Source organism: Anomaloglossus baeobatrachus, chromosome 9, assembly GCF_048569485.1.
Source record: "Anomaloglossus baeobatrachus isolate aAnoBae1 chromosome 9, aAnoBae1.hap1, whole genome shotgun sequence".
Classification (NCBI taxonomy): Eukaryota; Metazoa; Chordata; class Amphibia; order Anura; family Aromobatidae; genus Anomaloglossus; species Anomaloglossus baeobatrachus.
In genome coordinates, this window is record NC_134361.1 from 171267903 (window position 1) to 171339991 (window position 72089).

At 46.8% G+C, this 72089-nt stretch overlaps 2 protein-coding genes across 2 annotated transcripts; both read right to left on the bottom strand.

The window, feature by feature from the left end:
• Nucleotides 1–5920: 5920 nt before the first annotated feature.
• Nucleotides 5921–30135, bottom strand: LOC142250611 (uncharacterized). The gene is made up of 2 exons (XM_075322796.1): nt 30080–30135; nt 5921–8596 (listed from the first exon to the last, which is right to left on the bottom strand). Exon 2 carries the CDS (start codon nt 8549–8551, stop codon nt 7463–7465), a length of 1089 nt encoding a protein of 362 aa, XP_075178911.1. The 5' UTR covers nt 8552–8596; nt 30080–30135; the 3' UTR covers nt 5921–7462.
• Nucleotides 30136–37284: 7149 nt separating this feature from the next.
• On the bottom strand, nt 37285–55565 carry LOC142250612 (uncharacterized). Its single transcript, XM_075322797.1, has 4 exons — nt 55362–55565; nt 46406–47550; nt 40328–40525; nt 37285–38031 (listed from the first exon to the last, which is right to left on the bottom strand). The coding sequence occupies exons 2-4, from the start codon at nt 47535–47537 to the stop codon at nt 37859–37861; spliced, it is 1503 nt and encodes a 500-aa protein (XP_075178912.1). The 5' UTR covers nt 47538–47550; nt 55362–55565; the 3' UTR covers nt 37285–37858.
• Nucleotides 55566–72089: the final 16524 nt, after the last annotated feature.

Consider the following 72089-nt stretch of genomic DNA (forward strand, 5'->3'; position numbering starts at 1 on the left):
CATGACGCCACTTGCGGTTTGCGGCTATGTGGATGGAGCCGCCGCTGCACATTTCTTGCTACTGGGCTGGTGTTAATGACAGCCTACATGTTAGGCCCTCCGCAACCAGGGCCAGGCCCCAGAGGATAGGTGAGGTGGATGGGTATTTAAAGAAGGTAGGCCACACAAGGGGTTGCAGTGTAACTGGTTCCTTTACTCACAATAAGCTGGAAACTAGTCACCCGAGGCCAGCTGGTCTCAACCGCAGGTCCCCTTAGTACCAGAGCCAGTTTAGTGACCTGGTGGCTTCTTTCCCCTTCACCTGTCTCTGTTTGGTGGGTCCCCTTGGCTTGGAGCAGCTGGGGGTCCTCTCCTGGTAGTCTCTTAACGGTAGTCCGTATGACGGTAGCGTGAACCCTATGGGGTCGGAGTCTCTGGTCCTGGTCCCCGGTTCTCCCATTGTACTGTGTCCCGAAATTCAAGGTCAGTGAGGTCCTTGATGGTCCCCTCACTGTGCAGATTTTATCAGGTTTGCCTGGAGCTTTTGCCTGACCTAGGATTCTGTACCCCATTGGTGAGTGATTCTGGGAGTACTCCACCGTACTCTATCGGCAACCAACCGCCTGGGACCTCAGTTCACTGTTCACTCTTGGCAGTCCTTCCTCTCTCTCTGTCACCGACTCACTGACTGTCCGTCCACTGACTGCCCCTCCCACCTGGTCGTCTAGTGGACTAGATTGACTCCACTTCTAGGTGGCCATCCATTGGTCCAAACCTAGCCATAGTTTCATAGTTTCATAGTTTTTAAGGTTGAAGGGAGACTCCAAGTCCATCTAGTTCAACCCGTAGCCTAACATGTTGATCCAGAGGAAGGCAAAAAAAACCCAATGTGTCAAATAAGCTCCAATGGGGAAAAAAATTCCTTCCTGACTCCACATACGGCAATCAGACTAGTTCCCTGGATCAACACCCTGTCATAAAATCTAATATACATAACTGGTAATATTATATTTTTCAAGAAAGGCATCCAGGCATTGCTTAATTGTTAGTAGTTACCCACTCACCCCCAGGTACCAATCTATGGGGGAATTGGGGAAAACAGGGATTATCTGGAGTGTTTGTGTTGTTACCGGCACTGGTCTTCTAGGTCCCTAGGGGGTAGGCCCTGCATCCCGGTGGGGATGCAGTACCTTGTAGTTCCCTGATGGCTTCAGGGGCACTACACAAGAAGGAGATCAATTTCTGCTTTTGCTACTACAGCAAAGCTTTCGACTCTGTTGATCTAGAAACTTTAGACTACCATGAAGGATATTGATGTGCCGAACCATCTGATCAGCCTTATTAGGAAAGTTTACACCTACCAAAAAGCTACAGTCTGAACAGAACATGGTGACACGGCATGGTTCAAAGTAGAGTGAGACATCAGACAGAGCTGCATCCTGTAACCATGTTTTTTTCAATTTATATGTAGAAGCTATTTTTAAGACAGCTGGACTTGCCGAAAAAGAAGTAGGAATCAAAATTTGTAGACGATACAATATTGATCGCAACAAGGGTATATGGAGTGAAGGACATATTACGGACTGTCAAGATGGAAAGTTTGAACATAGGACTCCTACACAATACAAATAAGACAAAGATATTGAGCTCTGCCATGTACAACCGGGACTTCAATCAACTTAGATCAATGATCACTTAAGATGCAGCGACGACACCGGAAGTCAATGGGAGAACTAGACGAGGACTTCAATTAAAGGAACATTTCACTGGCAATGAAGTCACAGCTTGTATATACTGTAGTTTGGTCTTTTCGATGAAGAACAATCAACACCTTCGAAGTGTGGTACTGGAAAAGGGTTATAGCAATACTATGGATGCCAAGAAGAAGAACAAACAAATCAATTTTGGAGCAAATCAAGACATGTCACTTGAAGTAAAGTGAACCAAGCTATGACTTGCCTACTTTGGCACATCATACGAAAAGGGCAATCACTGGAGAAAGACATCATGGTCGGAAGAATAGAAGGAACAAGGTGAAGAGGATGACCAGAAACCTGAAGGCTTGATACAATCAAAATAATGGAAGAGAAGACTCTTGTGGACCTATCTAGGCTTGCACAAAATTGATCTTCCCACTGTTCAAAATAGCGCCTGTGGTTTACAAATTTTGGAAAAAATAAAAAATATTCTCTTTCTTTAGCCTTTGACCTGTTTTGCAACTTTTTAACACATTTCACAAAATTTGCACAGCAAAACATCACAATCACATACATAAAATAACTACGGAGGGATATTTGCACAAACATTTTGCAACTTCAAACAGTCACAATTGATGAATTAGCTGTCAGATAAATGGATCTGCTTTTTAGAAGTTGAAATTTATGTAACAGATGTTTCATTTGCAAATGTACCTGTTTAGAGTATGTCCAGTTGGAACTGATATGCTCTGGTTTTCTTTGAATTTCAGACTTGCTGCATAATCTGCCCCTCATTTTACCATTTAATTTTGCCAAAGGTGAAGTTTGATGTGAAAATCTAGAGTTTTTTTCTCAGAAACTATATTGCTCTTTTATTGACACTAAATCATACTCATCTTATTGTCTTTTGCCAGGTTGCGAACCAGCATATACACATGTGACACTTTTTGTGTTCTTTTCACTCTCGCTTTCTTGTTTTTTCATCCACTCTCCCCACCCACTTTTTTCCCTGCTCTTGTTTGGCCATCTAGTGGAGTCTTTGGAATATAGCAACTTGCTAATTTGCACTTATGCATTTTGTTAAATTATTATTTTTTTAACTATGTATATGCAATATTTTGTGTGGACAATCCTTTCAGATTGGGTCTTTTCATCGGGTCATTTTATAATTAATTTTAAATTTTCTCAATAAAGATTTGTTTTTATAAAAGATTCAACTCTATTTGGCTTCATTCTCTTGACTTAAGTTTTTGATTTTTGTTTCAGTAGCTAACCATGCTTGCTTGATTTCTATTTTCATTTCCTATTGAGATCTTTATACTCCTAAAATGCTATTTCCCATTCTTAGCCTTCAACATTTTGAACACCCTTTGTTTTTGTCTTATTAAATTTTGTACTGTCTTTTTTATCCAGAGTAGTTTATTTTTATTCCTGGACATTTTATTACAAGAGAGTATAAACTTGTTATAGGATTCTAGTAATATATCCTTAAACTTACCCCATTTATGTTTGGTCCAGCCACTTTTCCATAATGCCCCCCACATCGAATGCATGGTAACCATCTTCAATTCATTCATTTTCTTTGCAATACTTCTTGCATTTTACAGCAGACATTTAATACTATTAGCACATTTATTACTCCTACTCACCTCCCTACTTTCTTTGCATGTCCAAGCCCCCCCTTCCTTATTGACCCATACTGTCTCACTTAGTCAACTCTATCTATCCCTTTTTTGCACAACTAGCTTCTCTCCTAGTTCCCTTTAATAATTTTTAAGGACCTTCCACCTCTGTCTAACTTAGTCATTGGTACCAATGTGCACCATGACTTCTGGGGTTTACTCAGCCCCACCCAGCAAGCTGTATACCCGATTCGCAATATGCCGAACCCAAGCACCTGTCAGACAACACACTGTCCAGCATTCAGTCTCGGTGGCAGATGACCCTGTTTGTCTAATTATAGAGCCTCCTACCACCAACATCTGTCTGGTCTTTACTGCACTCCCATCTTCCTCCTTCCTACAGCAGTCGTTCTCGTGGTTGAAAGGTGCAACGTCCCGCTGTAGTGATCCTAGTCCTGGGCCTGCATCCCCAATATCAGCCAAGCATGCATATTTACTAAGTTGTGCCAGATCAGGACTAGGCTCACTGATAATTTTCCCTGTACCACTTCTTCTAACTGTTACCAAACTACCTACTTTTAGGTCCTGATCTTCCCCACCTGCTTCTGTACTCAATATCACTGGCTCCAGCCAGAGCCACTCAGTGAGCTCTAAATTCCTGTCCAGGTTTGCAATGCTCCCAAGTGTTGCAAGCTGCACATTTTCAGTAGATCCACTATTTGGACCAATGTTATTCAGTAGGGCCATTCAGATGACCATTTGTTTTGGCATGTACCGAATGGCTCATGAATTTAATTGGAGCATGCACTAATCTCTTCCGTATTTTGGATGAGACTCGCCAGTAATAGTTCCTGCTCTGCAGCGTGTGCAACTCGTTCTTGTGAGTTAGCCCTGATCTATCCCGCTACCCAGATTTCCTCACCCTGACCTCCCTTGTACTGTTTGTCCGCCCTGTCTACCTGACCCCAGTCACGTTCTGTGTCTCGGTCTCCTCCCCCTCCTTCTACTTACTTGCTCTCCTAGCCTCTGACCTCGGCAACGTTTCCTGACCTCGGCTCTGCTTCCCCTGTTTGGCTTTTAATGTGACTTCTCGGCTCCTGACCCTTTTGCTTGCACCTGTTTAAGGCTTGCTCGCTCCCCCCTGCATTGACGTAACATCCAGACTTAGAAGTAGGCTTGCTGACTACTCTTTCTGGTGCTTGCACTCTCTGGTGGGCTTTTGTCTAACTGCACTTTGGAGTTCCATCTTCATTCAGCTTCTGCGCTCCCTGGTGGAAGCCTGCCACATTATAAACTTAGCCTAATTGTTTTAAAGAGGACTGCCTGTCAAAATGTATTGTATGGCTCTTCATTTTCCTGTGTTGTCTGTCTCATTGCTGAGTGTAGTAAGGCTCCACTAACTAATATCATTGTTTTCAACATTTCAAGTCAAGTGCTCTTTACTAAAGATGAGCAACCTGAGGTTCGGTGTTCGTACCAAACACTTTACAAAAAAAACAGAGTTCAGGGTTGGAGTTTGTTTGCTTTACGTATGCAAACCACTCGCACGAACATTTCTGTGCTCGGGTTCCATGCTTCTTCGACAACCCAAGTTTCCAGAGCCAGGTGGCATATAGGACTCCCGGGGCCTAGATCACGGTCAGACTCAAGGGGATCCCCGCTACTGGCATAGGGAACAGTACTCTACCTAGTACGGAAGGGACTCTAAGTGCTTCAAGCCACAGGGACCTGCACTACAAAGCGCAGGAAGGAAGGGCCCACAGACTACCGGACCGGTTCTGACTTCCCGTGGATTTGGGATCAACTTGAAGCCATCATGGCAGTAACCAGTGTGACCAGGCTGGCCCGGGGTCCACTCCACCTGTGGGGAGCGATACCATCCTGGCTGCCTTAATACCAGCCTCAATGAGGAACCCAGCAGTGGCGGCTATTCCCTGGCTCCATACCACATGTGGGGTCACGACAAACTATGCCAATTACCTCACTTCCCCACCATTTACGCCTCGGGGCAACGGAACCAGGCAAGGCCACCCGTGACATCGCCTGACCCGACCCGCGACTGCGTGGCGATGAGTAGGCTGACCGCCTGCCCCGTGGGGCGCTACACATGCAGCACTAATTTTGACATTAATTGTAATGAAATGTACAGTAGAGCCCATGAAGTCCATACATCGGAGCGAAACGTACCTCCTCCTGCATGGCTGTCAAGCTACCATGATACGGTAGTCTGTTGCTATTGCTCTCTATTTCTGTCTTCCATTGCTTCTGTGAGTTTGGCAGTTTGGCACAGAGGGTGCACAACGGCACTATCCACACAAACATACGTATTGCACACAATATTGTGAATCCATAGATCCTTCATAATTTGGGGATCTATAATACAACACCCATGCATTTCCTAGTTGTTTTTTTAATGTACCTCTGTATAGCCTCAGTTTTCATATATTAGCACATTAATTTTTTTTTTTGGATTAAATATGGGCAGCCGCATGCGACATGAAGCCGCAGGGACCCTGTGCGCCTCCATACAGCCTCCGGCATATAACTCCTCATAAAATGTACTCAAAACTATCACTAATTCAATAATCGTCTAGAAAATGTAAAATAATAACAATCACCACAGACAATTAAACACTTTTTAGTGGTTTTATACAGAAAATGTAGTCTAACAGTGATTTCAGATTTATGTCATTTTTCAAAATAATAATAATACATTTAAAGGAGTACAGCATTTGAAAGCAGCATAATGTAGGGGCAGAGAACTTGATTGCAATAATGTGTTACTTACTGGGCTGCTTCCTGCGGGTCTGATAAAATCACAGGTTTTTTTGCTGCAGATTTTCCAGTTCTCGGAGATCTGTATAACCCACACCAATGTGTGTCAGCTTTCTGTGTGAACTGTGCATAGGCAGAAAGCTCTCAATCAGTGGTGGGGCTGGGTTATGAATAGAGGACTACATGACAGCAGGTTTACTAGTTCTTTAGTGATAATCTTTGATAACATTTTTTTATCAAAACCACTGTAAGTAGTCGAGCACTGTAATTTTTGTTTTATAAAACGCACCGGATTATAAGACGCACCCCAAATTTAGGTAAAAAAAAGGGGGGTCTGTCTTATAATCCGGTGGTGATACCACTGGGGAATGGGGGGCGGCATGCGGTGGTGGAGCGGAGCCACAGGAGGCAGGGGTGGTGGTGGAGTAGGGCGATGCTGTGGGCGTCCCAGATGAACATCCAGAAACTGTCGGTGATGCGGGCTTCCAGGATATGACGCCTGGAGTCAGCGCATGCGCAGATTGTGCTATAAGCTCAATGACAAAGCTAGATCTCATCTGCAGACACACTGCCTCAGGCGCTATTTTACTTAAGTTCACTGCTGGGCCAGAGGCGGTGCGTGCGCAGATGAGATCTTGAGCCAAGAGCTCCATCTGCACACACGCCGACTCCAGGCGCCATTATTTGAAGCCTGTACCACTGACATTTTCAGGATGGTCCCTGCCTCACTGCCCGCAGTGAGCACCAGCAGGGCACCCGCAGTGAGTACCAGCACGGTGCCCGTAGCATTGCCCCTGCCTCCTAGGAACATTCTACATTCGGCTTATAAGACGCACCCAGTGTCGGAATGGCTACTGGAGGAACCTCCAGTAATACCAGTCCTGGCTGCGGTTACCTGGATTGAACTCCGGAGCTCTTACCTGAGCTCCGGAGTGCAGCCTGCATTGAACTCGGGGTTTTCAGGACTGAATTGCAAGCGCCGACAAATTCCCCGGCGATTGCGGTTCAGTTTATGGTAGCTGCAGACAGGCTGAACTTTGAAGCAGTCACCTGAGTCACTCCGGAGTTCAACCCAGATAACCGCAGCCAAGCCTGGTATTACTAGAGGTTCCTCCAGTAGGCAGTTAGATTCTGGATGCACCCCTCATTTTCCTACAACATTTTTGGGAGGAAAAGTACGTCTTATAATCCAATATATATAGCAAGTGATATACTGTATTGCTGGAATCAGGACTCTGTCTCTACATTATGCTGCTCTCAGATTAGGTGGCAAAGACATGGAGAGAGATTCCCAATAATAAAACTTTCAGATAAGTTATATTGGATATTTCAATATAAAGTGCATGTATTTCTGAATAAATTAGATAAACTGCATTTAACATTGATTTTTTAGCAGGTGTCAGTAGTAAGTTTGGACTTAGGGTTGTCCTCACTGTGCAACTTCTGGTGAGTTTTGAGATGATCTCGCTCAGAGAACGTCTCTCCGCAGTCACTACACACGTATATGATCTCCCTTGTGTGAATTTTCTGGTGTATAATAAGGTAGGATTTGCGTGTGTACCGCTTACCGCACTTATCACATGCAAATGGCCTCTCTCCTGTGTGTATTCTTTTGTGTAACACCAGCTGAAGCTTGCGAGTGAAACCTTTCCCGCATTCAATACACACAAAAGGCTTATCTGCTAAGTGAGTTTTTTGATGACTGGCAAACGTTAGCCGATTACTAAGGCTTTTCCCACATTGGTTACAGATATAGATTGTGTTTTCGGTGTGAAGTTTATGGTGGGCTACAAGGTTTGAGTTACTACTGAAGCTTTTTCCACACTGGGTACATGTGTATGGCTTTTCTCCAGTGTGAATCCTTTGATGTATAACGAAGTGTGACCTATCACTGAAGCATTTTCCACATTCTGGGCAAGAGTACGGCTTGTGCCCTGTGTGGATCCTTTTGTGCAACACAAGATGTGAGCTCTGGATAAAGTTCTTTCCACACTCTATACATACGTATGGCCTCTCTCCTGTATGGATCCTTTGGTGGGTAGCTAAAGTTGAACTTCGAGTGAAGCTTTTCCCACAGTCAGAACATGCATAGGGTTTCTCTCCTGTGTGAGTCCTCTGGTGTGTTGCAAGAGTTGAACTATGAGTGAAGCACTTTCCACAGTCCAGGCACATATACTGTCGATGTCCTGACCAAGTTCTGCACTTCATTCTCCGACCTGGCTTCTTAGCGTTGCATTTGTACTTTGCAGAAAGAACATCATCAACTAAATATTTATTAATGTCTATACTTGAACTGCTGGTATGAGACATCCCATACCTTTCCCCTGGGGGGGAGATTGTACTATTACCCATCTCACATTGGCCATGGCTTTCCAAGGCATCTAAAATAGTGTTTCCCCATTCATATTCATGACTTTGAAAATTCGTGTCAATCAAATTCTTCTTGTCAGATTCAGACTTGGAGGTTTGCTCTTCCATACTTGAAAAATATTTTTAGAATATCAGGTCATAAGAGTGCTGGACCTAACAGAAACAGAAAGGGTACAAAATTAGGCTAAACAACGGGGGGGGGGGAAGGGGAGGGGGAATCTCATTATCATAAATTGGCAACATTTCAAAGTGCTTTTAAAGCCGCGCACCTTACACTTGTTATTAAGAATCCGTTTCTTCTCAGGAACGGAGGGGTTTTTATTTTGATTATTGCCCATTGCCTAGTGTATGGGCCACCACTGCAGTCTTACCAATAGGGCTCATGATTGCTACCCTGAAGCCTACCGGAGAACTGGAGAGCCAATGCCACTACACTTTTCCAAGGCTGCAGAGGCCTCTGCTTGCAGAATTGGAAAACACACAGTTTTGGCCAGTGGAATTATAATGCCGCTGATCCAAACTGTCAATACTGTGTGTGTCCTGTTGGGACCCGGTCGCTCTCAGCCCTTAGCCACATTGAGGCCTATTTTAGACCCATGGTAAGGTTTTAATATTAGAGAGTGTAGGTACTATCCCAACTGGGTACACCTTGGCGTTGGTGGGATAGCTTTATGCTTTTTTTGATCAAAAACAGTGTTTACTAAGTACCCTATGTTTATATGCACTATGCTTTTATTTAGTTACAGCAGGGTATGTTTTCACAATTTTTCCCTTGGTTTCTCTTTGTCTAATGGCCAGTGTGAACATGAGCTCACAAGCTCCATGTATACCATCTCATACTCCGGCTCATTTTTTTGTTTTTATGTAGTTTTTTTGTATTCAGTACAAATGGGGTGTGGCCCTCCCTCTTGGTGAGCTGGACATTTCATTCTGTGAATCCCCCTGACTGTGTGTGTCCTGTTGGGACCCGGTCGCTCTCAGCCCTTAGCCACATTGAGGCCTATTTTAGACCCATGGTAAGGTTTTAATATTAGAGAGTGTAGGTACTATCCCAACTGGGTACACCTTGGCATTGGTGGGATAGCTTTATGCTTTTTTTGATCAAAAACAGTGTTTACTAAGTACCCTATGTTTATATGCACTATGCTTTTATTTAGTTACAGCAGGGTATGTTTTCACAATTTTTCCCTTGGTTTCTCTTTGCCTAATGGCCAGTGTGAACATGAGCTCTCAAGCTCCATGTATACCATCTCATACTCCGGCTCATTTTTTTGTTTTTATGTCAATAAGAAGCGCATCGCCTTCCTATATAGTAGAAAGTTATGAGGCTGGGGAACATTATACTCCTGAACCACAAAGGTGGGCAACAATTCTATTAAAGATATTTCAGTTTTAAGTGTAACTGTCTGTCACGGTGTATGTAAGGACAGGACAGGGGTCCCTAGGCTGGCCCTCAGACTTGAGACCCTGTGCTGTCTCTTATCTGAGGTAGGCTTAATGGTAGCCAGGTCCGAGCCCCTAGAGTGATCCTAACTCTTGTCCAAGACCTGATCTTACTACCCTTCTCCCACACCCTTGGGATGGCTGAAAAATGCAATGACAAAACCCCACAAAAATATACAGACAAGGGAGAATGGAAACTCGTACACACAGCACTCAAAACACACAATATGTGTACTGAGGAGCAACAAAAAAGGGAAGGAAGTAACGCACAACAGGGGAACGCTCACACCACTCAAAATTGCAACACGAATCACCATAAACGGGATAACCACAAGACTGGGAATGCTGGAGCTTATGCAGAAGCTATCATCAGCGCCTACAAGAAGGAGGCAGTGCCTTAAATAGGGAGGAGACATCTGCTCGTGACAATTAGCAACCTAAGCTCTTAGGTCCTGCTCACAAGTCTGTAGGAATTAACTCCTGCAGAGCTGAAGACCAGAGAACGTGAACCAGCCGATGCCTGACTCTGGCTTAACAATCCAGAAGCCTCACGTTGCTTGTCAGACTCTGTGGTGTGAACAGCGTCTGATGACGCCGTGCCAGCAAGTGTGTGCAGAGCCGAACATCACATGACACTGTCATTTCAGGTAGTTTAGAGAAATAAACTCGTGTATTTTTGGAGAGGCTCTATCTTTAATTTTCAGTTGTCCCAAAGGTAGTGGGTACAGACTAGATGTTAAGATGTCTTCCACACAATGAACATAGACATGAGGGATTCCTGTGCTTATTTCTATGCATAACACAAGGATAGAAGTAGTAGCAGAATGAATGACATAATACAACAGAACTGAGCAGTGTAGCTGTGAATTCAGCACTTAATGAAGAGAAATCACTTAAAGGAGTTGTCCGACATAAACTCAAAAATTTTTGTTAAGCTAATCTGTGCTGTATTTTCATATAAATCAGCCCTACATTGTTATTTTTTGTTTTCTAACTTTTGTTCCTCTTGAATTCACCCTTTATTCTCTGCAGCTCTTTGTTTACATTCAGCTCCAGCAAACATAACCACTTCCTGTGCAAAACCTCAGTCAGAGCTGACACCGCCCGGCTTCAGTGTCCAGCCCCTCCCCAGTGTCCAGCCTCGTCCCCTGCCCGCCCCCTGCACACACATTCCATGTCATTATTCTTCCCCAGCACCTGACCTGTTATCACTACAGCATCCAAATAACAGCCCCACATCGGGCTCTGCACCGCACACCACATCGAGCTCTGCACCGCACACCATATCGGGCTCTGCACACCACACCACATCGGGCTCTGCACCCCACACCACATCGGGCTCTGCACCCCACACCACATCGGGCTCTGCACCGCACACCACATCGGGCTCTGCACCGCACACGCACATATGGCTCTGCACACCACACGCACACATATGGCTCTGCACCACACACACGCACATATGGTTCTGCACCTCACACATGCACATCGGACTCTGCACCGCACACCGGACTCTGCACCGCACACTGGACTCTGCACCGCACACCGGACTCTGCACCGCACATTGGGCTCTGTACCGCACACGCACATCGAGCTCTGCACCGCACACGCACATCAGGCTCTGCACCGCACACGCACATCGGGCTCTGCACCGCACACGCACATCGGGCTCTGTACCCCACACCACATCGGGCTTTGCACCGCACACGCACATATGGCTCTGCACACCACACGCACACATATGGCTTTGCACCACACACACGCACATATGGCTCTGCACCATACACACGCACATATAGTTTTGCACCACACACACGCACATCGGACTCTGCACCGCACACGCACATCGGGCTCTGCACCGCACACGCACATCGGGCTCTGCACCGCACACGCACATCAGGCTCTGCACCGCACACGCACATTGGGCTCTGCACCGCACACACACACACACAGGGCTCTGCACCGCACACACACAGGGCTCTGCACCGCACACACACACATATGGCTCTGCACCGCACACACACACACACATATGGCTCTGCACCGCACGCACACACGGCGCTCTGTACCGACCCCCTACCCCCATAGGGAACACATGTAGGGAGTACATACTCACCCGTCCTCGGTCCCCACCGCTCCTGCACATTCGCACGTTGTCTGTGCTCTGGACATATCAGCACAGTAGTGACGTCACCGCTGTGCTGAAGAGAGCACAGACAGCGGGACAGTGATGAGAAACAGCACTGCGCTGCTTCTCATCAGCGCTTTCAAATATATCGGCATCTGTGATCTGTGATGCCGGTACATTTGAATGTGCGATCCTGAGCAGGGGCCCGGTGCTGGCGCTGACACCATGGCAGCCGCCGCCAGGCTCCTCCCCCAGGTCACGGACCCCACAGCCGTGCAGGGGGAGGTTGCGGGGAGAGTAAGTGGTGCGGGGGAATGTGTGGGAGGGTGCAGGGAAGGGGGCGGGGCTCATCGCACTGTAGCCGCCCAGCAGGGAGGCGACATGCTGATCCAGATTTGCATGTCAAAATGGTCCTGCCCATGTTGACAGGAAATGACCGGAAGCAGCAAAATCGCGTCAGGAGCAGTCACATGACCACTCTGAGCCGGGGGAGAGGGGCTGACAGCAGGGCAGGTAAGTGGTCACTATCTACTTACCTGCCCCAATGTAGCCCAATAGGGTAATAAAAAAAAAAAGTCAAAAGAAGCTGGATAACCCCTTTAATATAAACCTGCTTGCCCCATCTTGTGCTCCTTTCTGCTCCTCCTCCCCTCTCCTTATACAGAAATATAGGGGTGCCCGACATTTTTTGGTCCAAGAACCAAACTGTCATACTGAACAAAGCCGAAAAGAATTTACTGTAGCACTTATATTGATTCATCAGCAGAACGACCGTCAGTACATTAATATATCACAGAACCAAGTTTTGAGTATTTGGAAAGTTTTTGCTAAAGAAAAAAAAAAATCAGTGTGTACACACTCAATGTACACTGAGTTTTAAGAGCAGAAACTCAACTAAATCATCTTCATAATCTCAAAACTAAGTTTTGAGGATTTTTCACTTATAACATGAAGAACGTCATGGATTGCTACATGATCAGAATCACCGTCAGGTCAGGAATACATCACCAAGCCTAGTACAGTGATCAATTGCAGTTGCAGGTCAATCTCATATACAATTGTGTCACATAAACCTGCAACCCCCAGCATGTCCTAAACAATAATAACGAGATAGTGAGAGTTGTTATCAGCAGTCTTCAGACTGCCGATCATACAGGAACCACAATACTGATGAGAAGTAGTCAGTGTCACAAATTGTAACGCAGCATCCCTGCACTGTCTGGCCCCTCTTTCCTGGCAGGGACAACCTCCTGGACGTTCAACAGTGGTTGCTTCATCCCTCCTTCCTGCTGCCAGCTTTTGGGGCCAGTGCATGCCACACAGATCTTCTTGGAGCACAGTTAGGGTGCACGCACACCTATTCTTAAAGGGCCAGTATGCCCTAACCAGGTATTTAAGGCACCATCTGTTTATGGGAGGTGCCTGGGCAACGTGGTCTATTACTAGAGACCCATTGCTAATTGTGCAGGTCCTTTACTTATGTGCTGCTGCTGTGTTACTTACACTTGTCTGTTTCATAGTACCAGCCGCTGCTGCATCATACCCAATCAGCTAAGTCTGCTTTACTTGTCGCTGCTGCATCGTACCTTATTGGCTAAGTCTGCTATACTGGGTGCTGCTGCATCGTGTCATATCGGCCAAGCCTGCCTCATCAGAGACTGTTAGTGTTCTTACTTCTGGGGCCAGCTGTCGCAACACTGAGTCTCCCTGAGTGGTACCTGGTTTCTACCTGCAGTGCAACACCCCCACCTCCAGGGGCTCTGGTGAAAACCTGGTGTAAGCCATAGTCACACCTCTCAGGTATTCTATGTGATGTGGCTCAGTGGGTCCACTCCCCGCTTGCACCCATGAGCATTACACAAATAAACATTTACATCCAGATGTATAGCTGATATCTTCTCTAACTGGAGTCATTCCCATCTCTTTTGTCTACAAACCCCTTTGTCTTAGTACCAATGTCATGATGACTTTTCACATCTACATCTCGTTTCTGCAGACTTCCCTCTTCTTTGGTCTTCTGCAGCACTTCCCAACATGGTACCCTTAAAACTATAATTATATTCCCCAATAAATAAGAATATCTCACATGCTGTGCCCGTACATAAATATTGACGCTCAATGTGCATCATGGACAAAATATCCCCTTTGCACCACTCAATAATGTTCCACCATACCCGACACCACTCCATAATGTCCCCTGCACCACTCCATAATATCCCCCACACCCTACAATACTCCATAAAGTTCCCCTACAGGCTTCACCGCTCCATGATGTCCCCTGCAGGCTCCATAATATTCCCGATACCCTGTGCCACTCCATAATGTCCCCTACACTGATATATGTTTTCCACCACACCATAATGTACCCCGCCTTGCTCTATAATGTTTCCCACACCCTGTACCGCTCCATAATGTTCCTTCCCACCCTGCACCACTCTTACCACCATAATATTTCCCACACGCTGCCCTGCTCCACAATGTTCCTGCACAGCTCCATAATGTCCCCAGCACTGCTCCATAATTTCACCTGAACTGCTCCATAATATGTCCCACATTACCCCTCTGCATACTGTTCCCTCCCTGCCCCATTAGTTGTCTTTATAGAAACATCACCCTTCTCCTTCCTTTAATATTAGTACATAGAATATGTGGCTCCTCTGGAGTGCTTATTTAAGTCCACATCCTCTGCGCTGTGGCGCCGGCTATAGCAGCAGGCTGATGAGGTTAGTGTGATGACATCATCACACTGCTGTATGCCAGGGAAGGGGATATTGAGTGTTCCTCTCTCTCAGTTGCGGCGCTCAAGTATTGAACTGTATTTGCGTCTGAAAGATGCGAATACAGCTAAATATAGGAAGATGAGAATCGGAGCCTCTTGGTTCTCAGCTGGCCGCATGCAGCCCACGGACAGTATATTGTGCCAGCCTGCTCTAATAGGAGCTGTATCTGATAATTCAGTGTGCTAGTATTTACTCTTGTTTTTCCCAAGATGGATTTTAAGAGTAAAAAATAAGTTCAGGAGTATTCAGTAGGAGCGAGGGAAATAGTTGGTTGGGACAAAGTGGAAAAATAGATTTAAACTTACCGGTAATTCGGTTTCTAAGACCCTCCACGACACCACACTGGAATTTGCCTACCCATCCTAAAAAGCCCCGTCACACGCATCGATATCGCTAGCAATATCGCTAGCGAGCATACCCGCTCCCGTCGTTTGTGCGTCACGGGCAAGTCGCTGCCTGTGGTGCATAATATCATTCGGAGCTGTCACACGGACTTACCTGCCTAGCGACGTCGCTGTGGCCGGGAAAACGCCTCCTTTCTAAGGGGGGAGGTTCGTGCGGCGTCACTAAGCGGCCGCCCAATAGAAGTGGAGGGGCAGAGATGAGCAGCTGTAACAACCCGCCCACCTCCTTCCTTCCGCATTGCTGGTGGCCGCAGGTAAGCTGTAGTTCGTCGTTCCCGAGGTGTCACACATAGCGATGTGTGATGCCTCGGTAACAACTAACAACCTGCGACCTCAACAATCAACGATTTTTGGAAAATGAACGACGTGTCAACGATGGACGATTTGGTATTTTCCATTGTTAACGGTCACTCGTTGGTGTCACACGCAACGACGACGCTAACGATGCTGGATGTGCGTCACGGAATCCGTAACCCCAGCAATATATCGTTAGATACGTCGTTGCGTGTGACGGGGCCTTAAAGAATCAAATAGCATACAACTGGATAAAAAGGATCTGATCCTTTCCCTAAATCTTTGTTCATTCCAGATAGTAGAGACTAGTTCTCTGCACATCTAATGAATGAAATTCCTCTTCTTTACTGTCTATTTTTTGGCAAAAAGAAGGCAGGACTATTTCTTGAGATATATGAAATGCCGATGTTATCTTGGGAAAAAAAGCTGGGTCTAGATGGAATATCACTCTGTCATCCAGGATTCTCAGATAAGGTTCTGCTATAGATAAAGAGTGGATTTCACCAAGTCTTCTTGCTGTTATGGCTACCAAAAAATCTCCTGATTTCCAAGATAATCTGTCCACTTAAATTTGGGATATTGGTTCAAAGGTTAGAACAGTCAGACTCTTGAGTACCACATTCAGGTCCCTAAATAGCACTACATTAGATCTTCTTGGGTGAATTCTAGAGGTTGCTGTCATGGATCTTTTAATACATTAGTAATCTGCCAAGTTTGGTCAAAATAGGAACTCAAGGCTGACACCTGAACCGTAAAGGTGCTAGATTTTAACCTTTTTGATAGACTGTCTTGTAAAAGTCCAATAGTCTGACTATGTCTGGATGAAATGGGTATAGTAGAGTAGACCCACACCTTAAAGTGAAGGTTTTCCATATCTTAATATAGATAGCATTTGTGACTTGCTGCCTGCTTTTTTGTAGAGTATGAATAACGCTATTTGAGAGGCTCTAGCTTTTAGGATTGAGGCGTCAGAAGCCATTCTATTGGACTTAGAAGTAGAAGGACGTGAAATGCAGGAAGCATAAATAGCTCTTCCAACCTCAAGATCTTCAAAACTCCAAACCAGCTCATTTTTGGCCACGGAGGTGCTATCAGAATGGTATTGACGTTTTCCATCCTGGTTTTCTGTAATGTTCTTGATAGCAAGGGAATTGGAGGAAACACATAGGCCACCCTGAACTTCCAAGGGTAGGTGTACCGCCCCGCGCTCGGCTGCAGCCGAGCCGCTCGGATCTGGGCTCGTTGGTGGGTGGCTCGAGCGCCTCCAGACCCGGGGTCACTTCGCTCTAAAAGGGGGATGCTGGCGCTTTTGGTGGGGGTTAGGTAGGTGCACGGCCGGAGCCGCGCTTGAGTTCGTGACGCCACCCACGGGATGTGGTGAAGGTAGACACCACGGCTGCAGTTACGGGGCACCCGGGAGAGATGGTAGTGCAGCAAGATGTTAACCCCTCCGTGGGCAGGGATGGTGGCCCCGGGGCCCGTTGGGGATAGCTGTGCAGTGCAGGGCCAGATGGCACTGTTGTACTCACTGTTATTGACACACACAAGTCTCTGGTAAACCAAGTTGATGGTGGTCGGTGTACGCAGCCGGCTGCGTCTGGTCCCCCACCCGGTTCGGTGGTCTTGGCCTTTCTCCTGCACCGTGTTGTGTATTTGGGCTGCCTGCGCTTCAGCGACGGGAGTCCGCTCCCCGACTTTGTGGATGTCGGGAGAGCCCTTTTGCCCGTAGATGCTGGCTTGTGGGATCTCTCTGCCTGTGTGGTGGCTTTCTATCCCCCTCGGTGGGCTGTTGTCTTCAGTCGGGACTTGGGTGGGAAAGGACCTATAGTCCAGACTGCAATCAGTTAATTAACTCAGTCCAGTGGATTCTGTCCCTTGTTTCAGGGTCTGAGTACCCCCCTGTGTGCTCCGGTTTCCGAGTCGGTTCTTCGGGTCGGTACCGGCGGGCCACTACCCTGTCCCAGTCCACCACAGTTCCACCGAGCCGTCTTCCCGGCTCCTGCAGGCTAAGGTCACTGTTTGCCTCCTAGCCAAAGGTGCCCAGGCTCCAACCCTGGCACCTGTCAGACTGTCAAAGGCCTGTCCTACAGGCCTGACCTCCTCTCTACTTCACCTCCAAAACTAATCTCTCAACTAACTGTGTTTTCCTGCCTCAGGCCCTCTGAACTCCTCGGTGGGCGTGGCCAAACGCCTGGCTCCGCCACCTGGTGTGTCCATCAAGCACTGAGGGAGGTGACTAGGGCTTAATGGTTGGCTGATGACACCTTTTTGAGGGACAGGTGTAGTGTGGGGGTCTATCTGTGACTATCTGGCTAGTCCAGGGCGTCACATAGGCAAAAGCATCTACTCTCTCTGAAGAATCATTTGGATTCAGAGAGAAATATTGATCTACCTTTGCTAAGTTTGCTATGTAAAGATTCGCAAAAAGATCCATTTGTGGATAACCTCATTTCTTGGTCAAGATCTGGAAGACTCCAAAATTCAGGCTCCACTCTCACGGATGGAAATCTGTCTTGCTTAAGAAATCAGCTTGAATTTTCATGGAAACTTTTAGATGGAAGACCAACAAGGACAGGAGGTGAAGTACGGTACTTTCCAAAGCAAGATTCTTGCTGAGACTTTCCACAAGCTCGCAAATCATGTTCTCCCTTGATGCTGAAGGTGAGCCACTATAGTCATATTTTCGGACAGAATCTTGACATAGGTATCCTTCAGAAAAAAAGTTTGCTCACCTGAGGACTTCTTGTACAGCTCTTAACGCTCTGAAGTTTGAAGATTTCTTGTACATGTCTTTTGGCCAGACACCTTGGAAGGCGAAATGATATATATCTGCTCCCCAACCTCTCTTGCATCTGTTGTTAGGCTACTTTCACACATCAGTTTTTTTCCATCAGGTACAATCCGGAAAAAAACGGGTAAAACGGATCCGGTACCACATCCGTTTTATCCCCATAGATTTGCATTGTTACCGGATTGTATCTGATGGCTTTGCGTTGCATCCGTTTTTTTCCGGATGCGGCAAAATTAGTTAAAGCGGCGGCCGGAGGCAATGTAGCTTGCAACGTTTTTCTGTCCGGCAAAAAAAACGCATCGCGCCGCATCCGGCTGCTGCGGCGCATTTTTCAATGCATGCCTATGGACGCCGGATGCGGCGCGATGCGGAAAAAAATGCATCCGGCCGCCGCATGCGTTTTTTTCCACTGCGCATGCTCAGTAGCGTGCCGCAACCGGAAAAAAACGGACGGGCCGCATGTAAAAACTTATGCAAAGGATGCGGTGTTTTCGCCGCATCCGTTGCATAGGTTTCACAGCCGGATTGAGCCGCACTGCTCAAACCGGATGTGTGAAAGTAGCCTGAAGATAGGGGAATCTGGTTCCAAGATGTTCCTTTCGCCAGATTTTCTGGGGTGAGCCACCAGCCGAGAGACGCTTTCACCTGATAAGGTAAGTGTATTATTTTCTTGACTGAGCCTGAAGACTTGTCCCAGCAGGAAAGGATGAAGTTGTGGAGAACTCTTGAGTGAGCCTGAGCCCATGGAACTGCCTGGAGGATTTCATCTTTGATCCCCTTCCGACAGATTCAAGGATTCTCTCATCTGAAGATATATTTTGCCATTAGAAGAAATCTTGAACTTCTGCCTCCTACTTGCTCGGCATCATTGCTTATCTTGACATTGGTTCTGAAAAATAATTCTTCCTTTACCCCCTTTGGGATAATTCCAGCGCCCTCTTTTATCTTTCCCAATGAACTGAGGAGTCTGAGCTTGAGACATATGAAACAATCGTCTTTTGAAAGTTTTTGTTTCAAGTAATGCCTTTTCCTTATCAGAAGGTTTCTCCAAGTGATCGACAAGGGATGAAAGGGATAGAGCACAGTTTGGATTTGGATATAATATCAACACTCCAAATTTTCAACCACAGAGCTCTTCTATTGGTATTTGACAATACTGCTGACCTTGCCATATCCAATTCCGGAACTTGACGTGACATCACCGGACATCAGAGATCACGGCAGCCGAGGGTCAGGTGATCGGGACTGAGCGGATAGCGATAGCGCAACTCACAGGCAGAATTGGAAACAAAAGGTAATTGGAAAAAGCCTTCATTGTTAAGGTGGCATTACACGGGACGATATATCGTGTGGTTGCATGAGCGATCGCACCCGCCCCTGTCGTTTGTGCGTCAAGGGCAATTAGTTGCCCGTGGCACACAAAGTCGTTAAACCCCTGTCACACGTACTTACCTCCATAACGATGTCGCTGTGGGCGGCGAACATCCTCTTCCTGAAGGGAGAGGGACGTTTGGCGTCACAGTGACGTCATACAGCGGCCGCCCAATAGAAGCGGAGGGGCGGAGATGAGCGGGACGTAACATCCCGCCCACCTCCTTCCTTCCTCATTGCCGGCGGGACGCAGGTAAGCTGTGTTCGTTGTTCCCAGGGTGTCACACGTAGCGATGTGTGCTGCCACGGGAACGACTAACAACCGGCGCGGAGAAGGAGGAACGACATTATGGAAATGAACGACGTGTCAACGAGCAACGATAAGGTGAGTATTTTTGCTCGTTACCAGTCATTCAGAGGTGTCACACGGTACGACATCTCTAACGATGCCGGATGTGCGTCATGAATTCCGTGACCCCGGCAATATATCGCACGATATATCGTACCGTGTAACGCCGCCCTTAGCTTTAAATCTACAGTACAGACCAAAAGTTTGGACACACCTTCTCATTCAAAGAGTTTTCTTTATTTTCAGGACTCCGAAAATTGTAGATTCACATTGAAGGCATCAAAACTATGAATTAAAACATGTGGAATGAAATACTTAAAAAAGTGTGAAACAACTGAAAATATGTCTTATATTCTAGGTTCTTTAAAGTAACCACCTTTTGCTTTCATTACTACTTTGCACACTCTTGGCATTCTCTTGATGAGCTTCAAGAGGTAGTCACCGAAAATGGTTTTCCAACAGTCTTGAAGGAGTTCCCAGAGATGCTTAGCACTTGTTGGCCCTTTTGCCTTCACTCTGCGTTCCAGCTCACCCCAAACCATCTCAATTGGGTTCAGGTCTGGTGACTGTGGAGGCCAGGTCATCTGGCGTAGCACCCCATCACTCTCCTTCTTAGTCAAATAGCCCTTACACAGCCTGGAGGTGTGTTTGGGGTCATTGTCCTATTGAAAAATAAATGATGGTCCAACTAAACGCAAACCAGATGGAATAGCATGCCGCAAGATGCTGTGGTAGCCATGCTGGTTCTGTATGCCTTCTATTTTGAATAAATCCCCAACAGTGTCACCAGCAAAGCACCCCCACACCATCACACCTCCTCCTCCATGCTTCACGGTGGGAACCAGGCATGTAGAGCCCATCCATTCACCTTTTCTACAAAGACACGGTGGTTGGATTCAAAGATCTCAAATTTGGACTCATCAGACCAAAGCACAGATTTCCACTGGGTCTAATGTCCATTCCTTGTGTTCTTAGCCCAAACAAGTCTCTTCTGCTTGTTGCCTGTCCTTAGCAGTGGTTTCCGAGCAGCTATTTTACCATGAAGGCCTGCTGCACAAAGTCTCCTCTTAACAATTGTTCTAGAGATGAGAAGGTGTGTCTAAACCTTTGGTCTGTACTGTACGTGGCCACTATGCATTGTAATGGACCACCTCTTTCATAATTTCTGGTTTCCCACATCAATGTTCAGCCATAAACAATGCCTTTGCCTAATGAACTTATGGGCAGTTCAGAAACTTGAACTAGGGACTGAAAATGTTTAAATATGACACAAGGTGCATTAAAAATGATTTTGTGAACAATCACTCCTGGGAATATCTTGCAGAGTAAACAGGCTGCCAATCACCTGACAAATGAGGGTTTTGAAATGATCTTTTGGCTTGCTTAAATTTTTAACAGAACGTGCTGCCAAGAACAAAGGCAGCTGATGTGCACAGAACGATCCATTACTGATTAATCTGTGCACATATTAAATGCTGTCTGCCTGGCGAAACCGGTTTTGAATCCACTGCCGATTAGCGGTTGCTTAATGCCGCAGGTCGGAGAGAGTAAACCTTGTCTTAGATAATGAAAAAAAATTACAAAATTGTGCTTTGGTTTTGCTATTTTGCCATACCTGGATTTTTTTTCCTGCTTTCCAGGATATCAAATGATAAAGTGGATGGTGTAATTCAAAAGTTCAACTCCTGCAAAAAACAAGTCCTCACATGGCTATGTTGACAGAAAAATAAAATATGGTTCTTGAAAGGAGGGGAGGAAAAACAAAACACAAAAATGGATATTGACTGTGGTAGGAGGGGGTTAATGACCATTCTTTATGATAGATAATTGACAAAAGATTGGGGAGGGGACTGACATATGGCACCTCCACCAATCAGCTGCTAGACTACCGTGTGATGTTAACAGCAGACGATAGGGGATAACTTCCTGACACTCAGGGTCTGACCACTGGGACATCCAGAAATCCAGAGAGCGTGGTTCTGAAGACCCCCTGTCTGAATGGAGTGGAGGTTGAGAATGTGCACCTCAGCTCCATTTATTAATGGGACTGCTGGAGATGGCCAGGCACTACACTTGGCTGGTCTTCGGCATTGGCATTACAGGGAACCTGTCACGTGTAAAATCACTATTAACCTGCAGATATGGGGTTAATCTGCAGGTTAACAGAGTTTGAAACCTGCCCACATTAAACCTGGTAGACAAGAAGAAATTAACTTTAATCCTCCTAGTGGCGTTCGGGTTTCAGTCACAGGGCCAGTGCCTGCGTGGATTCAGTCACTTCTGTGTATGGAAATGGGTGGCTGTAGCCACGCCCCCAGCACTGATTGACAGCTGCCCAGCATTAGAGGAGGTTATCAGTCAGTGATATAACCATATCTGCAGGTTAATATAGTTTTTACACGAATGAATGGAATGAAGGTGCGCATGCTCGACTTTTGCTCCATTCAGGAAGGGTTCTTTAGAGCCCAATTCATGATATCAGTCGGGATTCCATTTGTCGGACCCTCAGTACAAGGAACACAAGTAGGAAAAACTAAAAAAAAATAAAGCAACACAATCTATTCTGTATAAATGTTTTGAAAATGCAATACAAATTGATACAAAGCTTGTTCTGAAAGTAGGGAGTGGCAGAAGAAATGGGTGGACTAAACTGGGTGCTTCTATTTAAGCCAATTTTTAATAAGTGTTTTTATGCATGTAACACCCATCTAATCCATGACACTGCAATTCAGTCATAGTAAACCAGACTGTTGTGTTAGGAACTTTTTATGTTGCATGATTTACATTTCATGCAGTTGTCACGCTTACCTCAGTTACCTCAGTTAAGTAATATGCTTGTGGATGTACTGTACACAATAAGGAAAAAATTCCAGCACCTACACATTATACTTAAAGGATCATTATGGCAACACATTGTAAATCAAATATGGAGTTGGGGAACTATAGGGAACCCTATAACAGGAAGGAGCACAGGGTGGGGGACATTATACTAGGAAGGAGCCCAGGATTGGGGACATTATTATAGGTTGGGATCCTGGATTTGGGACATTATATCATGAACGGTACCAAGATGGGGGACATTATTACTTGAAGTGGCTCAGTATTGGAACATTATACCAGGAAGAGGTCCAGGTTGGGGGACTTTATACCAGGAAGGGGCACATTATTATAGAATAAGGTCATGGTTAGGGGGCATTATACCAGGAAGGGGCTCAGGATGGGGAACATTATTATGCAACGGGGGCAATAAACCAGGAAGGGGCCCAAGATGGGGACATTATTACTGGAAGGGGCTCAGTATTTGGAATATTTTACAAAATGGGGCCCAGGATAAGGGATATTATTACTGGAAGAAGTCCAGGATGGGGGAATTTATACCAGGAAGGGGTCCAGGGTAGTAGACATTATTACTGGTAGGGGTTCAATATGGAGAACATTATGCCTGAAAGGAGCGCACGATAGGGAACATTATACAAGGAAGAGGCCCAGGATGGGGGAAATTATTATAGAGGGACCCAAGTTGGGAACATCATAACAGGAAGGGCCTCAGGACGCAGGACATTATTATAGAATAGGGAACATTATACTATGAAGGGGCCAGGAGGTGAAACATTATTACAGGAAGAGGCCAGGATGGGAGCATTCTTACATGAAGGCACCAAGATGGGGACATAATTATATGGAGAGGAGCGAATACATATGTGTTTACAAGATCTAGAGAACTACAAGGGCCCATGCATCTGATCAACATACAGGTAGGGGCCCACCGGACTTTAGTTACGCCACTGGCCAAGGGAAGTCGAGTTGACGACTTTTTCCACTATGTGCCTCATCACTCAGTGTCCCTCCTCTATAACTTTACATGGTCTGACACTTTGTGGCTGAGTTTCTGTGGTGCCTAAACACTTCTTTTTTTCAATAACACCACTCTAGGTTGATCATGGAGTATTTGGGAGAGAAAACTTTTCAAAAACTGACTTTTTTGCAACATTGGCATCCCTGTGATGACCCCATTCCTCCCCAGAGCTCTCATTACACTCTGTTGCCACTGGATCCATCCTTCAGTAATCAGGTGAGCATGCTCAGATGCACCTGAAGACCCTATCTAATAAAACGTAACTAGACCCTTTAACAGCATCTCATGCTTGGACACATGATATAGTTCAGCTATTTATGCTTAGCTTTGCTATGCTTGCAGGGGAGACTATAAGCATGCCCTGAAGCTTCCCATAAGCCACCAATGAAATGTGGAGTTTGTAAATAGTAATGAATAGTGGGCAAAATTTGTTGCTGAAAAATAAGTAAGAATAGGATCGACAATTCTACTGTAATGCAGAGGAGGTAGAAGGAGACAAAAAAAAGACAAAAAGGTACAAGAAAAAAAATTGTACATAGACCAGTCCATGTTATGGACCAAAAAACACGGATGTGTGAATTCAGTCTATGTTAAGGCCCATTCAGTGTTTTATATGTCCATTTGCTATCTGAATGCAATATGGATAGCATATGGAGCAATACAAGTTAATGTAGTTTTTCATACGTATATTTTTACACATGGACAGATGTCTGGTGATTCATGCCGCACAAAGCACAGGCAGCAGCAATCCAAGAGAAAGGCTTCCTGATCCATGTTACGTATGGTTCGGATCAAAATGTGAAATACTTTAATGGAAACCACGGATGCCGTGTACTGTGGACTCAAGAGGAGGAGAACCGTCCAACTACCGTTTTACCCCAAAAATAAGCCCTAGCAGGAATTTTCAGCTTTTTCAATATGCTTAAAATATAAGCCCTACTCCAAAAATAAGCCCTAGTTGCAGTTCGGTAAAGAAGTGTCCACGCAGCTAAAAAAGTTAAAGAATACAGCAGGACATTGTATTAATGAACGCAGACACCCCAAAAAGAGAGAATGTATCTCCAAAAGAAAGCAGACAGCCCCCTCAAAAAAAAATCACACTCACCAGACTCTGAATGACTACAGCTGGCAAGTGCCAATGGTGAATGGGCTCTCACACAGAGATCAGTATTGCTATCAAGTCTCTTGCTGTTCCGCTCACATAAACATTCGGTTGTTCCCCCGGCCAGCAGGGGGAGCAATCACGTTGTGGAACGCAGGGGGAGAAACCGCACTGTGGAATACAGGGGAAACGACCGTGCTGTAGAACGAAGAGGGAGCGACTGCGCTGTGGAACACAGGGGGGACCTGAAATGTGAGAGGAGCCCATTCACTTGCAATATCTACAAGTCCGGGCTCTGATAAGAGCAATTCTTCTGGGGTGAGTCTGTCTTCTTTTGCGTGTAAACTTAGCACTACATAGGGAATAGCCATGTTTTCCCAAAAATAAGCCCTACCACGAAAATAAGCCCTAGTGCATTTTTCAGAGCAAAAAATATTTAAGACCCTGTCTTATTTTTGGGGAAACTCAGTAGTTATCAGCGCACAGTTCCTCCATATCTGATGATATCGGAATGCATTAGTGCCTATGGCACAGGCAGCTTACATATTTTGAAAGGCACTATCAATGCTGAGCATTATATTGAGGTTATAGAACAAAATATGCTCCATCCAGACAATGTCTATTTCAGGGAAGGCCTTCTATATTTCAGCAGGACAATGTTAAACCCCATATTGCATGCATCACAAAAGCATGACCCTGTAGAAGAGGAGTTCAGGTGAGAAACCGGCAACCTATGGTTCAGACTTTTCACCAACGGAAAACGTTTGGCGCATTATGAAACAAGAAATCCAACAAAGACGACACGAGACTATGGAAAAGCAAAAAATCCTACAATAGACAAGAATGGGACGATATTCCTCTCCTAAATCATCAGCAATTGTCTCCTCACTTCCCTGACGTTTACAGACTGATGTAAAAAGAAGAGGGGATATAGACTTGGCCCTGTCCCAACTTTTTTGAAATGTGTTGCTGCCATCAATTTCTAAATGAGTAATTTTTTTTCAAATAAAATGGAAAAATATCTAATTATCAACTTCTCATGCAGTATGTGTTCTAGGTTCTGTTGTGGATAAAATATTGGTATCTCTGATTTCCAAATCATTGCCTTCTTGTTTTCTTTACACCTTACACAATGTCCAAACTTTTTTGGAATTGCGGTTGCAATATCCATCCAGAAATGGTAGGAGCTAAATTAGTGCCTCTAATGGCTCGTGCACATGACAATACGTTCGGTCCGAGTGCAATACGACAAAATATTGGATTACACTCGGTCCAATGTTATTCTATGGGACTGCGCACAAATTTGGTTTCTTTCCTCAAACCGAGTCGGTCCGAGAAAAAATCTCAGCATGTCCGAGTTGCATCCGATTATCGGAAGTCTATAGATCCATAAAAAAAAAATTGGACTACACTTGGATGGCATATGGAAATAATGAAGAAGATAGATACAAAAAATGTTTTCATCGCCACCTCCGAGAAAATCTGATCACACTGATCAAACCCTGATCCGAGTCTGATCATAGTGTGATTTGCATAATTGATCCGATTTTTTCGGATTAGAAAAAAATATATGCTCACCTGCACCTAGCCTTAGGCTATGTGCGCACTAGGCCGTTTTACCCGCGGATTTACCTGCGGTTTTGCTGCAGAAATTTCTTGAGAAATGTTTGTAATCTTCCTGCAGACATTTCCCAGCAATACCTAAGGGAAAAAAAATAGCTGTGCGCACGCTGCGTTTTTTTCTCAAGAAAATTCTTTGTGAAGATTTTCTTGAGAAAATTTCTTGAGAAAATGTGCATGTCACTTCTTTTCCGCAGGTACCTGCGGTTTACCCCCGGTATTTCACTCCATTCACTGTAATGTAATCGCGAAATTCCGGGGGTATACCGCAGGTAGGAAATGATGTGCGGTATACCCCCGGTATAGCCGTGATTTACCTGCGGTAATGTACATCGCTGCCTGCGGTTTTGCAGGGAGTGATGTCATTATGCCAGGAAGAGGAAGCGGAGCAGAGTAAACACAGACGTCACACTCCCTGGACGCCGCACAGAAGCACTTCCGTGTGACCTCCAGGTGCCCGTGCAGTCTGTGTCCCGCTCCGGCCCCACGGCTGCCTGCCCTGCAGTGTGTCAGTGTCTGCCCGCAGTATCGGCAGCTTGTCACCCTGCAGCGCAGGCAGACACTGACACACAGCAGTGCGTGCAGCCGCGGGGATGCCGAGCACTGCTGTCAGGAGGTGAGATGAGATCATTACCTGCTGTCACGATCTCCTGCCTCCTGACGTCACCGCTGTCACTGCCGTCTATGCCCGCGGCCCGAGACTGTCACTAGCGGTGACGTCACGGGCTCTCGCGATACTGCTGACAACGCAGCGGGCATAGAAGTCTGTGACAGCGCTGATGGCAGGACTGCAGGAGATCATCACAGCAGGTAATGATCTCATCTATCCTCCTGACAGCAGTGCTCGTCATCCCCTGCAGTGACCTGGGCTGACCTATTGATGTTAGCTCAGGTCACTGCATTACTCTCCCAGCCAATGGAGAACCTTCTGTTCTTCACTTACTGGGACAGTGACTATGGTATGGATCATCGTGGGACCCCCCTCCCTTATTGGATTACGCTGTACCCGGACTTCATTGTTCTTGTCAATAAATTGGTGAAAGAGGGAATATGGGGAGTGTTTTTTCAAATAAAACTTTTTTTGTTGTCTATTTTTTATTTCTTACTGACTGGGTTGGTGATGTCAGGTATCTGATAGACGCGTGACATCACTAACCCCAGGGCCTGATGCCAGGTGACATTACACATCTGGCATCAACCCCATATATTACCCCGTTTGCCACCGCACCAGGGCAACGGGATGAGTTGGGGCGAAGCGCCAGGATTTGCACATCTAATGGATGCGCCACTTCTGGGGTGGCTGCAGCCTGCTATTTTTAGGCTGGGGAGTGTCCAATAACAGTGGACCTCCCTAGTCTGAGAATATCAGACCCCAGCTGTCCGCTTTGCCTTGGCTGGTGATCCAATATGGGGGGGACCCCACGTTTTTTGTTTTAAATTATTTATTTAATGTAAAATAACAGCGTTGGGTGCCCTTTGTTTTGGATTACCAGCCAAGGTGAAGCTGCCAGCTATGGTCTGCAGGCTGCAGCTGTCTGCTTTACCCTAGCTGGCTACAAAAGATGGGGGGACCTCACGTCATTTTTTTTTAATTATTTATTTATTTTTTTGGCTAAATACAAGGCTAAGCACCCTTTAGTGCCACATGAAAGTCCCTAAAGGGTGCCAGCTTAGAATATGCAGGGGGGTGGGACATTATATATGTCTTTCTCATCTATCTATCTATTTATCTATTCATCTATCTCTCTATCTATTCATCTATCCATCTTTCCCTCTATCCATTATCTGTCTATCTATCGATTATCTATCTATTACCTATATTATTTATTGCAGTTCAGCATAAAAAAACACAGGGACCAACCTGCGGAAAAACCGCGGCAAAAACACGTGTTTTTCCCGCGGTTTTGCCGCGATTTTTTACCGCAGGTGCAGTAATCTTCAACTCCCAGAAGTTTCTCAAGAAATTTTCTTGAGAAAAATCACTTTTCTAGTGCGCACATAGCCTTAGATTTATCAATATAAAAATGTTCTCTATGAGGTAAGAAGTGAAATTAGATAAACACCGTGCTTCACCAGAAATAAGACCTACCCGTAAATAAGACCTAGCAGGAATTTGCAGTATTTTCGGCGTAAATAAGCCCCAGTCGCGGTTCAATAATGAAGTGTCCATTTCAACTTAAAAAGTTAAAGAATTACGCAGGACATTTCATTATAGAAAGCAGACATCCCCAAAGAGTGAAGAAAGAAGACAGAGGACCCCGCAATCATACTCACCAGACGCCGAACAGGAGGATCTGCAGTGGAACACACACCCACACACACATCAGATCGCACACCCACACACATCAGATCGCACACCCACACACATCAGATCGCACACCCACACACATCAGTTCGCACACCCACACACATCAGTTCGCACACCCACACACATCAGTTCGCACACCCACACACATCAGTTCGCACACCCACACACATCAGATCGCACACCCACACACATCAGATTGCACACACACACTCGCCACATTTGCAGACACTGATTGCTTCTGGCCGGCAGAGAAACCTGGGTCGCAGTGCAGTAGAGCGCGAAGACCTGTGGTGGAACGCATTGAGGACGTGCAGTGGAACACATCGATGCGTTTCATCGCAGATCCTCCATGCGTTCTATTGTAGGTCCTTGTGCTCCACTGCCCTGCATCCCCGGTTCCTCTGACAGCCGGAAGCAATCGGTATCACCGGATGTGGTGTGTATGTGCGATCTGATGTGTGATTGTATGTGTGATCTGATGTGTGTGAGTGTTGGCCAGAAGCAGGGGAGCACCACGTGGAGCATACCTGCTGGGAGTGCCGCTGAAGATCGCAGGAAGACAGGGGAGCGACACAGACGCCTGGGGTCTGGTAAGTATGAGTCTCCTGGGAAGGGGGAGCTGCATTTTTTGAGATGTAAACGCTCCCCCAATCGTATTTCCCCGAGAATAAGCCCTACCTCGAAAATAAGACCTTGCACATTTTTCGGGCAAAAAAATAAAAATAAGATAGAGTCTTATTTTCGGGGAAACACGGTACGTCTTGGAACTTTTCCTTCAAATGCAATGACTTCTCAATGGCCACAAAGGTGACTTGCTCTCAGTCATTCTGACCTATTGAGATAGACAACCCCTTCATAGTCAAGTGTAGCCTGGTCTGTCATTCTGCAGATGATATATCCACCAGTACGATAATGGCTTACTATTAAATTCTCCTATTAAATTAGATTGTGAGCCCCACTGGAGACAGAGACCGATACGAGTGATGGCAGCCTGTGCTGTACTGCGCTTCGGAATAGGTTGCTGCTATACATATAACAGGAATGAATACAAATCCTCTTGAATCATACTAAACAGAATAACATATATACAGGCACAGAACACATCTAGTGTAATCCTCGCTAACGACACATGCATATTGCTGGTCGCCTTTCGGGTTTCTCCTATGTGCCATTATCAGCAGTGCCCATACCTGCTGTGGACAGGCCCTTTGTGTCAGCCAGCTTCTAACCAGGCTCCCTGCTATCCATAGAGAAAGAATGGAGCCCCAGGGTGTGCAGGTAGTTGTAGTTGGGATTTAATCCACGTCGTTTCATTGAGCGGCAATTAAACTACAACTTCCATCATGCTACAGGCTGGGAGGAGACATGTCAGACAGGCCAGGTTAACCCTCCGCACTCTCCTGCTTCATAAATGTCTCCGATCCTAAGATGAAACCGCTTCTCAGAAATACAAACCCCAGTGTATAGATTAGACTCTTCTCTGCTTTATTTGCAAAAACATATGACATATGCGAAAGAAATGTCATAAAATTAGTGTTTTCTTTTATCCATATATAAAGCAGAAAATCTGTGTGTGGAGCCTGGTGAATAAGGAACCACCGTTTTCAGCCGATTTTAGTAATAGCCTGTAACTATAGCAACGGCTGTCAACAACCAGTGCACAAGTAACTGCGGCCTCATTTATGAGAATTACCTCACAGTAAGATCGTTCTGGTTGCCTATAGCGATCAGAGTGCAGCTTTCTCAATTGAAGCTGCTGAAGTAAAGTGAAAGCAGAGCTCTGATTGGTTGCTATAAACAACTGGAACAGTCTGACTGTGAGGCAGTTTTCATAAGACCTCCATCACTCGTCTGCTAAAAAAAAAAAATTGCACGTTTTGTGTAGCGCCCCTGAGCCTCTCAGGGCACTACTAGGAACTGCATCCTCACAGGGATGCAGGGCGTACCCCAGGGTCCTGGAACACCAGTGCCAGCAACACCTAGACACACCAAAATCCTAGTTACCACTTTACACCTGGGGTAATTAGCTAGTCGGACACAAGGGGTAGCCACCTAAAGGGCGAAGCCAGATCGGAGGACTAGACAACCTGATGGGAGGGGACAGGCAGTTGAGTAGTAGTGAGTGAAATTGAAAACACATGCCTAGAGCTGGGTCGTGTAACGTTGGCCCGGGGGCACAGGAGAGTATTCGCCAAGGCAGGTACACCCGAGTACCCCTGAGACCAGAGCATGCACGGAGCACAGGGCCCTACGTCAGGTGACAGTTGCAGACGACCTGGCAAATACTTGCTCAGTGAGGGGACCTGCATGGACCTCACTGACCCACAGATCCGGGGGCACCAGCAGTAAAGCCAGTATCAGTGTTCAGGACACAGACCAGCCCTACAGGGTCCACACTGCCCCCCTTACGGACAAGGAGACTGCCACAAAAAAGGATAGTTCGGCCCCCAAATCGCTCCATGCTATGGGAACCCAACCACACTGACGGTGCCGGGGACAGAGCAACCGACTCATCAACTGGCACTGAAAATACAGGGACCTGAACCAGCCGTCCAAGGGTCCATGAGTGAGTAGAGACTGTTAACTACAACCCATCGTGTGGCCTCCCTGATTATTCCATCATACATCTTCCAGGCTCAGCCCTACCTGTGGAGGGTCTACCACCACAGCTGCCATTACCAACAGCCCTTCCACCATCTTAACCGCAACCCGCAGGTGGCGTCACACAAATGACTTTAATCTCCCCTGCAAATACTCCCCATTAAAAAGCACCCAGGGCACGGGACCAGGCAACGGCCACCAAAGTGACATTCCCCAGTTATACACCGCCCGGGACCGAGTACCCCATTCCTTGGGCGACACAGTTGCATTGCAGTCTGTTTTGTCCATCCATGTGACACGTAGTGGAAAATAATGCATGACACTGAAATTTCAGTATTTGAATTATGAATTTGCAATAAAATAGTTAACTTACTGCAAAAGTGAAGTCTGTCCGGTCCTACAGCTGTAAGTCAACTATTTTACAGCCACGTAATTGCACTGCTCCCACTTGATTTAGGCTAATGTCCCTTATTATTCCATACTGACCTTATGCACATTGCTATAGCATTATTTCCACCAGCCATGTTTGGTAGTGCCTATTGAATCACTAATTCCTCCCCCTATTTTTTCATACTGCTGGGTCTAGTGCAATATATTTATTTAATTAGGTTAATACACGATAATTGAATTTCAATTGCTAAGGGGTGCTTCACACACAGCGAGCTCGCTGCCGAGATCGCTGCTGAGTCACGCTTTTTGTGACGCAGCAGTGACCTCATTAGCGATCTCGCTGTGTGTGACACTGAGCAGCGATCTGGCCCCTGCTGCGAGATCGCTGCTCGTTACACACAGCCCTGGTTCGTTTTCTTCAAAGCCGCTCTCCCGCTGTGACACACAGATCGCTGTGTGTGACAGCGAGAGAGCGACAAATGAAGCGAGCAGGGAGCAGGAGCCGGCGTCTGACAGCTGAGGTAAGCTGTATCCAAGATAAACATCGGGTAACCAAGGTGGTTACCCGATATTTACCTTAGTTACCAGCCTCCGCAGCTCTCACGCTGCCTGTGCTGCCGGCTCCGGCTCTCTGCACATGTAGCTGCTGTACACATCGAGTTAATTAACCCGATGTGTACAGCAGCTAGGAGAGCAAGGAGCCAGCGCTCAGTGTGCGCGGCTCCCTGCTCCCTGCACACAGCGCTGGTAACTAATGTAAACATCGGGTAACCATACCCGATGTTTACCTTAGTTACCAGTCTCCGCAGCTTCCAGTCGGCGGCTCCGTACAAGCGCAGCGTCGCTTGCAGGTCGCTGCTGGCTGGGGGCTGTTCAGTGGTCGCTGGTGAGATCTGCCTGTTTGACAGCTCACCAGCGACCATGTAGCGATGCAGCAGCGATCCTGACCAGGTCAGATCGCTGGTCGGATCGCTGCTGCATCGCTAAGTGTGAAGGTACCCTTAGTCATAGGACAAATTATTTACTATCTCTCTCTATATCTTGTACTTATTTATTGTTCTCTTAATGTGTGGCTAGTGCAATATCTACACTGTGTTTTTTGCACTGAGGTTTCCTACATTTTAAGGAATTTATACATTCTACATGATTATAATAATAACAACTTAATAGACGTTTTTCTCAATGTAGGATCATTTTTTTGTCATAATCCCTGTTTTATTGGCTGAAAAATGTCACTTCTACAAGTCTGTCCGGTCTGTTCACACCTGTACTACTATATATTTCTTATTTTTTTTCTTTTAATAAAAAATATTTTTTTAAAAATAATGTATAAATAAAAAATTAATATGTTAGGCCTTATACTTTTGTCCTGTGTTGCTGTTTACCTTTTCTTAACAATCCTATCAAGGCTGCGGTTATCCCAATTGCTTGTGCACCATTTTCTACCACACTTTTTCCTTCCACTCAACTCTCCATTAACATGCTTGGATACAGCACTCTGTGAACAGCCAGCTTCTTTAGCAATGACCTTTTGTGGCTTACCCTCCTTGTGGAGTGTGTCAGTGACTGCCTTCTGGACATCTGCCAAGTCACCAGTCTTCCCTATGATCGTGTAGCCTACTGAACCAGACTAAGGGACCATTTTAAACGCTTAGGAACCCTTTGCAGGTGTTTTGTGGTAATTATTCTAATTTGCTGAGATAATGACTGTTGGGTTTTCATTTGCTGGAAGCCATATTCAACAACATTAACAGAAATAACTTGAAATAGATCCCTCTGTGTGTAATGACTCTATATAATATATGTATTTCCCTTTTAGTATTGACTAACTTAAATACGAGAGTGCACAGGCAACCTGACAGGTTCCATTTAAGCACCACTCCTGCAGAGAAATCAAAAAAACAAAAATGCTACAGTGGTGCTTTAAACTCCTAGTGTATTGTGAGTCGCCAGTGCCTTCTGGTATGTTTCCACTTTGGTACCCTGGTTCTGGATCCAGTTTTGATACCTGCTACTGACTATGGAATGACCAAACTCCATTTGCCTAACAATTCTGCTTCTATCTACTTGGTCCTGCCCTCAGCTATTTTCTTCATCTTTTTCTAGCATACTGATTTTGTCTAATACCTGCCCTCTCTGGATCTGACCATGCTAGTTGCCTTTTCACACGGTCAGCCAGTAGCACTTCATGGACGCAAATCTGTTGTAAGTCTAAATCCTGGTACAACTTCTACTTTCTATTCTGTTTGTACAAGATCTCTGAAGAATATGATTGATCTGTTAATATCCTGTTCTTTACCATGCAGTAACCCGCTACATCCATTTATTCGAGAGTAATGTGATGGGAGGTATAGTGCGAGCATGATTGACCAGCGTTCCCATGTGTTGAGAGGTGGTCATGAATGCAGACTTCCGCTCCAATTACAAGGATCGCTGTATTTGGGGAGGTAGCTGTGGATAACTGATTAATTTTTCTTCTTAGTATAGCCCCTTAACCTCTTCACGACCGGACAATCTTGCGCTTTCCGTTTTTTTTTCGCCATTCTTCTTTGGAAAGACGTAACTTTTTTATTTTTCACTCAATTTGGTCATGTGAGGGCACTTTTTTTGCTGAACGAACTGTACTTTTAAATGAAACCATGAATTTTACCATATAGGGTACTGGAAAATGGCAAAAAAATTCCAAATGCGGAAAAATTGCAAATAAAAGCGCAATTGCACTATTGTTTTTGAGAGATTTTATTCACCATGGTAAAACTGATGTGTCGATGTGATGCCTCAGGTCAGTGCGAGTTCGTAGACACTAAACATGTATAGCTTTACTTTTATCTAAGGGGTTAAAAAAAAAGAAAAACCGTAAGAAAAGTGGCGTACGTTTTGCGCCATTTTCCGCAATACGTAGCGTTATTTTTCGGGATCTATGGCTCAGTGATGGCTTATTTTTTGCATCGCGAGCTGACGTTTTTAACCGTACCGTTGTGCAAATGCTACGTTTTGATCGCCTGTTATTGCATTTAGCGCAAAATTTGTGGTGACCAAAAAACACAATTTTGGCGTTTGGAATTATTTTGCCGTAATGCCGTTTACCGATTAGGTTAATTGATTTTATATTTTGATTCGTTTCGCTGCATTCAGAAATGCTCAATCTAACGTGTGTATATTTTTTTTAACAATTTTTCAATGGGGCAAAAGGGGGTGATTTGAACTTTCAGGTTTTTTTATTTTTTTTTAATTTTTCAAAACTTTTTTTTATTTTACTAGTCCCCTAGGGGGCTATAAGGATCAGCAATCTGATCTCTCATTCATTTCTCACGATCAGTGCAGCACCTCTCAGACCGGGAGAAATGCTCATCTCTTGTAACAGCCAGTACTCGGCTGTTTTATTACAGGACCTTAGTCATGTGAGCACAGGTGTCACCACATGACGCTGTGCTACCATGACAACCACTGGATCCACGTGATCACGTCATGTGACTTCCAGTGGAGGTCTGTGAGTAAAGTTATAGCGCGATCGCTACTATAATGGCGCTGTCATATATTGACAGCGCCATTTAAGGGGTTTAAAAAGCACAGGCGGAACGCGATTCCGCTCATGCCTATTTGATGATTAGGATTATTTCATGATTATACAAAGCTAAGCAATGTATTTTTCTAAAATAGACTGAGGGGAAAAACAAGTTCCTTATCTCCTAGCCTTGGAAAGTATCAGACATATGCAATGTGTGACTTTCGTAGCTTTTTCCTTTCTTTGAGCGTATTACTATAAGGAAATGTGCGCACTAGAAAGTGCCTTTTTCTTAAGAAAAATCCGGACCCTTTTAAAGAATCCCGCACCCGTGGTAAAAAAACGCAACGAAATACGCATGCGTTTTATCGCGGATTGCCGCGGATTTGCCACGGATTTACCGCAAGTTGGTCCCTTTATCTTCATGGTGCCATCATCTATGGCAAAAACCGCAGGTACCTGCGGAAAAGAAGTGACATGCTCATTATTCCGCAGGAATAAAAAAATCGCACTGTGCGCACAGCATTTTTTAAAACCCATAGGATTTGCTGGGGAATGACTGCAGCAATGTTAGACACATTTTCTGCAGCAATTCCGCGGCAAATCCATAGCGCGCGCATAGGGCCTAAAAGTAGATGAAATTCCGGAAGGGACAGACACTCTTGCCTATTTATCCTTGAAGGTGATTTTGAGCTGTCTCTTCATATATGGGAATAAAGTCTTCAATGAGAGCAGATGTCTCCAGCTAACTTGATTGATAAATATGAAATTCTGCTCTTATAAAGACTAAACAAATTATTAATGGTGTATGTGTAAGGCCCCTTTCACACGTCAGTGATTCTGGGACGTTTGTGCTTTTTTTAAAACGTACCAGAATCACTGACATAAGCAGACCCATTCTAATGAATGGGTCTGCTCACACATCAGTGATTTTTCACTGCACGTGTCTCCATGTGGCGTACCCGCGTGTGCGTGATTGCCGCACGGAGACATGTCCATTTTTTTCTGGCATCACTGATGTTCCACGGACCACGCAGTGGTGTGGTCCGTGAAACACGTGCCAGAAAAAAAACGTGCTTTTAAAATAAAAAACATTTTAACTCACCCGGCGTCCAGCGACGCTCTCTGCAGCCCGTTCTCCCTGCTGCTTCTGAGCCGGCTCATTATTGACACAGCCGACCCGGAAGCAGCTGCTGCGGGGGTCACTGCCGGCCGGATGCTGCACCGCGGGAGCGATCAGCACCATGGAGAGCGGGAGCACGCACAGGTGAGTTGTTTTCTAAGTGCAATCACGGGTCACGGAGAACGGAGCCCGGATTGCACTTAGACAACCCACGTGTGCCGTGAATCACGGCACACGCAGGGACATGTGCGAAAAACGTCAGTGTTTTTCACTGACGTGTGAAACGGGCCTAACTAGTGTGAACTAAGGCTGCTTTCACACATCCGGTTTGTGCTGAGCGGCACAATCCGGCTCAAAAACCTATGCAACGGATGCGGCGAAAAAAACCGTTGCATACGTTTTTCCATGCGGCCCGTCCGTTTGTTTGCGGATGTGGCTTGATACTAAGCATGCACAGTTCAAAAAACCGCATCTGGCGGCCGGATGCGGATTTTGCCGCAGGACGTTGCATCTGGCATCCATAGGCTTGCATTGTAAATCGTGCCGGATCCGGTGTGATGCGTTTTTTTTGCGGCAGACAAAAACGTTCACCTGAACATTTTATCCGGCCGCCGCATTGGCTAAATATGCCGCATCCGGCAAAAACCAGACGCAACGCAAGGCCATGCGGCACAATCCAGCGCTAATAAAAGTCTATGTGGAAAAACGCTTTCTATGCAGTTCCAGTTATTTGCATATGTCTTCAAAACTCAATTTCTCAGAGCTGACACATCCGATTATTAAGAAACAGGTATCCTTTTTATTGTTGTGTTAGTACTTATACAGCAATATCACTAGTTTTATTAGCAAAATAGTCTTGACAAGTTCCATTTAAGCAGACACCTTAATGAAAGACAGCCACAATGCACAATAGATCATTATTTAGGGCTCATACATGTCCAAGAAGAGCAGAGGAACACAATACAGTATAAGGAACTGAGGCTTTAGGATATGTCCATATAAATAGGAAAAATAACAGTCAGCTTTTATATTAGTTTACATTTTAGTATGACATAAAAACATCCCAACAAAAAAAAAAGTCAGCTTTATAATGAACAAGTAAACCATGCTTGACGTTTGACGTCCGGTAATGTCAAAGCCCACCATATGAAATCAGACCCTCACAGAGCATCCGTTCTGCCATTGGGGGACATTTCATGAAAGTTAAGGCAAATATGCAGAACATCTCCAGTAATAAAATGATATATTCTGTTATATTTCTATTCCGGGATATTTATTATCTCCATCTTGAAGTCTTGTAGTAAACGGTCAGTGATTTATGATACCCTCACATTGGAAATGTCTATGTATTTAACATTCGGACGTCTCCCTAGAAGAGTCCTGGTCCATGTTGAAGAGAATGTAGCATGTTTCCAGTCTTTCTGGGCCGATTCTATGCTCAAACTGTGGCTGGAGATCTTCTGGTTTTAAGCCCTTCAGGAAATGGTTGGAAATTTCATTGTACAGAGTCTTTCCAACATTACCTAGGCAAAGGCAAGACATGGCATTTACACACACAGAACATTAATTTTTTGCAACAAATAAGACAAGCCGTACATAAACCTGTTACATAAATCTGCCCCTGACAACTGTCTAAGGGTGCCCTCACACGAGCGTATAACTCGCATGAGTATCGGAACGCATCACTCGGTGCGGCCGCACACTCTCTGGACAGGAGCATGTCAGCCGCATAGAAATACATGCAGCTGAGCTGCTCCTGTCAGCAGAGAAGCTAGGCGCGCCGGGTGATGCGTTCCGATACTCATGCGAGTTATACGCTCGTGTGAGGGCACCCTAAAGGTGGCTTTACATGCTACGACATCGCTAAAGTGATCTCGTTGTGGTCACGGAATTTGTGACGCACATGCGGCCGCGTTAGCGATGTCGCTGCGTGTGACACCTATGAGCCATTTTGAATCGTCACAAAAACGTTCAAAATCGCTAATCGGTGCAGCTACACTAGCGATGTTGTTTGTCGTTCCTGCGGCAGCATACATCACTACGTGTGACACCGCAGGAATGAGGAACCTCTCCTTACCTGCGCCCGCCAGCAATGATAATGGAAGGAGGTGGGAGGGATGTTACGTCCCGCTCATCTCCACCCCTCCGCTTTGATTGGGCGGCCGCTTAGTGACGTTGCTGTGACGCCGAACAAACCGCCCCCCTTAGAAAGGAGGCGGTTCGCCGGTCACAGCGACGTCGCTAGGCAGGTAAGTGCGTGTGACGCTGCCATAGCGATAATGTTCGCTACGGCAGCGATCACCACATATCGGCCGTACGATGGGGGCGGGTGCTATCACGCTCGACATCGCTAGCATCGGCTAGCGATGTCGCAGCGTGTAAAGCCCGCTTAACTCCCATATTTTCCACAATAAATGGATTCTTGTGTTTAATTCCCTTAAATGTGACTATTCATTTTTAATGTATAGTACCCATACCTAATGCCCACAGTCATTCTGCCACTGCCTCCGCCTGTCAGATTTATGCCTCATTGTCTCAAACGTGGAGCAGTGCGGAAAGTCTGCACCACGCCCAGAATGCATTTCTCTGCCACGGGATGGATACAGCACAGTCACCAGCAGCATGGGTCAGGCCCAATACAAACCTGTGCTTTAGAACTTGCCAATGAAAAATCATCCAATCATCATTTTCTCACGCTGCACTAGTACTCTTCACTGCATTACCTCAACAAACATGTTCATTCTCAATTCTTGCACAGTTTTTTTAACCATGCAATAAAAAGAGATCTGCTGTATGACCACGTGTTCAGTTACTTAGTGGTTCGGTGCCCTAGCCAGCTAGTTGTCAGGTCCTCTTGTACGCTGTGCTTCCGATTCACTGTACGGTGCTCTTGCCTGTCTCCTAGTCTATTGGTACCAGAGACTGAGACTGTGTTCATCCACCCTGACTGTGCCACAAGTCTCTGCTACTCCAGAGGTCCTTGCTATACCAGAGACTGTGCCTACCCACTCCGGCTGTGCCACCAGCCTCAGCTACCTCAAAGGTTTTTGCTATATCAGAGATTGTGCCTGTCCACGCCTGCCGTGCCACAAGTCTCAGCTACCCCAGAGGTCCTTGCTATACCAGGGACTGTGCCTGTTCACCCCAGCCGTGCCACTAGCTTCAGCTATTCTGGAGGTCCTTGCTATACCAGAGACTGTGTCCGTCCACCCCGACTGTACCACCAGCCTCAGCAACCCCGGAGGTCCTTGCTATACCAGAGACTGTCTGTCCATCCCGGCTATACCGCCAGCCTCAGCTACACTGGAGGCCTTTTGCTATTCTAGTGACCGTGTCTGCTTGTCCCTGTGTCCATTCCTGTCCAATGAGTCAGCTGCCACAGACCCGGTCACTGCCCTGGAAGTGGCAGCTGATATCTGCCTTGCAGTGGGCGCTTAAGTCCAGCCCATCCCCCTAAGGCTAAAGCTGGGGTCCCCCTATAGTCCAGTGGGTCCACTCCTGCTTTATCATCTCCTGTGGCGAGCATTACATGCACCATGTTCCAGCTCTGTATACTGTGCACGTCCGGTCCCTGGAGGGTCTGCAAACAGCTGATCAGTGGGTCTGTCAGTCCCCACCGATATATAAGACCTGATAATAATAATAATCTTAATTTCTATAGCGCCAACATATTCCACAACGCTTTACAAGACCTGAACTACCCCTTTAATCACCTGTGAATGTTATAATATACAGTAACATACAGCATAATGTTTTAGCGCCCATGATCCTAAAAAGCAGATTGACATGACGCCCAGAGTATAACATATTCTCTCGTACCTATGTACTGCTGACGCATTGTCTTCAGAGTTTCTGTCAGTGAGTGCATATCTCCATCTTTCTTTTCTTCTTGGAAGGTTTCATTGTCAGGAGATACATCCATTGCTGACCTGGCGTGGCTCACAACCATCTCCAGAGTGTTTCCTTCAACCTCCTCAAAATCATCCGGGTAATCGGGCACGTCTTCATCATCGGAACCTTAGTGCAAACAACACGTCATTACTGACTTTCTAATACTCAGGTCTTGTGCGTTCTTCTATGATCAAACATAGACTAGGCAGGCCTCTTCCTAGGTCTCTTACGATCTGTCCTGCAATCATGAGATTCCAAGCACACACACCGGACTGCTGCAGCTAATCACTGGTGTCAGTGGTCATGTGCTATGTGACAGTACTGACGAGGTGAATAAATGGCTGCAAAAGTCACGTCTCCATAGCCAACGTCTTATCTCTGAACTATGGTTTAGATATTTTATGGCGTTCTCTGTTTTGTGGCCATTTAAAAAAAATAATAATAATTTAGGGTGACCCTTCTGGCATACGTATCTAGCAGGGATGAGATGTATCCTGGCTACCAATGTCCGTATCTCAGGCTAGGCCACAGCTAGGAATCTCATCATTAAATTATGCCCTGGCCGTGATCCAGTCATAGTCAACTCCTTCACGACATGGGTAATTTTAGTTTTCCCTCCACTTATTCCCAGAGCATAACTTTTATACTCACATGTCTGCAGGACACCCCTGTATGATAGTGTGATATTGTGGGTTATTTACCATTTTGTGTGGGTTCATGTTTTGGGCGTGGTGGTCTGTCTATTCGATATACTGTTTGTCCTGTTAAGTCAGGTTATATCTCCTTGCAGTGCTTCTGTCCCTAGGTCTGGGGGAGGGGAGCCCCACCCAAACTCTGTTTACCTGGTAGATTATTCAGTCTGTCGGAGAACTTCAAGAGACAAGGAATAAGGGTATGTGCGCACGTTGCTTTTTACCTGCTTTTTCTTCTGCGCTGTTTAATGCCAAAATGGTTGTGTTCTTCTATTCAAGCAAAGTCTATGGGAATTTGGGTTTCTTGTTCACACTATGTTGTTCAAAATGCTGCTTTTTTGTGGCAGAACTTTGGTCAAAAACTCAGCTTTGCAGTGCAAAACCCAAATGGCAAAAACAATTGACATGTTGCTTCTTTGAAAAGCTGAGTTTTTGACCAAAGTTCTTCCACAAAAAGGCAGCATTTTGAACAACATAGTGTGAACAAGAAACCCAAATTCCCATAGACTTTGCTTGAATAGAAGAACACATCCATTTTGGCATTAAACAGCGCAGAAGAAAAAGCAGCAAAAAAGCAGGTAAAAAGCAGGTAAAAAGCAACGTGCGCACATACCCTAAGAGTGATCCTCTGTGGGGAGAAGCTGCAGGTACAGGCAGCACCCCAGAGAGCCATTGAGAAACCCCCATTTGCCTGGAAAAGGACTGCTGGAGGACTGCGACTGATCTCCCGGGACATTTATGCCATTACTGGACTACTTTACCCTCTGTGTGGTGGATTATGTTTTATGAACCTTCTGGATTGCATGGAATAAATGTTTTTTGGACTGTTCACTCATCTCTCGCTCTGTTGATTGTGTAATATAGGAATAGGACCCAGTCACACCCTGTAATAAATAATTAGATTTACCTTTAGTTGAATTTTTGTTAATTAGAATTTAGTAGTATAAACTTTACCTTTGCTCGTAAGATTTTTATTGAAGTGTACACATTTTTGCAACATGGTCTTGAATTAATGTGTTAGGATTTTTTTTTGGGTGTGGAAAACAACAAATCTTGATTGCAATTAATGGCCCACAGTATGATATCCCATAGAAAATGTTTATTCTGACAGATCTATTGGGGTGTACTCATTCATGCTGAGCACTGTGTGTGCCTTTGAGGTGTAAATGGAAATTTTAATGCATTTTTTTTTAATTTAATAATTGCTGTTTTTTAATACTTCTATTAAGGAGAACAGATCAACAGCATATAATAGGGTTGTCTTAAATATACACGGTGTAGGGGGCACTTACTTTACAAAGCATGTATATTTTATAGGATACATTTTTCTTTAATTTCCAGCATAAAAACTGATTTTTTAGTGTCTTCAATTTTGGTGACTTTAGAAGCTTGTGTATATAGATGTAGCCCTAAGTGATAATAAGGTGCATATACATGTTATATTGTTACTGAGTAGATGAATAAAAATTGATATTGACATAACGATTACTATATTTTTTTATGAAAAATGTCACTTTGAGGTAAAATTACATGAAGGTATCTCCTTGTATAAAATACTAAGTGATATTTTAACCATTTGCCAGGTGTCTACAAATGAAAAAACTTTGGGGTTGGGGGTTTAGTAAGATTTTTCAAATTTTATTTTGTATATATGGTATTATATGTACGTGTCAAAAGTGTGGCGCTGCGGTATAAGCCAAGTCTGCTTCATACACAGGCAATGCTGATGGGTCAGTATATTGCAGGGTTGCAGTCCCTGCAATATACTGACCCTGCAAAACAACCCAGTATGTGTGTGGCCTGATCTGCGACTGAGCCGGATGTGTGGTGTGGGAGCTCCGGCGGTCCCCGCAATTAGGACGGTTTCAGATGTCTGTGTTCCAGGTACGTGTGACATTCGTTTTTAACACCCATGTTATTCTCTGGAGTCACACACATGCCCGTGTTTTCACACAGACCGTGTGACTCCGCATACATGTACGTTTTTTCTCCGGCATCATGGGTCTCACATGGATTGCACACTGATGTGACCCGTACTGGAGAAAACACGGGTGTTTGAAATAAAAAGATTTGCTATATTCACCTGTATCCAGCGCTGCTTTCTTCGGCTCTGCTGTCTCCTGCTTCCAACCCCCACTTCCAACCCCCGCTAATTATGCTCATTGAATATTCACTGCACCTCGGACCTGGAAGCAGGAACATCGCCGGGGACAGCATCGCTGATGACAGGTGAGTACCCAGCAAGCAGTATGTGTGCAATGACATCCAGGAGGTCATCTGAGTTCCCAATGAACTCTGATGAACCCATGATGTCACCGTCGTGACACCCACTGTAGCACGGGTGCCATCAGAGTTCATTGGGAACTCCAATGACCTCCTGGACGTCACAGCACACACACACACACTGCTTGCTGGATACTCACCTGTCACCGGCGATGCTGTCCCCGGTGATGCTGTCCCTGGTGATGCTCCTGCTTCCAGGTCTGAGGTGGAGTGAATATTCAGTGAGCATAATTAGCAGAGGTCAGAAGCAGGAGACAGCAGCGCTGGATACAGGTGAATATAGAAAATCTTTTTATTTCAAAGACATGTGCTTTCTCTGGTACGTGTCACACTGATGTCACACATATGCAAACACAAAAGTCACACATGTGACACACATATGACCATATCCATGCGTTTGGCTTGTACCTGGTTAAACATGGAAGTCTAAAACCGGCCTGAAAGTGTATATTCTGCACTTCAGCGGTAAAATGAGGGCATCCTATCAGTAGTAAGGAAGGAACAGATTTGAACTCGGCACCAATTCCATAAAAAAATCTTTGATCTTTTATTGAAGAAAGTATACTTTAAAATTCCAGCCAGAACCGCACAGTGCAGGAGTACAGACAGGGTAAACTTTACGCGTTTCGGACTGAATGCATAAAAACAGAGGAGTCCTTAATTATAAGTTGGAAAGGAAAGGACTCCTCTGTTTTTATGCATTCAGTCCGAAACGCGTAAAGTTTACCCTGTCTGTACTCCTGCACTGTGCAGTTCTGGCTATAATTTTAAAGTATACTTTCTTCAATAAAGGATCAAAGATTTTTTTATGGAATTGGTGCCGAGTTCAAATCTGTTCCTTCCTTACTTCTGCTATACCAGTGTGGACTAGCCGGAGAACTGCGAGCACCCTGGAATATTTAAAGGAGGAGGGAACAGGTGAGCTGAAAAACACTTCCTTTTTTCGCATCCTATCAGTGCCTGAAAAACTGCAGAGACCAGGCTGTGATGTCAGAGCACTCTGAGAGCAGAAGCGGGAGTGCCTGTCTGAGGTCCCATGGCCTGGAGGCCCAGCGGGCAGACACAGAGCGGGGAAACGCCGATGCTGCATAAGGTGCAATCTGCGGTGGAAAGTAGAATCGGAGAAGCCCAGGTCCGATAAGAGCAGGGTAAGAGGAGAGAAAGGAATAGCCCTGAAGAGCCTCTTGCCTTGGAATTGCAGCGACGGCGGGCTTTTAATTCTGGCAGGGGCGCCATTTTTGAGGCGGTGTTGAGGAGATCTGCTCGGTGAAGGTACACTGTGCCTGATGGGTAGACCCTCCTTGTCCTTCTAATAGAAGCTTTGGAGGTTGCTGGCTTCTGTTTAATGGCTGCATGTCCCTCCCCCCGCTAATAGAAGCTTTGGAGGTTGCTGGCTTCTATTTAATGGCTGCATGTCCCTCCCCCCCTCCTCAGCCATTTTAAGTCACATTAGTGAAAATTACTGGAGGACACTATTGGTATATTGACTTGTAGTTACGGTAGCTGAAAAAAAGTGGTAATCTGCTGCCATCCTGTGTGTGATAAAGATATTGCAGTTAAACGCCAACTAAATTCCTTCATATGTGCAGATGTGGATGCCTATTCTAAAGGCAACGGACAAAAAATATCCTTCTATCTAAACTACTCTGCAGAGGTTCCGAGAGGAGAAGGCTCCCATTTTATGATGTCAAGAGGTGTCCAAGAGCTGGGGAGAAGGAATATTCAATGTTATACCCAACAAAGATGAAGGTGGTGGCTCTTGGTTCTGTTCAGTTCTTCGATACACCTTAAGATGCCATGGACTGGCTAGACTAACCTGAACAGAGGCTGGAAATAACTGTGGAAAGAAAGGCGCAAAATAGGGTCTTACCCGGTATGACACGTGGGGGCAAGTGTGGGTTAGTACACTCACCTGAAAGGGTTGTGCAAGTCACAACCCCTATAAAGGCACGTAATAAATGTGGAAGGCAGCGGTCCCGCAGTGTAGATATATTCCAAGAGGTAGAGCAGAAAGCAGGTTTCAAAATCTGCGCCACACCACAGAGAATCCAAATGCTTGTTAGTAAATCCTTTCTTTATTTATTTTTCTCACAGGTCTACGCGTTTCGAGGACATATCCGTCCTCATCATCAGGACAAAGTACAAAGAAAACTAACTTCTTTGTACTTTGTCCTGATGATGAGGACGGATATGTCCTCGAAACCTCTTGGAATATATGAACAGAGGCTGAAGAGACAAAGGAAATTGTGATGGGCCGCCTTAGGATCTACACCAGGATGATTTTACATTGACCCTTGGATCACTGCTACTCAAGAACTGAGTGGAGCAGCAATGGAGACTCATTGACAACATGTTACATCCATGGTCCATGGAAGAACTGTTTTTCACATTTGTTACAAATGTTCAAAAAAGGTTCAACCAGTTGGACTTTTCTGGGTTTTGCCTTTGACATCAGCGCTCTAGCAGCAGATGTTCCTCCCTCATCACGATGGTTACCCGATACGCATCCTGTATCAGCGAACTGCAAGAACCGGGAGGCCGGCGATGGAACGGACGGTAAGGTGAGCATAATATGTGTGCGTGCGTGTTTGTGCATGTGTGCAATGGCACAATATGGGACCAGGATGGGAAATTTAACAAGTTGTGGAACGAATTGTCTGCATTGCAATGATTTCCTATGGGAAATCTTGCTTTGCTGAACGAGTAACTTGGTTAACAAGCACACTCCCAGAACAGATTGTTCTCGTTAACCAAGGTTCCACTGTACTGTAATAATGCTGCAGTTCTCAAATTCCTTCACAAGAAAAAAAAAAACAAAACAGGTAAGTGCATGAGATTTCTGAAATCTCATAGGTTTTGCTGGTACTGAAAAAAGCAGCCTTAAATTTGCATAAAAAAAACACAGCAAAAACGCTGCTTATGAACATAACCTTATGGGGTTTCTTATATAGTGTTCCCTACAGACAGCAGTGTGGGGCAGGAATTGTCAAGAGCTTTGGAAACCATGAGATTACCGTCCTGCCCGGCTTACCGATCTCCTCCGGAATGTCATCACTCTGATGTAGAACGGAAGTTTCACCCTCAAGATCCTCTTCTATGGATGAACTACTGTCTTTATCAAAGTCCTCCGAATACTCCGATCTATCCCCGGTACTTGATAACTCATCGGGATCCCACAACTCACAAGACCCAACATCTGGCTTATAGGAGGGTGGTGGGGCAGATTTACATCGGGCCTCCACTTTGTTTACCCCATGACATGCCAGTGATGTCTTGCTCCGATTTTCTGGAGGATAGACCTCTGGGATATGCTTCTGTTCCAGACTATGCTTGTATATGTGAAATTCGTGTTTTTTAATGAACTGTTTGAGATGTTCCTGAACAAACCCTAAGCGCAGTATGGCGTTTGCACTAGGCCGTGATTCTGGACACTTATCTAACACGGTTTCCACCAATGTGTGTAACTCAGATGAGTAGCAGTCTGGCAGTGGAGAATAGTCCCCTTTGACAATTTTGTAAAAGAGGCTTATTAAATTGGTTGCATTGAATGCTGGCTTTAGGGCACACATTTCATAAAGTAAACAGCCGAGGGCCCAGATGTCAGATTTGGAGCTGTATGGTATATCTTGGCACAGCTCTGGACTGAGGTAGTAAGGTGTGCCCACACATGTACTTGCCATATCAAAGGTGCTGTTCATTACCTTGGAAATGCCAAAATCCCCAAGACGAATCATGCCCTTTTTGGTAAGAAAGACATTTGAAGTCTTGATATCTCTGTGGAGGATCTTCATGGAATGGATGTACTGAATAGCCATTGCCAGCTGAAGGAACCAGTCCATGATGACAGCTTCTGAGTAGAAAACACCTTTCCTCTGTTTGATGTGATCATCCAGGGTTCCTCCATCACAATAGTCCTGGACAATAAAAACATGTTCATCTTCTGGGTCACAGAAGTGCTCATGGCACACTACAATGTTTGGGTGTAGAAGTTTACGTAGGATGGTGGCCTCTTGCAGTACACACTCCTTGGTTCTCAGTCGTTTGGATGCATCTACTTTGATCTTCTTCACTGCGTATATCTTCTTACTCTGTTTATTTCTCATGAGGAACACTTCAGCTGTGGCACCTCTCCCAATTTTCAATATTTCCTCATAATTCTCCATGATAAGTCCTCACCTATGTACAATAGAAAACACTGTGAAAAGATCTAAACACGTGAAGTTTAGATGGAAAATCTTGCCAAGGAGGCCACGCTCCATGTCTGGTCATAGGACACCAAAAATGGCTATACCTTATATAGAGCTGCACTGAGGACCCCGGACTGGCCACTATGCATTATATGGAGCTGTACTGAGGACCCAGGACTGGCCGCTATACAATAGATGGAGGTGCATTGAGGACCCGGGACCAGCCACTATACATTATATGGAGCTGCGCTGAGGACCCGGGACGGGCTGCTATACATTATCTAGAGCTGCACTGAGGACCCAGGACAGGCCGCTATACAATAGATGGAGCTGCATTGAGGACCCCGGACTGACCACTATACAATAGATGGAGCTGCACTGAGGACCCAGGACAGGCCGCTATACAATAGATGGAGCTGCATTGAGGACCCAGGACTGGCTGCTATACAATAGATGGAGCTGCATTGAGGACCCAGGACTGGCCGCTATACAATAGATGGAGCTGCACTGAGGACCCAGGACAGGCCGCTATACAATAGATGGAGCTGCACTGAGGACCCAGGACCGGCCACTATACAATAGATGGAGCTGCACTGAGGACCCAGGACCGGCCGCTATACAATAGATGGAGCTGCATTGAGGACCCAGGACTGGCTGCTATACAATAGATGGAGCTGCATTAATGACCCAGGACTGGCCGCTATACAATAGATGGAGCTGCATTGAGGACCCAGGACTGGCTGCTATACAATAGATGGAGCTGCATTGAGGACCCAGGACTGGCTGCTATACAATAGATGGAGCTGCATTGAGGACCCAGGACTGGCCGCTATACAATAGATGGAGCTGCATTGAGGACCCAGGACTGGCCGCTATACAATAGATGGAGCTGCATTGAGGACCCAGGACTGGCCGCTATACAACAGATGGAGCTGCATTGAGGACCCAGGACTGGCCGCTATACAATAGATGGAGCTGCACTGAGGACCCAGGACTGGCCGCTATACAATAGATGGAGCTGCACTGAGGACCCAGGACAGGCCGCTATACAATAGATGGAGCTGCATTGAGGACCCCGGACAGGCCGCTATACAATAGATGGAGCTGCATTGAGGACCCCGGACAGGCCGCTATACAATAGATGGAGCTGCATTGAGGACCCCGGACTGGCTGCTATACAATAGATGGAGCTGCATTGAGGACCCCGGACTGGCCGCTATACAATAGATGGAGCTGCATTAATGACCCAGGACAGGCCGCTATACAATAGATGGAGCTGCACTGAGGACCCAGGACCGGCCGCTATACAACAGATGGAGCTGCATTGAGGACCCAGGACTGGCCGCTATACAATAGATGGAGCTGCATTGAGGACCCAGGACTGGCCGCTATACAATAGATGGAGCTGCATTGAGGACCCAGGACTGGCCGCTATACAATAGATGGAGCTGCATTAATGACCCAGGACTGGCCGCTATACAATAGATGGAGCTGCACTGAGGACCCAGGACCGGCCGCTATACAACAGATGGAGCTGCATTGAGGACCCAGGACTGGCCGCTATACAATAGATGGAGCTGCATTGAGGACCCAGGACTGGCCGCTATACAATAGATGGAGCTGCATTGAGGACCCAGGACTGGCCGCTATACAATAGATGGAGCTGCGTTGAGGACCCAGGACTGGCCGCTATACAATAGATGGAGCTGCATTGAGGACCCAGGACTGGCCGCTATACAATAGATGGAGCTGCATTGAGGACCCAGGACAGGCCGCTATACAATAGATGGAGCTGCATTGAGGACCCCGGACTGGCCGCTATACAACAGATGGAGCTGCATTGAGGACCCAGGACTGGCCGCTATACAACAGATGGAGCTGCATTGAGGACCCAGGACTGGCCGCTATACAATAGATGGAGCTGCATTGAGGACCCAGGACTGGCCGCTATACAATAGATGGAGCTGCATTGAGGACCCAGGACTGGCTGCTATACAATAGATGGAGCTGCATTGAGGACCCAGGACTGGCCGCTATACAATAGATGGAGCTGCATTGAGGACCCCGGACTGGCCGCTATACAACAGATGGAGCTGCATTGAGGACCCAGGACTGGCCGCTATACAATAGATGGAGCTGTACTGAGGACCCAGGACTGGCTGCTATACAATAGATGGAGCTGCATTGAGGACCCAGGACTGGCCGCTATACAATAGATGGAGCTGTACTGAGGACCCAGGACTGGCTGCTATACAATAGATGGAGCTGCATTGAGGACCCAGGACAGGCCGCTATACAATAGATGGAGCTGCATTGAGGACCCCGGACAGGCCGCTATACAATAGATGGAGCTGTACTGAGGACCCAGGACTGGCTGCTATACAATAGATGGAGCTGCATTGAGGACCCCGGACAGGCCGCTATACAATAGATGGAGCTGCATTGAGGACCCCGGACTGGCTGCTATACAATAGATGGAGCTGCATTGAGGACCCCGGACTGGCCGCTATACAATAGATGGAGCTGCATTAATGACCCAGGACAGGCCGCTATACAATAGATGGAGCTGCACTGAGGACCCAGGACCGGCCGCTATACAACAGATGGAGCTGCATTGAGGACCCAGGACTGGCCGCTATACAATAGATGGAGCTGCATTGAGGACCCAGGACTGGCCGCTATACAATAGATGGAGCTGCATTGAGGACCCAGGACTGGCCGCTATACAATAGATGGAGCTGCATTAATGACCCAGGACTGGCCGCTATACAATAGATGGAGCTGCATTAATGACCCAGGACTGGCCGCTATACAATAGATGGAGCTGCATTGAGGACCCCGGACTGGCCGCTATACAATAGATGGAGCTGCATTAATGACCCAGGACAGGCCGCTATACAATAGATGGAGCTGCACTGAGGACCCAGGACCGGCCGCTATACAACAGATGGAGCTGCATTGAGGACCCAGGACTGGCCGCTATACAATAGATGGAGCTGCATTGAGGACCCAGGACTGGCCGCTATACAACAGATGGAGCTGCATTGAGGACCCAGGACTGGCCGCTATACAATAGATGGAGCTGCATTGAGGACCCAGGACTGGCCGCTATACAATAGATGGAGCTGCATTGAGGACCCCGGACTGGCCGCTATACAATAGATGGAGCTGCATTGAGGACCCAGGACAGGCCGCTATACAATAGATGGAGCTGCATTGAGGACCCCGGACAGGCCGCTATACAATAGATGGAGCTGCATTGAGGACCCCGGACAGGCCGCTATACAATAGATGGAGCTGCATTGAGGACCCAGGACTGGCCGCTATACAACAGATGGAGCTGCATTGAGGACCCAGGACTGGCCGCTATACAATAGATAGAGCTGCATTGAGGACCCAGGACTGGCCGCTATACAATAGATGGAGCTGCATTGAGGACCCCGGACTGGCCGCTATACAATAGATGGAGCTGCATTGAGGACCCAGGACAGGCCGCTATACAATAGATGGAGCTGCATTGAGGACCCCGGACTGGCCGCTATACAATAGATGGAGCTGCATTGAGGACCCAGGACAGGCCGCTATACAATAGATGGAGCTGCATTGAGGACCCCGGACAGGCCGCTATACAATAGATGGAGCTGCATTGAGGACCCCGGACAGGCCGCTATACAATAGATGGAGCTGCATTGAGGACCCAGGACTGGCCGCTATACAATAGATGGAGCTGCATTGAGGACCCAGGACTGGCCGCTATACAATAGATGGAGCTGCATTGAGGACCCCGGACAGGCCGCTATACAATAGATGGAGCTGCATTGAGGACCCCGGACTGGCCGCTATACAATAGATGGAGCTGCATTGAGGACCCCGGACAGGCCGCTATACAATAGATGGAGCTGCATTGAGGACCCAGGACTGTCCGCGATACAATAGATGTAGCTGCACTGAGGACCCAGGACTGGCCACTATACAATAGATGGAGCTGCATTGAGGATCTAGGACCGGCCACTATAGAATAGATGGAGCTGCATTGAGGACCCAGGACTGTCCGCGATACAATAGATGGAGCTGCACTGAGGACCCGGGACTAGCCGCTATACAATAGATGGAGCTGCATTGAGGACCCAGGACTGTCCGCGATACAATAAATGGAGCTGCACTGAGGACCCAGGACTAGCCGCTATACAATAGATGGAGCTGCATTGAGGATCTAGGACCGGCCACTATAGAATAGATGGAGCTGCACTGAGGACCCAGGACCGGCCACTATAGAATAGATGGAGCTGCACTGAGGACCCAGGACTGGCCGCTATAGAATAGATGGAGCTGCACTGAGGACCCAGGACTAGCCGCTATACAATAGATGGAGCTGCATTGAGGACCCAGGACTGTCCGCGATACAATAAATGGAGCTGCACTGAGGACCCAGGACTAGCCGCTATACAATAGATGGAGCTGCATTGAAGATCTAGGACCGGCCACTATAGAATAGATGGAGCTGCACTGAGGACCCAGGACCGGCCACTATAGAATAGATGGAGCTGCACTGAGGACCCAGGACTGGCCGCTATACAATAGATGGAGCTGCATTGAAGATCTAGGACCGGCCACTATAGAATAGATGGAGCTGCACTGAGGACCCAGGACCGGCCACTATAGAATAGATGGAGCTGCACTGAGGACCCAGGACTGGCTGCTATACAATAGATGGAGCTGCATTGAGGATCCCGGACCGGCCACTATACATTATACGGAGCTGCATTGAGGATCCCGGACCGGCTGCTATACATTATATGGAGCTGTACTGAGGACCTGGGACCGGCTGCTATACATTATATGGAGCCGCACTAAAGACCCAGGACCGGCCACTATACAATAGATGGAGCTGCATTGAGGACCAAGGACCGACCACTATACAATAGATGGAGCTGCATTGAGGACCCCGGACCGGCCACTATACATTATATAGAGCTACACTGAGGACCCAGGACCGGCCGCTATACATTATATAGAGCTACACTGAGGACCCAGGACCGGCCGCTATACATTACATGGAGCTGCGCTGAGGACCCGGGACCGGCTGCTATACATGACATGGAGCTGCGCTGAGGACCCGGGACCAGCTGCTATACATGACATGGAGCTGCGCTGAGGACCCGGGACCAGCTGCTATACATAGAAAATATTGCACCACTCTATTCAAATTGGGACATTTTCTTTGTAAACCTGGGGCACAATCCACAGGAATAATGACTGGACTTTGATGCAGAATGTGTCTTGGATTTTAGCCCTTTACACTGGGTGACATCTGCACTGCAAGTCAATGCCGCATGGTATAATATTCTTTACTAAACTTTGCTCAGGATTTCATTGGAAATTTCATTCAGGAAATTGGCAGCTAATCTGCCCCTTATCCTTATTAAAGAAAACGAGTTAACCAGACATGGCGCCCCCCTTGTGTGCAGACTGTACCCCACCTTCTTTACCCCAAGGCTACGTTCTCATGATCAGTATTTGTGATGCAGCTGAATTTCTGCTCCTAAGTTCACTTGCGTCTTTCTTTGCATTTTTTACGTGATTTTGTTGCATACGTTTTCATCTCAATAAAGTTGGTTGAAACACAGGCAGCGGAGCAAACAGGAATCACGTTTATTACAAATTATACTGGTATAAAATCATAATTATTACCTTCACCATCTCATAAGAAACACTATACATCCCAATACACGCATACATATACTGACACACAAAACTATAAAGATATAGCTAGATATGTGGCAGAAGTATATTAGATAGAGGTTAGATATCATTTCCCAACCCCACTATAAATTATACACTTGTTACATTTATGGCCTTTCTTGTGGCACTAAAGGGTGTTTAACCTGATATATAAATAATTAATAGAAATGATGTGGGGTCCCCCCTATTTTTCATAAACAGCAAAGGTAAAGCAGACAGCTGAGGGCTGATATTATCAGGCTGGTAAGATTCATGGTTATTTGGCTCTTCCCAGCCTAAAAATTCCAGCCCATAGCTGCCCCAGAAGTGTCACATCACATTACATTAAATGCTACAATTCTGACGCTTTGCCTCGGATCTTGCCAACTGCCCTGGTGCGGTGCCAATCGGAGTAATGGTAGTTGGGGTTGATGTTAGCAGTGAAATGTCAGCAATCATCAAGCCCTGGTGTTAGTAATGAAGAGGCGTCTATCAGACACTCCCATTAATAACCCAGTAAGAAAAAAAAACAAAACACAAAGTTTATTTGAAAAACACTCCCTTAGGTTCACCATTTTATTAAAAAAAACAACTAATGCAGGTCTGCCATAGTCCAGGGTTCCGAAGTAGTCCACAAATGGTAACCTGAAAGACATAAGAGAGAAATAAAAACAAGACACTGTCCCTTGTTCACCAATTTATTAGAGAGCAAAGTTGCGCAGTGTGAGCCGGGAATGGCTGCTCCTTAAAGTCTATGGAGCCTCGTTCTGAGACTCCATAGCCTTTGATCTACGTAATCTTGGAACGTCGTTGGAAGCACTAGAGTACATTGGAGCTTTGTTTTCTAATAAATTGGTGAACGAGTAACAGTGTATTGTTTTTGTTTGTCTTTTTAGGTCTTTCTGTGTTTTATATTTGATTCTACCTATTGGGTTAGTAATGGGGGTGTTTGACAGATGCCTCTCCATTACTAACCCTTGGGCTTGATGCCAGCTGACATTACACAGCTGACATCAACCCCAAAAGTATTACCCTGATTGCCACCGCACCAAGGCAATCGCCAATAGCCGGGGCGAAGAGCCAGAATTCCCACATTTTATGTGATGCGCCAATTCTGAGGTGTCTGCGGGCTGCAATTTTTAGGCTAAGAAGGACCCAATAACCATGGGACTTCCCAGCCTGATAATACCAGCCCCCAGCTGTCTGCTTTACCCCATGTTGTTTTTTTTAATAATTTATTTACTAGATTAAACCAGGCTAAACACCCTTAAGTGCCACATGACAGGCAATAAAGGGTGCAAGTGTATAATATATAGGGGACAGGACATTATATATCTGCAGGATATCTATCTATTCTATCTAATATATCTCTATCATCTATCTAGCTATACCTCTATATTTCTTTGTGTATGTGTTCGTGTATTGGGACGCTAAACTCTGCTTTCCTGTTTGTTCTGCTGCCTGTGTTTCAACCTGATCTGTTTCATTTACATGTGTTTTTGGTGCGTTTACGCAGCGTAAACGCACTAAAAACCTCATATGCGTTTTTTTTACCTAATGCAAGTCTATGGGCAAAATCTGCACTGAAAACTCAGCGTATCGCCAACAGAAACTGACGTGTTACGGCTATAAGAAGTTTATGCAACGTAAAAAAGAAGCGCAGAGAGCAGATTTCTATTTCTACCATCCTCTGCGCTTGTACTGTAAAATCCTGCATTTTGGAGTTAGTGAAACCCCCCAAAAAAGCTGTAAACACTGATGGTGGGCACAGTCCCCTATCTATTTATATGCAGTAATGCTTTCCACCAGAACAGTCAGTAGGGGGCGCTGTGTTCTCACACCAGGTATAAGGCAGGCGCCAGTGCGTGACGTCACAGAGGAGGTTCCGTCCTGCCGGGGCAGTAGCGGCAGCACAGCGCCCTCTGCAGGCTGCTCTCCGGACAGTGCTGTGGGCCGCTGTGACCAATGTCCAGTCACCGCTTACATAGCAGGCCGTGGAATTACAGGACAAGTACCGTCGGCCCCGTCTTGTCCCCTCTTAGGCCTCGGCCCGGTATACGCTCCTCTCCCCGGTCATACCTGTGCCCGGTGTCCTGCCTCCTCCGGTCACATCCCTGTGCTCGGCCCGGGTGTCGCCACTTCTCGGCCTCACTGTTGTTATCGTGCTCTGTTCTGTTTCCAGGGGAACGGAGCCCTGTGCTGTGGGGGGCGGAGTCTTCATGTCCCGCAGACTCGTGCGGCGCAGTAAGCGGCAGTCCTACCAGCCGCACCAATCACGTTACAGCTTTCATTTCTCCAGTGGAGGCCTGAAAATGAAAGAGGTGATGTGATTGGCTGATGTGGACAGTAGTTGTATACCGTGTAACCTTCATATTCTCTGCCATGGTTACAGCAGTTTAGGCAACAAATATGGGGAGACGCTAATATAAACTTTATATTATAGCTCACTATTTAGCGTCTCCCCATATTTGTTGCCATGGTTTCCGCAGTTGATATTATGGCTCATTATTTAGGGTCTCTCCAGATTTGTGGCATTGTTACAGCACTTTATATTATGGTCATTATTTAGGGTCTCCCCAGATTTGCTACCATGATTTCCGCAGTTGATATTATGGCTCATTATTTAGGGTCTCTCCATATTTGTTGCCATGGTTACAGCAGTTTATATTATAGCTCATTATTTAGGGTCTCCCCATATTTGCTGCCATGGTTACCCCATTTCATATTATAGCTCATTATTTAGGGTCTCCCCATCTTTGTTGCCATGGTTACAGCAGTTTATATTATAGCTCGTTATTTAGGGTCTCCCCATATTTGCTGCCATGGTTACCGCAGTTCATATTATAGCTCATTATTTAGGGTCTCCCCATATTTGCTGCCATGGTTACTGCAGTTTATATTATAGCTCATTATTTAGGGTCTCTCCATATTTGTTGCCATGGTTACAGCAGTTTATATTATAACTCATTATTTAGGGTCTCCCCATATTTGCTGCCATGGTTACCCCATTTCATATTATAGCTCATTATTTAGGGTCTCCCCATTTTTGTTGCCATGGTTTCAGCAGTTTATATTATAGCTCATTATTTAGGGTCTCCCCATATTTGCTGCCATGGTTACTACAGTTTATATTATAGCTCATTATTTAGGGTCTCCCCAGATTTGATTATTATTTATGATTTCCGTTATTCTATTTAGTAGGAGGAGCAGGATGATGACGTTAATACCATGGACGGATCCATCACGTGACAGATCCCATGTTGGCCACTGATTACACCGTAGCAGAATTCAGATCGATCCTTTGTTTATTTTTTATAAATGTTTTCAGACATTAAAATAAACTGTAAAAACTTGGTATCGTAATTGTTTCCACCACAGACGTCAATTCCACCGAGTGGTAAGATGGTGGCGTGTAAAGGATGGAGGCCACATATGGGGATGTTTCCAGGTGTGGCTGAGTGTGGGGTGCAGGCTGTGAACAGCTACGTGACGTGAAGAATTATTCACACCCCATTAAATTTCCACGCTATGTGATATACCAACACACGGTAACAAAGGAAATGATATATGAGTTTCTAAATAGTTTTAAAATATAAATCTGAGAATTACGACGTGCATTTGTCGTCTGCCCCCCATATAGTTTGAGGCACCAAATACAATTCTGAGTGACCAATTGCCTCCAGAAGTCACCTGATTAGTGAATTGCATTAACCTGTGTGTAATTTATTCTCAGTATAAGGCCTTCTTCAAACATCCGTGGTGTAGGTGCGTATGTATGTGTGTGTTCAGCGTGTGCTGTCCCTGTGCGATCTGTGTGACACCCGCATAGCATACAGACAGCATGAACTATACTTACCTATCCATGGAGCTGGTGTGTCCGGCACTGCTTCTGCGTCCGGCGCTGCTTCTGCTTCTGGTCTAAGATGCAGTGAATATGCAATCACCATAATAAGCGGGGCCCGGAAGCAACAGCAGCGGTGGAGACAGGTGAGTATAGAAAAGCATTTTATTTCACAGACACGTGTTTTTCTCTGGTATGTGTCACACTGATGTCACATGGAGCACATCAGTGTATGGGCCATGTGACATCCTGTTACCAGAGAAAAACGGACATGTCTATATATGGAGCACACGGACACAGTATGTTCTACACGGACACATGGTGCGCAAACCCATTGATTTGATTGAGTGTGAAAACGGACGTCACATGTACCAGAAACACGGACGTGTGAAGGAGGCCTAACTACAGCTGTTCTCGGAAAGTCTGAGGAGGTTTGAGAACATTGGGGATCAAACAGGATTATAAAACCAAGGAATACACCAGACAGGTCAGGGATAAAGTTGTGGAGAATGTTAAGCAGGGTTAAGTTCTAAAAAATAGCACAAACTTTGAACATCTCATGGAGCACCGCTCAATCCATCATTCAAAGATGAAGTATAGCACAACCTCAAACCTACTAAGACATAGCCATCCACCTAAACTGGTATCCCAAAAAAGAGAGCACTAATTAGAGAAGCAGCCAAGAGGCCCATGGTCACTCTGGAGGAGCAGCTGAGATCCACAGCTCGGGTGGAAAAATCTGTCCACAGGACAACTATTAAGGCTGCTTTACACACAACGATATCACTAGCGATCTTGTTAGCGATGTGACAGAACCAGATCGTTATTACGATTTGCCGAGATCGCTCATAGGTCGTTTTGTAGCCGTCACACGTACACATCTCACAAACGACGCTACATCGTTCAGCGATATATTGTGTGACCAAGGCGGTCGTGTGGATGTTGTTCGTCGTTGGCAGGGTGTCAAATGTACCAATATGTCTGCTGCGTTCCAAACGACTAACAATATTTTGAAACTGAACGACGTGTCAACGATCAACGATTTTCACCCAATTTGTGATCGTTCAGAGTTGCACATAGGTGTCACACGGAACGACGTCGCTAACGATGCCGGATGTGCGTCACGAAAATTGTAAACCCGACGACGTATCGTCAGATAAATCGTAGTGTGTAAAGCGGCCTTTAGGCTATGTTCACATAGGGCTTTCTTTAGCATGGTTTTTGCCTTGGTTTTATGCAAATCCATGCATACCTCAGTCCCAGCAAAGTCTATGAGAGTTCAGAAATCTCATGTACACACACAAATCACCTCTGGATTTTTCCCTGACTGTTTTGTCAACCTCCTTTGTTTTTGCAGCGTTTTTCAAAGAATGAGCTTGTCAATTCTTTGCAGTGTTTTTGCCATGGTTTTGCACTAAAAACCACCCACAGTATAGAAAAACCGCTGCAAAAATGCCACAAACACCGCACCAAAACTGCAGATGGCTCCTAGGAGACATTATGCCACAAGATCAGGTTTTGGTCAGGAAAAAAAAACACAAAAAAGCCCTGTGTGAACATCGCCTAAGTCATATACTCCACAAATCTGGCATTTATGGAAGAGTGGTAAGAAGAAAGCCAGGTTTGAAAGCCAGCTATAAGTCTCATTTGCAGTTTGCAAAAAGCCATGTAGGGAACACAGCTAGCATGTGAAAGCAGGTGCTCTGTCCAGTGGTGTAACTAGAAGCCGATGGGCCCCTATGCAACGTTTCAGCCTGGGCTCCATGTTGGTTAGATGTATGGGCCATTGTAGCATTAGGAATCCTATAAAGACATACAAGTTGACCCCCCTGACCCGTATCCTGTACTAATGTCCCCCATCATGGGCCACGTCTTGGTAAATATGCCCTTCATCCTGGTGTATGACTTCATCATTGCTATATACTGGAATATAAGGCCCCAACTTAGTATATATGTTCCCATCATAGACCCATCCTGGTATATATGTCACCATCATGGACTCATCCTGGTATATATGGCCTCATCTTGGTATATATGTCTCCATCATGACCCCATCCTGGTATACATGTTCAGATACTGGCCCCATCCTTGTATATGTCCCCATCATAGCCATATACTGGTGTATTATCCCATCATGACTATGTCCTGGTATATATATCCACCATACTGACCCCATCCTGGTATATGTCCACTTCTTGGCCCCATCCTGGTATATATGCCCCCATCATGGCCCCATCCTGGTATACATGTCCCCATATTGGACCTAGCCTGGTTTATGTTCCTGTCCTGGTACACGATACCCCTGGGTGCTGCACACAGTAATAAAAATAAACGATTATACTCACCTTCCACCCCACTCACTCGGTGTCCTCCTCCGATGATTGCATGCCACATCTAACCTGCGTGTAAGCAGCGCAAAGCATGACTTCACTGTCATGCGCGGCACGCACACTTACACATGCGTGGTCAGCTGCCCGATGCCGGCATATTCATGGCCTGGATTATGGGTAGCAATGAATATTCATAGCCTGAATTGGCAGCTGGCACATCACAGTGCAGGGTCCTGATGGGTCTCTGTGCTGCAATGTATTTCAGCTGGATGCACGCCCTCAGACGCACATCTAGCTGAAACTGGTGCTGGTGGCCGGTGTGCCCCCTGTACCTGTTGGGGGGTGCTAAGCTGGCCCTAAGACTGTAGGCCCTGCGTTCACCCTAACCCTGGAGGTACCCTTGATGGTAGGGCTGTCCAGGTCACCATCCTAGGCCCTGTCTCCTGTTCTGCCCGTCCTGGGGTTGGTGGTTCGGGGAGAGGTATTAGGATAGGGCCGGACACTAAGGGGTATTTTACAAGCTGCGACATCGCTACCGATATATCGTCGGGGTCACATAGTTAGTGACGCACATCCGGCGCCGGTAGCGACATCGCAGCGTGTAACACTAATGAGCGACGATCAACGATCGCAAAATCGTTCCAAAACGGTGATCGTTGACACGTCGTTCATTTCCTTAATATCGCTGCTGCCACCGGTACGATGTTGTTCGTCGTTCCTGTGGCAGCACAGATCGCTATGTGTGACACCGCGGGAGCGACGAACATCTCCTTACCTGCGTCCACCAGCACTGAGGAAGGAAGGAGGTGGGCGGGATGTTATGTCCCGCTCATCTCCGCCCCTCCACTTCTATTGGCCGGCCGCTTCGTGACGCCGCAGTGACGTCGCTATGATGCCGAACGCACCTCCCCCTTGAGGGAGGGATTGTTCGGCGGTCGCAGCGACAGCGCTGACCAGGTATGTGCGTGTGACACTGCCGTAGCGATAATGTTCGCTACGGCAGCGATCACCAAATGTCGCACGAGCGACGGGGGCGGGAGCTATCGCGCTCGACATCACTAGTGATATCGCAGCGTGTAAAGTACCCCTAAGTAACAATCTCCTAAAGACACAGACAAGGGGATAGAACTCACACACTGACACCACAAATAAAAACAGAGGAGAGACAAAACGACACTGGAGGGAATAAACCAAAAAGGGTAGAAGTAATTCACACCGGAGGGAACTCTAAGAGCATACAACAAATCGCTGCTCACCAAATAGAGGAATACCACGGCCCACGGACGCCGGGATTTCGCAGCTGCAAGCAGAAACTATCTTAGGCGATGGTACAGAAAACCTGGTTCACTGAGAAGCCAGCCACTGCTCCAGGAGGCATTAACTCCCTGAAGTGCCAGAAGCAGAGATGAATAAGACAACTGACACCTGACAGAAAAGAGCTACTTACAGAAACCAGGTTGCTTGTTGGAAGTCTGTATGAAGTCCAAACAAGTAGTGCTCTGTAAACGTGTATCTGCACTGTGCATGGCAGTACCCCCGGGCCTGGTCGCGATTAGTGCACCCATGAAAGTTACGCCCCTGGCTCTGTCAAATGAGACCAAAGTAGAACTTTTTGGGCTACATGTACAACATTATGTATGGTTGAAAATTAACATTGCACATGCCCCTGAAAACACCATCCGCACCCTCAAACATGATTGTGGCAGCATCATTCAATGGGGAGACCTTTCTTCAGCAGGGGCAGGGAAGCTGGTCAGAGTTGTCGGGAAGATGGATGGAGTGAAATACAGGACAATACTGGAGGAAAACCTGTTAGAGGCTGCACAAGACTTGAGACTGGAACGTAGGTTTACCTTCCAGCAGGACAATGACTCTATATGTACTACCAAAATTACAATGGAGGGTTTAGATCAAAGCATATTCATGTGTGTGAATGGGGAAGTCACAATCCAGAAGTAAATACTATTGAGAAGCTGTGGAAAGGCTTGAAAATTGCTGATTACAGACGCCTCCATCCAATCTCACTGAGATATAGCTATTTTACAAATAATAATGGACAAAGCACTGTATGTAGTGCATGGTCAGTAATGAGGAATTAACTTGTTGGGTGAAGGGACTTGACCTAGGAGAGTCGGTAGAGGAACAAGGGAAGTGTTACCATCATCAAAAAAGATGGATTATAATCCCGATTTTTGGTTAACATCATCGCCAGAAAGGATGATGTTCTGGTCATTAGTCCCCCAACTCTGCAGCCAGGTGACTGTTTGGATGGGATACTCTCACTCCTGGTCCTGAAGGAGCCTGACAAAAGGATTGTGCTGGAGAGGATGGGTTTAGAGCAGTGTTTCTCAACTCCAGTCCTCAAGATCCACCAACAGATCATGTTTTTAGGTTTTCCTTGATACTAGAAAAGGAATAATTCCATCACCTGTTCAACCTTAAGGAAATCCTGAAAACCTGCTTGAGGAAAACCTGAAAACATGATCTGTTGATGGGTCTTGAGGACTGGAGTTGAGAAACACTGGTTTAGAGGGTATAGAACACTTTTTTATTTTACAATGATAACTTCCCTTTGGTTACTGGTTAAGAAAAACAGAAAAGAGGTCTTGAAGGAGGACTATAGAGTAATGGAGACGGATGATCGGTTGTGAGATTGTACGTGGTCTAAAAATACGTTGGAAGAATGGTGGGACGACCGCTCAAGGCACTGACAGACACAGAGAGAAAAGGGCGCCTGTGCAGCTGAACAGCTCATCAAAATGCAAAACTGCACCTGATTTGGAGGTAAAAACGGGCCTCCTTACCTCTTGGGGCCCCTGTGCGGCCGCACAGACTACACTAATGTTATGTCCGGCCCTGGCTCAAGGTGGTAAATGGTGTTCAATAAATTCTGAGGTAATAGTAATAGTAGGCTATAGCTGGAGAGTGGACGAGAGAAAATAGGAAATGAGAATATTTCCGAAATACCAAAAGTTCAACTATCGCATTTCCTATAAGTAACCACTAGAGGGCGACCAATACAAGCTAATAGAAAACAAACTACATCCACTTTCCCTAGAAAGTTAAGAGTGATTAGTGCAGCCGTGCATTAATGATATACATAAGAGAAAACAAAACCACAAGGGAGCGCACGTCAGCGCATGTAACGTCACCCGCTTGGAGAAAGTAGCTGAGAGCTACAGAGTGCTGCTTAACTAAAAAACCAACGCGTTTCAAAGGATCTTCGGTTCTTTTGTCAGGGATTTGAAACGTGTTGGATTTTGAGCCAAGCAAGAGTCCGTAGCTCTGTTACTTTCTCCATCACATGCACTTAAGTACGCTCCCTTGTGGCTTTTCCAGGGTAAACGCCGGCCGGGGCAGCCTGGATTTTCCCCGCGTCCCACCAAAAGCTCCATTCTTCTTTAGCAGAACGTAGTGAGGACAGAAGCTCAGTAGACCGCTCCATTTAGGCAGCACCGAGCGGGACGCCCTCTTCTGGATTGTGGGGAGTTCATCACCATGCAGCACACAGAGGCACAAATCACTATTATCAGCCAAGCACTGCTGCACCCGCATTATATATATTTTCACTGTAGCACATATATATATATATATATATATATATATATATATATATATATATATATATATATATATATATATATATATATATATATATATATATACACACACACACACACATATACACTGCTGAGGTTCAGTCTGAGTCAGACATTTAATGTATTCCAGCTAGTGTTGAGCGAGTAGTTAACTATTCGTACTTGCAATACTGTTAGTGAGTACTGTCTGCTACTCGCATATTCGTTACAAGTAGTGGGCGCAATGTAAGTCAACGGGAAATACTTGGTAAGTAGCAAGTAACCCAAAAGCTGTACGAGTACAGAATAGTACGGCTTTCGGGCTACTCGCTACTAAGCGAGTATTTCCCTTTGCCTTACATTGCGCCCGCTACTCGTAACGAATATGTGAGTAGTGGACAGTACTCACTAACAGCATAGTAAGAACAAATAGTCAACTACTCGCTAAACACCAATTCCAGCCAATGAGTTCACTAGTCCACTCTGAAGCCCGGACGCGTACACTCGGCTTCATAGTGCGCATGACCACAAGTGCAGGGACTTCTGATCATGCACACTGACCTTAAGCCCGGCAAGAGAGGTGGTGACAACGGACACAGGTACGTGCGTCACCACTGATGATGCTAGGCATTAAATAGCATATTAGCACGTCCCTGTGGGTGGGCTAGTCAGGAGAAATAACGCCTTTGGGACTAGATCTCACACTCATTAGCATATCATAAAGGATATTTAGAAATACTATCTCACAAGATCTCTTTATCTATGGTAGTGTATACAGGGAAGGTTAGGCAGGGATTAGCAATATGAACCCAGAACTGCTCGTGGATCTTGGTGCATGTTGGAACTGACAGATTCCAGGCAAGTGTAAGAATTTGGTTTTATTACCTTGTATTGGTCGCCCTCTAGTGGTTACTCGTTGGAAGTGCGGTAGGTGAACTTTTGTTATTTAGTGCCTTTCATTTTGATCCGCCATCAGACAGAGCAGGTTTTCTACCTGCAGCTCGATCTACTATTGTAATTAGTGCAGCACCGGCGTCTATTTGATCCCTAAAAATGTATTTCCTGCCATTTCTAATTTCCCTAGTGATCACAGACACAGAGAGGGCACACACATAGTTCTACAGCTTGCACATTATACACATTGACACCTCTGCATTACATATACACACAGCACAGCTACATAAGCTGCCACAAATACTGCTTCACTCACACCAGCACAGCTGACACGCACACCATACCTACATAGCACTGCTGCACACACAGTAGCTACACAATGGACACACCACATAATTTTGCTCATTTTATTAATTTCATCAACAGGATCGCTATTTCTATTGATCTGATATATCCGTATATTTTATGTACAAGCAGTGAGTTCAAGGAATTGTCCTTTTTAATGGTTTTTCATTTCATGGGCCCGCAAACTGTTAAAATATTCATCATTTCATTCATAATTCACTATTTCAAGATTCAAAAAGTCAGAAGTTTACATTTGCCAAGCTCAGTGCGCCGTTCACCAGTTTCAAACTGTTAAAGGGATCGTTCACTACGAGGACAACACCTTCTCATTCCACTTATATTCCTCGTTAAAATAAAAATGCTCATACTCCCCTCCTGTGCCGACGCGGTTCCATAGGTGCTGGCGCTCATGTTCCTGGGGCTCACGTAAAGTTGTTATGTCCTACAAGCTCACGCCCAGTCACTGTCAGCTTCTCTCTCCTCGCCTTCGGACGTTAAAGTAGTTAACGGGACGTTATCAGGCAGCTGCAGCTCTCACCGCCTGTTGACTACTTATACATCTGAAAATGGGGAGGGAGAAGCCAACGATGATTGGACACGGGCTCACGGGACGTAACGGTAATGTGGCACAGGGTGGTGTATATTCGACACCCTGGCATGCTACAGAAAACAGAAAGCTGACATTGCCACTATAAGCACCTTCACATTCAGTCCGGTCTCGTTCTGCACATCACCAGGACCCTTTGTCTTCATGATAAGAAGACCAGACAATAATAAAAACAAAGCACTCCTCAGTCCTCACTTGGCAACGCACTTAAAGGGAAATTCACAACTCCAAGATCCTATCCCAATATGTAGTAAGTGTAATACCACCATGTTTTTCCAAAAAGAAGACACTATCTTATACTTTTTTTGCCCTGAAAAAAGTGGTAGTACTTATTTTTGGGTAGGTCTTATTTTTGGTGAAACACGATTGGGGGTATGTCTACCCCCCAAAAAAGCATACCCTCCCTTCCCAGGAGAATCATACTTACCAGACCCCGGATGTCTGCGCTGCTCCCAGGTCCTCCTGCGATATTTTGGCACTCCCAGCAGATATGTTCCCCTGCTGGGAAAGATGGGATGCAGTGCAGTGGAAAGTGAGGACCTGCGGTGGAATGCATGGAGAACCTAGTGGTCGAACGCATCAATGCGTTCCACTGCAGGTCCTCTATGCGTTCCACTGCACTGCGTCCCAGGTTCCCCTGCAGGCCAGAAGCAATCTGTATCACCGGATCAAGCGAGCATGTGTGTACGATCTGATGTTTGTGTGCAACCTGATGTGTATGGGTGTGCGATCTGAAGTGTGTGGGTGTGCGATCTGATGTGTGTGGGTGTGCGATTTGATGTGTGTGGGTGTGCGATTTGATGTGTGTGGGTGTGCGATCTGATGTGTGTGGGTGTGCGATCTGATGTGTGTGGGTGTGCGATTTGATGTGTGTGGGTGTGCGATTTGATGTGTGTGGGTGTGCGATCTGATGTGTGTGGGTGTGCGATTTGATGTGTGTGGGTGTGCGATTTGATGTGTGTGGGTGTGCGATCTGATGTGTGTGGGTGTGCGATTTGATGTGTGTGGGTGTGCGATCTGATGTGTACGGGTGTGCGATCTGATGTGTACGGGTGTGCGATCTGATGTGTGTGGGTGTGCGATCTGATGTGTACGGGTGTGCGATCTGATGTGTACGGGTGTGCGATCTGATGTGTGTGGGTGTGCGATCTGATGTGTGTGGGTGTGCGATCTGATGTGTGTGGCTGTGCGATCTGATGTGTGTGGGTGTGCGATCTGATGTGTGTGGGTGTGCGATCTGATGTGTGTGGATGTGCGATCTGATGTGTGTGGGTGTGCGATCTGATGTGTGTGGGTGTGCGATCTGATGTGTGTGGGTGTGCGATCTGATGTGTACGGGTGTGCGATCTGATGTGTACGGGTGTGCGATCTGATGTGTACGGGTGTGCGATCTGATGTGTGTGGGTGTGCGATCTGATGTGTGTGGGTGTGCGATCTGATGTGTGTGGGTGTGCGATCTGATGTGTGTGGGTGTGCGATCTCATGTGTGTGGGTGTGCGATCTCATGTGTGTGGGTGTGCGATCTCATGTGTGTGGGTGTGCGATCTCATGTGTGTGGGTGTGCAATCTCATGTATGTAGGTGTGCAATTTGATGTTTGTGGGTGTGCAATATGATGTGTGTACGATCTGATGGGTGTGTGCAATCTGATGTGTGCGATCCACTGCAGGTCCTCCCGTTTGCCGTTTAGTAGGTATGATTGCGGAGTCTTCTTTCTTTTGGAAGTGTCTACTTTCTATAATGAAATATCCTGCAGTATTTTTTAACTTTTTTTTTAGAGGCATGGACACTAACATTATTTCAACATTATTAAATTGTGACTAGGGCTTATTTTTAGGGGAGGGCTTATATTTAAGCCTTACACAGAAAATGCTGAAAATTCCTGCTAGGGCTTATTTTTGGAAAAATATGGCATTAGCAAATACCTCCAATTAGAAATGTAATATAGTTCTTGAATGTAGCCATGTCTCTTACCTCATGTGCAGGGCATTGCAGCTTTGGTATCCATGGTTACATCCACTAATAGTGACAGTTAGTTGCTTGTGGTCATAACCATGGATACCTAAGCTGCAATGCAAATGAGGTAAGAGACATGGCTACATCCGAAGAACTATACTACATTGGATGACCTTGCTAACATTATTATTAGTATACCTACTACATATTGGGATAGGATCTTGGAGATGGGAATACCCATTTAAGTACACAGGGCAGCAGGCAGTACACTTCATGGTCTCTTCTGTCTCATACAGAGGTACTTCCTATTGGTTTTAGGTGACAGCACTTTACATGTGGACGGTAAACAAGCAGAGCAAATCAGGTAACCTCAATTGTCCCGGTGCACGGACACATGGGTCACTATGTTTCACTATGAACCCTGCAGCTAAACAGCCATCTGTGATCCCGTACAAGGGCTGCTCCTAGAGCGGCTTCCCTTTCATATGTTCTCAGCTGGACAGATCCTTTTTTCCGTCCTAAGATCCTCCATGCCACTAAACTTACTTCTTCCTTTAATTCTCCCACTAATAGGTTTCATCCACTTGCCTGCTGATCTGGATCTCAGTCTCATCTAAAGTTCTTTAATGGTTCTTGCTTCCTTGTGCCTCCTAGCGCATATGTGGCGCCCTGGACAAGCCAGGACGTCACAGATGCTGCAACGACACACCCCACACCCCAGCTAGGCACATCAAGGTCAGACAAAAATCCTTGTTGCCTCCCTCCAGGGGCTGATGTCCACACCAGGGGGTGGAGCCAGGCGGTTGGCCCCACCCACCGATGAGTTCACAGTCCTGGAGGTGGGAAAAGGAAGGCAGTTCAGTTTGGAGAGAGGAGAGTGAAGTGGTAGTGGAGCAGACTGACCGTGTCCGGGTGCGTGGCCCGGGCACATACAGCAAGGTTGGCAGACGGTGGTGACCGTCTGCAGGAGGGGCTGATTGACGTGAACCGTAAGGACCGGGGACGGGCGGTGGCCCGCCGGTACCGGATCAGGGAGCGAAGGGAAGCCAGCACCATTCGGCAGGGCCTACGGACCCCGACCAGGCTTGGGGTCGCCGTAAAACCGGTCAAATCCGTTAGCGAAGGGAACCTCTGGGGTTTCCCAGCAGTCAAGACCCGATTGAAGGCAACCGCTCAAACCGTGAAGGGAAATACAGTCACCGCCAAGGCTACAGTTCCCAGGGCCAGAGCCTGCGGGCAAAAGGGGCTCCCTCAGCCTCCATCCAAGCTGGGGAGTGGGTTACCGGTGGGAAGCCACCAGAACCGAGAACATAACACAGGTGCAGGGAAAGGCAGTCACCGCCAACCTACCGAGAGAAGAACCACCGCAGCCGTCTGTGGGACCCGTCCATCTAGCCGTTTGTTTTACCGGAGACTTTGCATTCATCATTGGCTGAGTGACTACCACTGTGCCATGCGGCACCGTGCTACCCCCGCGACCCTGCACCTCACCAGGCCCCGTAACCCACCTGCTATTCCTCCATCACCGGGCCCCGGAACAACCAAACCCCCTACCCATGGAGGGGAAAAACAACATCCAAGCTGCTCCCCGTCATCGCTCCCGGGATCCCCGTCCAGAGCAGCGGAGGTGTCACAACCTCACCACAACCGTGGGTGGCGTCACGGACAATAAATCCCCAAAACCATTCCCCTTTTCACTCACGGGCGAGGAGCGCCGCTCGAGTCCCCGGATCCGGCCCACCGCTCGAGCCACAGAGCAGCAAGCGAAGCAGCAGCAGCGCCGGACCCGAGCGTGGTGAGCGTAGCGTCCCCTCCTCCGCCTGCGACAACTTGGCGTCACGCACAGGATCTTACCGCTCTGCCGTCTGGTAGAGGTGCGCCTTGTGACCGCCGGAGGTGTCCGGCCGAAAATTTTGAGAAGCCGCCATTTTGGGCGCGAAAAGTCCCCGCTCGAGCGTCTCCTTGAGCAGTGGAGGCGCGAAAGCCGAAACCCCGCCCCTGAGAGGAGGAGCCGGAAAAAGACTAAGGGGGACGGAAACAAGATGTCTGCGGCCAACGGAGCCGCTGGAGGAGCGGCGGTCGCAGCCGCCGTGGCACCTGTGGATAGGAATGGGCCCGCCCAGGTCCCGGCCGCACTGTCGGGGGGCGCAGCGGCCCCAGCTCTCGCTCAGGTGATGCCGTTCTCCTTGCCCTATGTGTCCGGAGCTACCTGGCTGCCGCAGTACGATGGGAAACCTGACGCGTTGCAGGTCTTCCGGAAGAAGCTTAGCCCGCTACTAGAACTGTACCCCCTGACTGATAAGCAATGTGCAGCGGTAGTGCTGGGGCAGCTAACCGGCGCGGCTGAGCAGGAGGCGGAGACCTGGGCCGAGGGGGACCGGTCCTTTGTAGCCACCATCTTTGAGAAGCTGCAGACTGCCTTTGATACCCGTACCGAAGCCGAGCTGCGGATGCAGTTTTATCAGTGCCGGCAACGGCCTGCGGATAGTATTCGGGACTACACCTTGCATCTGCAAACCGCCCTCCGCACACTAAAGCGGGTAGACACCATTAATGATGCAGACAGCAACAAAATGTTAGTGGAGCAGTTTGTACAGGGGATGAGGTCCTCGGAGGACCGCAAGCAACTCCGGCTGTGGGCCCTAGAACACCCTGATGTGGACTTTGCCGTGTTAAAGGAACGGGCCATTAAAGCGCTGCAGCCCCCAGCATCGGAAGTCCCTGAGACAGCCCCATGGCCGGCTGAGACGGCTCCCGTCGTGGTGGCCCCTGCCCTCCCAACGCCTCCGGTACCTGCAGCCCCAAGCGGAATGATGGAGGAACTGGCTGCCCAGGTCCACCGCATGGATGGGGACCTCGCCAAGATCCTCGCCGCACTCCAGCCGCCGACCAGGTCCCAGCCCCCGGGGAAGATGCAGCTCGCCGACAGCCCCGAGGACGTCCCCTGGATGCAGCGGAGGAGGGGACGCTGCGCTCACCACGCTCGGGTCCGGCGCTGCTGCTGCTTCGCTTGCTGCTTGGTGGCTCGAGCGGTGGGCCGGATCCAGGGACTCGAGCAGCGCTCCTCACCCGTGAGTGAAAAGGGGAATGGTTTTGGGGATTTATTGTCCGTGACGCCACCCACGGTTGTGGTGAGGTTGTGACACCACCGCTGCTCTGGACGGGGATCCCGGGAGCGATGACAGGGAGCAGCTTGGATGTTGTTTTTCCCCTCCGTGGGTAGGGGGTTTGGTTGTCCCGGGGCCCGGTGATGGAGGAATGGCAGGCGGGTTACGGGGCCTGGTGAGGTGAAGGGTCGCGGTGGCAGCGCGCTGCCGCACGGCACAGTGGTACTCACTCAGCCAATGATGAATGCAAAGTCTCCGGTAAAACAAACGGCTGGATTGACGGGTCCCACAGATGGCTGCGGTGGTTCTTCTCACGGTAGGTTGGCGGTGACTGCCTTTCCCTGCACCTGTGTTATGTTCTCGGTTCTGGTGGCTTCCCCCACCGGTAACCCGCTCCCCAGCTTGGATGGAGGCTGAGCGAGCCCCTTTTGCCCGCAGGCTCTGGCCCTGGGAACTGTAGCCTTGGCGGTGACTGTATTTCCCTTCACGGTTTGAGCGGTTGCCTTCAATCGGGTCTTGACTGCTGGGAAACCCCGGAGGTTCCCTTCGCTAACGGATTTGACTGGTTTTACGGCGACTCCAAGCCTGGTCGGGGTCCGTAGGCCCTGCCGAATGGTGCTGGCTTTTCTTCGCTCCCCGATCCGGTACCGGCGGGCCACCGCCCGTCCCCGGTCCTTACGGTTCACGTCAATCAGCCCCTCCTGCAGATGGTCACCACCGTCTGCCAACCTTGCTGTATGTGCCCGGGCCACGCACCCGGACACGGTCAGTCTGCTCCACTACCACTTCACTCTCCTCTCTCCAAACTGAACTGCCTTCCTTTTCCCGCCTCCAGGACTGTGAACTCATCGGTGGGTGGGGCCAACCGTCTGGCTCCACCCCCTGGTGTGGACATCAGCCCCTGGAGGGAGGCAACAAGGATTTTTGTCTGACCTTGATGTGCCTAGCCGGGGTGTGGGGTGTGTCGTTGCAGCATCTGTGACGTCCTGGCTTGTCCAGGGCGCCACACATACAACACCAGTTCTCTTCCTATCCAGATCTTCACTACACACTGCCTGCTACCAGAAACACAGTTCGGTTCGAATCAAGGCACAGCCATGAAGAAGATTTCCCAAGAAAAGAGAAACAACATCATCCAGCTCATTGATATCTGTCTTTCGGGCAAGAAAATTAACAAACTGCATCACGGGAGTGCCATGACAATTGGATAAATATGAAATGAAGTCCATCCATCCATTCAAAAGCCAAGAGATGGACGTCCAGGTAAAATAATAAGTCAGCTCATCATAAGGTCTAGCAGTTCTGGCGTGACACATTGCAGTGGAGGTGGCTTGTATGCTTCATAATAGTGAGATCACAGATGTCCATGCAACCACCCCGAATTTGTAAAAAAGTATGAAAAGTGGACAGTAGAAGATTGGAAACAGTTGATTTGGAGTGATAAGACGAAAGTCAATAGAGTAGGCTCTTGTAACACCGTTACCGGCGTCCTCGCACAGTCCTGCTCTTCTCCCCTGGGGGGAATGTCAGCACTCTCACCTTCCCGGTTCTAAGTGGTGCTGCCCCATCCTCTATGCCTGCCACTGCCTACCAGAGCCTGCACATGCTGCACAGGCCTTCTGGGAGCCCTCTAAAGGGTGCTTTACATGCTGTGACATCGCTAGCGATTGCTAGCAATGTTGCGAGTGATAGCACCCATCCCATCGTTGGTGCGATATGTGGTGATCGCTGCCGTAGCGAACATTATCGCTTTAGCAGCGTCACACGCACATACCTGGTCAGCGACGTTGCGGTGACCGCCGAACAATCCCTCCCTCAAGGGGGAGAAGCGTTCAGCGTCATAGCGACGTCACTGCGGCGTCACTAATCGGCCGGCCAATAGAAGCAGAAGGGCGGAGATGAGCGGGACGTAACATCCCGCCCACGTCCTTCCTTCCGCATTGCCGGTGGACGCAGGTAAGGAGATGTTTGTCGTTCCTGCAATGTCACAGATAGCGATGTGTGATGCCGTAGGAACGACGTACAACATCGTACCTGTGGCAGCAGCGATATTAAGGAAATGAACGACGTGTCAACGATCACTGTTTTGAATGATTTTACGATTGTTGATTGTCGCTCATTGGTGTCACACGCTGCGATGTCGCTACCGG

Bases quoted from the DNA above. Each gene is read 5' to 3' on its own strand.
- LOC142250611 (XM_075322796.1), bottom strand. From the start codon at position 8,551: ATGGAAGAGCAAACCTCCAAGTCTGAATCTGACAAGAAGAATTTGATT.
- LOC142250612 (XM_075322797.1), bottom strand. From the start codon at position 47,537: ATGGAGAATTATGAGGAAATATTGAAAATTGGGAGAGGTGCCACAGCT. The intron at 40,526-46,405 runs GTAAGCCGGGCA...GTTTGCACTAAG, and splicing joins TGACATTCCGGAGGAGATCG to GTTCCGATGATGAAGACGTG. The intron at 38,032-40,327 runs GTACGAGAGAAT...GCCTTTGCCTAG, and splicing joins AATGCGTCAGCAGTACATAG to GTAATGTTGGAAAGACTCTG.